This window comes from Nuphar pumila, chromosome 8 (assembly GCF_984573655.1).
Source record: "Nuphar pumila chromosome 8, dmNupPumi1.hap1.1, whole genome shotgun sequence".
In the NCBI taxonomy this organism is placed as follows: domain Eukaryota; kingdom Viridiplantae; phylum Streptophyta; class Magnoliopsida; order Nymphaeales; family Nymphaeaceae; genus Nuphar; species Nuphar pumila.
Window position 1 is genome coordinate 25,375,238 of NC_143256.1, and position 72,089 is coordinate 25,447,326.

Consider the following 72,089-nt stretch of genomic DNA (forward strand, 5'->3'; position numbering starts at 1 on the left):
ACATCCAGTTTACTGAAACCTGTCTGTTAAAATCCAATTTTCTGTTTCTAAAATTAATGATCTGATGTTTTGATTATCACTCTAGTTTCAGAAATGATTTTGATATTTTGTAAAAACGGAGTGCTTCCTTGTTGAGCTGTGAGACCATAAATTCATTTTAAGCTAAACTTTGGTTGTTTAAGACTCTCATCTATCTAAAAATGATCTTTCAAATGCTTTCACAAAATCATGCATCATATATGTTTATTTTGTTTAATTTTCTTTATCTCTGAGGCATGAAAGGCTAATTTTGGATGTATTCTTCAATTTTTCAATAATTGAAAAAAAATCCATAAAGGCCTACACTTATTTCTAACAAGTTTGCTCATTTTGCAGGATTTTCTATTTTTGTTATTTCTTTTTCAATTGTTGTATCAATTCAAAGGTTGTAATAAATCAATTAATGAGAAGTTTACTTTATGCTTAGATTAGAATGAATGAGCATGTAGTTTAATTTTTCATTTTTCATAATCAATATGTTGCATTTTTATTTTTATTTTCATTTTCAATAACACTATGATGAAACACGAATGGCACAAGCACCATTCTAATAAAAGGTGATTAAATCCTAAGTTGACGATACCAAATTTTGGGTCAAAAACCACAACCCTGTCACCACAATAGGGTGACAAGTTGGTCTTCCGCAAATCGCTATAGCAATTTATAGTGTTTTTAAATCTCACTATAGTGATTTGTAGTGTCTTCCACAAATCGCTATAGCGATTTATAGAGTTATTCAGTAAGCAAATCGCTGTAAATCGCTACCCGAATTAGGATCAACTTGTTAAAATTTATAACTGTTTATACATATTTGATATTTTAAATTTGTTAAAATTCAGGACTGGTTACAGATTAATCTTATTTAACTATGATTAAACAAAATAGTTCCGGTTTTTTATATATTTGAAATATCAAATAAATATATAAAGTTATAAAAATTTTCAGATATAAACTAGACAAATAAAGCAAAAAAACACTTTTTACATATTTAAAAAATGATCTTCCATTTGAGAGATATGACTCTTGCAAAATGAACTAAAAACAAGAGTAACTCAAACGATATAGAGTGTGATAGGGTCTTGGTTTTCGACCAAAAATAGGTACAAAATGACCATAAAAATTACTGAAAATTGACAAAAATAAATTAGACACAATAAGAAAGACACTGCTTTTTACGGATTTGAAATCCGATCTTCGATTAGGGAGATACGCCCCCGACAAGTTGGTCTTGATTCAAATAGCGATTTACGCGTGACGGCTATAGCGATTTATAGTGTTAATCGTTATAGCCATCACGCGTAAATCGTTATTTAAATCAAGACCAACTTGTCGGGGGCGTATCTCCCTAACCGAAGATTGGATTTCAAATCTGTAAAAAGCGGTGTCTTTCTTATTGAGTCTAGTTTATTCCTGTCAATTTTCAACAATTTTTATGGTCATTTGTTTTTCTATTTTGATTAAAAATCAGACCCCTATTATTCTGCATTATTTAAGTTGCACATAATTTTAGTTCATTTTGCGAGAGTCATATTTCCCCAAAGAAATATCATTTTCCAAATCTGTAAAAAGGGTTTTCTTTTTTTAGGTGTCTAGTTTATATCTGAAAATTTTTATAACTGTTTATACATATTTGATATTTTTAATTTCTTAAAATTCAGGACTGGTTACAAATTAATCTTATTTAACCATGATTAAACAAAATAGTTTATGTTTTTTATATATTTGAAATATTAAATAAATATATAAAGTTATAAAAATTTCCAGATATAAAATAGACAAATGAAGCAAAAAAACCCTTTTTACAGATTTGAAAAATGATCTCCCGTTGGGGAGATATGACTCTTGCAAAATGAACTAAAAACATGAGTAACTCAAACGATATAGAGTGTAATAGGGTCTTGGTTTTTGACCAAAAATAGGTATGAAATGACCATAAAAATTGCTGAAAATTGACAAAAATAAACTAGACTCAATAAGAAAGACACTGCTTTTTACGAATTTGAAATTCGATCTCTAGTTAGAGAGATACGCTCCCGACAAGTTGGTATTGATTCAAATAGCGATTTACGCGTGACGGCTATAGCGATTAACACTACAAATCGCTATAGCTGTCACACGTAAATCGCTATTTGAAACAAGATCAACTTGTCGGGGGCGTATCTCCCTAATCGTAGATTGGATTTCAAATCTGGAAAAAGCGGTGTTTTTCTTATTGAGTCTAGTTTATTCCTGTCAATTTTTAGCAATTTTTATGGTCACTTGTTTTTTCATTTTAATTAAAAACCAGGCCCTATTGTTCTGCATTATTTAATTTGCATATATTTTTAGTTCATTTTGCGAGAGTCATATCTCCCCAATGAAATATCATTTTTCAAAGTAGTAAAAAAGGTTTTCTTTTTTTATGTGTCTAGTTTATATCTCAAAATTTTTATAACTGTTTATACATATTTGATATTTTAAATTTGTTAAAATTCAGGACTAGTTACAAATTAATCTTATTTAACCATGAATAAACAAAATAGTTTATGTTTTTTATATATTTGAAATATCAAATAAATATATAAAGTTATAAAAAATTTCAGATATAAACTAGACAAATAAAGCAAAAAAACCCTTTTTACAGATTTGAAAAATAATCTTTCGTTGGTGAGATATGACTCTTGCAAAATGAACTAAAAACATGAGTAACTCAAACGATATAGAATGTGATATAGTCTTGGTTTTTGACTAAAAATAGGTATGAAATGACCATAAAAATTGCTTAAAATTGACATGAACAAACTAGACTCAATAAGAAAGACACCGCTTTTTACGGATTTGAAATCCGATCTTTAGTTAGGGAAATACGCCCCCGACAAGTTGGTATTGATTCAAATAGCGATTTACGCGTGATGGCTATAGCGATTAACACTACAAATCGCTATAGCCGTCATGCGTAAATCGCTATTTGAATCGAGACCAACTTGTCGGGGGCGTATCTCCCTAACCGAAGATTGGATTTCCAATCCATAAAAAACGATGTTTTTCTTATTGAGTCTAGTTTATTTCTTTCAATTTTCAACAATTTTTATGGTCATTTCATACCTGTTTTTGGTCGAAAACCAAGACCCTATCACACTCTATATCGTTTGAGTTACTCATGTTTTTAGTTCATTTTGCAAGAGTCATATCTCCCCAACGGAAGATCATTTTTCAAATCTGTAAAAAGGGTTTTTTTGCTTTATTTGTCTAGTTTATATCTAAAAAATTTTATAACTTTATATATTTATTTGATATTTCAAATATATAAAAAACTGGAACTATTTTGTTTAATCATGGTTAAATAAGATTAATTTGTAACCAGTCCTGAATTTTAACAAATTTAAAATATCAAATATGTATAAACAGTTAAAAATTTCCAGATATAAACTAGACACATAAAAAAAGAAAACCCTTTTTACCGATTTGAAAAATGATATTTCATTTGGGAGATATGACTCTCGCAAAATGAACTAAAAATATGTGCAAATTAAATAATACAGAATAATATGGGTCTGGTTTTTAATCAAAATGGGAAAACAAATGACCATAAAAATTGCTGAAAATTGACAAGAATAAACTAGACTCAATAAGAAAGACACCGCTTTTTACGAATTTGAAATCCAATCTCCGGTTAGGAAGATACGCCCCCGACAAGTTGGTCTTAATTCAAATAGCGATTTACTTGTGATGGCTATAGCGATTAACACTACAAATCGCTATAGCCGTCACGCGTAAATCGTTATTTGAATCAAGACCAATTTGTCGGAGGCGTATCTCTCTAACCGGAGATTGGATTTCAAATTCGTAAAAAATGGTGTCTTTCTTATTGAGTCTAGTTTATTCCTATCAATTTTCAGCAATTTTTATGGTCATTTCATACCTATTTTTGGTCAAAAACCAAGACCCTATCACACTCTATATCGTTTGAGTTACTCATGTTTTTAGTTCATTTTGTAAGAGTCATATCTTTCCAACGGAAGATCATTTTTTAAATCTGTAAAAAAGGTTTTTTTGCTTTATTTATCTAGTTTATATCTAGAAATTTTTATAACTTTATATATTTATTTGATATTTCAAATATATAAAAAAACCGAAACTATTTTGTTTAATCATGGTTAAATAAGATTAATTTGTAACCAGTCCTGAATTTTAACAAATTTAAAATATCAAATATGTATAAACAGTTATAAAAATTTCCAGATATAAACTAGACACATAAAAAAAGAAAACCCTTTTTACAGATTTGGAAAATGATATTTCATTAAGGAGATATGACTCTCGCGAAATGAACTAAAAATATGTGCAACTTAAATAATGCAGAATAATAGGGGTCTGGCTTTTAATCAAAATGGGAAAACAAATGACCATAAAAATTGCTAAAAATTGACAGGAATAAACTAGACTCAGTAAGAAAGACACCGCTTTTTACAGATTTGAAATTCGAATTTCGGTTAGGAAGATACGCCCCCGACAAGTTGGTCTTAATTTAAATAACGATTTACGCATGATGACTATAGCGATTAACACTACAAATCGCTATAGCCGTCACTCGTAAATCGTTATTTGAATCAAGACCAACTTGTCGAATGCGTATCTCCCTAATCGGAGATTGAATTTCAAATCCGTAAAAAGCAGTGTCTTTCTTATTGTGTCTAATTTATTTCTGTTAGTTTTCAGCAATTTTTATGGTCATTTCATATCTATTTTTGGTCAAAAACCAAGAACCTATCACACTCTATATCGTTTGAGTTACTCATATTTTTAGTTCATTTTGCAAGAGTCATATCTCCTCAACGGGAGATCAATTTTCAAATCTGTAAATAGGGTTTTTTTGCTTTATTTATTTAATTTATATCTGGAAATTTTTATAACTTTATATATTTATTTGATATTTCAAATATATAAAAATTTGGAACTATTTTGTTTAATCATGGTTAAATAAGATTAATCTGTATCCAGACCTGAATTTTAACAAATTTAAAATATTAAATATGTATAAACAGTTATAAAAAAATTTAGATATAAAATAGACACATAAAAAAAGAAAACCCTTTTTACAGATTTGGAAAATGATGTTTCATTGGGGAGATATGACTCTCGCAAAATGAACTAAAAATATGTGCAACTTAAATAATGCAGAATAATAGGGGTCTACTTTTTAATCAAAATGGGAAAATAAATTGCCATAAAAATTGCTAAAAATTGACAGAAATAAACTAGACTCAATAAGAAAGACACCGCTTTTTACGGATTTGAAATCAGATCTTTGGTTAGGGAGATATGCCCCGACAAGTTGGTCCTAATTCAGGTAGCGATTTACGTCGTAAATCGCACAGCCATTTATTGAAAATACTATAAGTCACAATAGCGATTTACACATAATGATTTACTAAACAATACCACAAATTACTTTAGTGACTCATGAAATACACTACAAATCGCTATATGTAGTGTTATTCAGTAAGTCGTCACGCGTAAATCGCTATTTGAATCAAGACCAACTTGTCGGGGGCGTATCTCCCTAACAAGAGATCGAATTTTCGATCTGTAAGTAGCGGCATCTTCGTTATTGAGTCTAGTTTATTTTTGTCAATTTTCACAAATTTTTATGGTCATTTCGTACCTGTTTTTGGTCAATAACCAAGACCCTGTCACACTCTATATCGTTTGAGTTACTCAGGTTTTTTGTTCATTTTGCAAGAGTCATATCTCCTCAACAGAAGATCATTTTTCAAATCTATAAAAAGGGTTTTCTTTCTTTACTTGGCTAGTTTATATTTGGAAATTTTTATAACTTTATAAACTCATTTGATATTTCAAATCTATTAAAAACTGGAACTGGTTACAGAATTTCAGGTTCTGTAACAGATTCATTTCCTGAAATTGAACTATAACTTTGAGAAGTCACCATCTTCAAACCAGAAAAAAAAATAGAAAATCGTGAGAAAGGGTGTTACAAAAACCTTTAGCAAGAAAAATTTGAAGGAAACATGAGCACCATGATTAAACAAAACACTTTATTGCATCGAGGGAAGCCCCCAAACCCCCCTCATGTAAGGGCAAAATCTCTAAATCTGGCTCCACAACTCATCAAGTTGAACCATGCTACAGTCAGTGTGCAGGTCAGTCGATGCTTGATGGTGCAATGTAGGATTGTATGCTAGATGTGCACAGAAGTAGAAAGAGAAGGGAGAGAGAGAGGGTTGATGTCCATGGCCTTTTCTAGGGGGGATTCCTTTCTCAGATAATCCTACACTGCATTAAGTTGAATGATGCTACCCATGCTGGGAAGATTCTCCATACCCCCCTCCTGTAAGGACAAAAACTATGCTACTCACGCTGGGAGGAGCTAGCCCCCAAACCTCCCTTTTGTAAGGGAAAAAACTCTGAATCAGGCTCCACACTTCATCAAATTGAATGATGCTACCCATGCTGGGAAGAGACCCCAATCCCCCCTCCTGTAAGGGCAAAAACTATGCTACCCACGCTGGGAGGAACTCCCAAACCCCCCTCCTGTAAGGGAAAATACTCTGAATCAGGTTCCACAACTCATCAAGTTGAATGATGCTATCCACGCTGGGAGGAGCTCTCAGACCCCCCTTCTGTAATGGTAAAAACTCTGAATCAGGCTCCACAACTCTTCAAGTTGAATGATGCTACCCACGCTGAGAGGATCCCTCAGACCTCTCTCCTGTAAGGATAAAAACTCTGAATCAGGATCCACAACTCATTTAGTTGAATGATGCTACCCACGCTGGGAGGAGCCCCCAAACCCTCCTCCTGTAAGGGTAAAAACTCTGAATCAAGCTCCACAATAGTCAATGTGCAGGTCAGTCGGTGCTTGATGGAGCAATGTAAAATCTTCTGTTGGATGTGCACAAAAGCAGAAAGAGAAGGGAGAGAGAGAGTGAGAGGGTTGATGTTCATGGCCTCCTTTAGGGGAGATTTCTTTCTCGGATAATCTTACAGTGTAGAGACTGGGTCTTAAATAATCATCTTCGGGGCACTTAAGTCTTTACAACCACTCCTTTTCTAGAATCGCCATTTTTTTGGCATCAATGGAGGAGAGAGTACTTAAGTTTTTGCAATCACATCAAACTCCAACGCTAATTAATGCTGACAAACATGGGGATACGAGACGCACATGCTTACTTACGTGGTGCTCTTTGGGGCCCCCGAACATGAGATGTAGTTAACTGCCCTATTCGGGGGGGAACATATAACATGCTTTCCATTAAGTGACCTGGTTGTTGGTGAGGGTTCCTTCATCATGGAAAAAAAACATATTTATTACTAACTAACGAGCCCGAAAAACATTTGTTCTTCATTTTCAGCTTGCGTGAGCTTCTCAAAGTGATTACTTATTCGGAATTTATCTTTATCTCAAGCAGAAGATACCTCACGATTCCAACCAATCTGACTAAACAGTTCTTATAAGATCTTAGCCAAAGTGTTTGCAGAGATACTCAAAGGAATCATGTCGGCCATCATTTCTCCTTGCCAATCAACAGCTTTTCCCCTTGCCAATGAAATCATGCACTCTTTGGTGCAGTCAGGTAACGCTTTTTTCTTGCATAAATTGGATATCTTCGAAGCCTTCGACACTGTAGTTAGTTGGAAATTTCTGCAACAATGTCTTCTTGAGATGGATTCCCCAACTACTTTCATTTCTTGGATTATGGAACTTCTCTCTTCCGCTTAAATTGCGGTTTTGCAGAAGTATCGCCTGTTAAGCCCTCCTAAGTAGTTGGACCGTCAATCACAGTTGGAAAAAGGGCTCCCAAACTTGGAAGGCTATTTCAAAATCATATTCAATCTTCTCTGAATTTCTTGTATGTGTGGAAGGCAATGACTTGTGTCAATGGGCGTTAACATCATATGGAAAATTTTCGGTCATCCTGTTATTCAGCTTGTGATGAAAGAAGCTATGGATTGACCATAGTGGCAAACGTTTTTTTTTTTCAAAATCTGGTTTTTCAAAAACTGACAAGAAATTTAGATTTTTTCATAAATCTTGCATTTTTTTTGGCAAAATCTTGGCAATAAAAGAATAAATTAAAAATATATAATTTATTTTTTATAAGAAAATATTAATAAAATTTATTTAAAAATAAAAATGCATGGTTTTTTCATGATAAATAGATGTTTAAAACATAAATATCGTGTTTAAATCGTGGTATTTATGTTTTTTTCATAAATCTCGCAATATTTTGAAAATCCCATGAGAAATTGCCATTTTAAACTTTCAGGCAATTTCTTGCGATATTATCGTCAGATTTTCATAAATCTCGCGATATTTGTTGTTGTGGGATTGGCTACCTAAGGGATCGATCTGGGGTAAGGGCCCTTCTCCTGGTGCACAGTTTCTGATTTGGTTGCTATTGGCTGGTCATGTAAATACTCTTGAGCAGATTCAAAAATAGGGCTTCCAACTTGCTAATAGATTCTGTCTATGTGAGCAAGCTTGCACAATTCCTTGAGTTATATCAATATCTAGGTATAATATTTTTGTCATATGCTATGGGTTATTTTTTTACATAGTTATATAGTTTTTCATCATTCATTTTTCAAATATGAGGTTTTTACACGTACTATGGGTTGTTTTTTACATAGTCATATGGATCTTTCCATCATTCGTATTTAGGTATAAGTATGAGGTTTTCACATATGGTATGGGTTATTTCTTACATAGCTATGTCCATTTTTCTTTATTTTCAAATATGATATTTTTTATACATGTTATAGGTTATTTCTTACATAGTCATGTAGTATTTTCATCATCACATGAACCATGAGTCTTTCAACATATGGTATAGTTTTAGCCATGACATTGCCCTTGCATGTACTAATTTCACATAACCATATAGGTTTCTCATCATGTCATAGTTTAAATCAAAACTCTTAATGTACAATACTATATTTAAATAAATATATCATATTGTAGGTCTCACTTATGTAGTTAGTTATGGGGTTATTATGGCTCTTTCATGACTATACCATCAAACATCATCATGTTCACATATACACTAGTAGAGTACTATGGATTTTATTAACTTATAGATATATGATAAAATATGATTTGTCAAAAATAGCAAATACTCTCAATTTTCAAAATTTTACTATAAATAATACTTCTACTACCCATGTGCATCATCATCACATGCGACGTGTTTAAATTTTTATCAGGTTAATCACCATTTTATCATTTTGGATCGATATATATATTTAGATCCAAATAATTATAAATATTACTAGAAACATGAATAATATCATGTTGCATACTATGCACAAGCTTCTAACACATGAAAATATCTCTTCATGCATTTATAAAACAACTATAAGGAGCATGATTTATGATGAATATTTATCATCATATACAAATAAAATATATTCACATGCACGTGTAAAATTATAATTCATCTCTCACTTTTCCAATGCATTGCATTTAATTAATATATGCATTAAGTCATCCTATAAGCAATATGAATTAAGAAGTAAAGCATATATCCATATCTAATTTTGATATGCATCAGATCCATATTCAATAGAAGTTGTCATATTATCATTGGAATATGCCAAACATAATAAGCTCATACCAAGGCTTTAAACATATCAAATATTATAATAATCACTCAAACCACAAACTTGTCAACATATAAATTCATATCCATTACCAGATCTACACAAAGATCTATATCCAAATATATTGGATTTGTATGAGTCCATATTCAAAACTGATCTATGTGGTTGGGCTGTTAGGAGGGTGACCCTTTTAAAAAGTCAATCTATGTGTTGTCTTATTACATACCAGCTCGCAGGCTTTGGTGACCCTTCACTATATCCAATGAGCTCTTTTGATGTTATTCACTATCTTCGACGAGCTCCTTTGATGTCTATTATCTCTAGCGACCTTGACCTTCCTTCGGCAAGCCGCAGGTAGAAGCTTTGTTTCTCTCTCTTCTTCATGCAATGAGAGAAAAAGAGGAAAGGAGATGAATGTTGGGTCTCAAGCTTCAGTGTTCACCTTTGAGGCTTTGGGGTATAGCCTCGTGATTTTGAATCATGTGATTCAAAATCACAACCCACTGGTGAAATTAGAAATCTCGTGAATTGGAGTGATTTCAACTCGTATGTGATTCGAAATCACATGAGCCCCAAATCTCATGTTTGGTTGAGAATGAGATTTGAAGCCAAATGAGAATCACTCTATTGTTCTGATGAAGGAGTGATTCTCATGAAGGCACAACCAAACATGACATGATTGGTTATTGTGATAACCAAGTTGTCATCTCTATTATGAAGAGTGGAACGGACAATTCTAAAAGTAAACATATAATGGTTAAATATCATTGTATTCATGATATGATTGAAAGGAATAAAATCAAAGTTAGTTACTTATCTACATCTGATATGATTGTTGATCTTTTAACAAAGGGCATATCGGAGAAAATGTTCTTCAAACATGTATTCTGTATGGGATTAAGATATATCTTATAAGACATATGACTGGATGAGTAACCAAAATATATAACTCATTCTAGGAACATTGATGCAAGTGAAATACTCCAATAGTGAGAGGCAAAATCCTGCATCGTGATTATTTTCACATGGCCAAGTGGGAGATGTTGGTTATACATGACCAACGATGACCATGTTTCATGCATGGGTTCATGCCTTGAGGAGAGATGTGGGCTCACTCTCTCTACAATGCATGAAACAGCAGGGTAGTAGGGTTTATCTAAATGAAGCACATTTGAACATGCTTCATTTGGATATGCATGACATGAATGAAAGAAAATCGGTAGATTCCTTGATGCTAGGTAACGGCTACCCAGGGGGTACGAAACCAGCAGCACAATCTCTCATTTATTAAGAGAGAGGATCTCACATAAGAATCTATCAAAAATAGAAGTGAGAACCCCTCCCCCCCCCCCCCCCTAAAGAAGGCATGTTACAATCTTTCTCATAGCTTCATCTGTGCACATCGTGTACCCCTCATCCTCACACGACCTACAATTTTTATTAATTTTTGAGGCTCCAAATACCATTTTTTTCATCTAAAATGCATGATCCAAGTGTCCATTTCTAGTGGATCAATTGTGTTAACACATACATGGGGTCAAATTTTCAAAAAAGATACCGAAAATTCAATAGCATCATGGTGCCCATTGTAGGTTTTCATTTTCCTATATATATATATATATATATATATATATATATATATATATATATAGAGAGAGAGAGAGAGAGAGAGAGAGTAAATGAAGGCTTAAAACTATCATATTTAAGAGTTAACTACAGTTTTTTCCATTTATTACATAGAGAAACGACACATGAGATCAGAGAACTAACTATGTTGGTCTTAGCCTGTCATACAAAAGGGAGCGCCCACATAGCAACTCAAATTCCGAGTAGGGTGAGACCTAATCCGAGTGACTAGGCTATCTGAAGGACCATTCATAACTTAGACATTTTACTTTAAACATTTAAAAGTTGACCACCTTATCTAAATTATTTTAAACACCCCATGTCTTTTTCTTTTTTTCAATTGGTATTTTTTTTGTAATTAACTGATGATAAATCAAAGTTTAGATATACAATTTCTCCCTTGTAATTATTTTTCAGTCTTCGCTTAGTCTGTGTTTGGAAGTAGAAAAAGAAATTGAACATTTTCGTAATAAAATGTGAAAAATAAAATTTTCTCATGCTATTTCAAACAAGTGAAACAAAAAAGATCCCATTTTTTGAGTTGTACATGTGAACTTTTCTGCACCTAAAAGTGAAGAGAAATTGTGGTGAACTTTTTATTATACATACATTTCTTGCATTTCACATGAAAATTCTTTTTTTTTTAATCCAAGGGAACCTCCTCCCCCCCTCTCCCCCAAAAACAAAAAAATCACCCAACGCACATTTGTTGGCCTCTAGTTGGTAAAACCTTGAGGTCCTCCCGCCCACCGGGGAGTACCCCCAACTTTCACCTTGCAGCAAGGGATGCAACTCATGGGTTTCGAACTTATGACATCCCATCAACTTGGTGACATTCACAAGTTGCCCCTATTAGGTGAGCAGAGCCCTTGTGGGCTTCACATGAAATTTTTATCTTATTATGCAGATCTATCAAAAAAATTACCATTTTCAAACACACACCCACGCTTATTTTTAGCAAAAAAAAAAATCCTAACCAGTGGAAACCCTTGCAACAAACACCTCCGTCTGGAAGTCCTTGGGCACTCTATCTCAAAGGTCATCCCAAGTACCCAGATTAAGATCAAGAATCTTAAGTTCACCTAGCTTTTTCAAGAAGAATCACTTTGGTTACTCTCACTCTCTCCCAGCCAAGATCCAACCCCACGTGAACAGTTGCACGGCCACACGCCATGATATCAGTCACGCTTGGACAAGTAGACTTGTAAGTGCAACTATGACATCGAACAAGCATCATGATTCAATATTCTTTTTTACTTGAATTCATTGACCCCCTCAAGAAATGACCACATGAAACAATGATCAGGTTTCCTAAGTAATAGAAAAAATGGTCGTACGACTAATTTGACATGATTCCTTAAAAACTATGTAATTTTTTATATTCTTCTAATGTCCAAAATTACAAATATCCACATCTTTAGGACACTTTTACCCTTCGCAACTACGAATTTATGCATTTTTGTGATAAATTTGTATTGTCCGTCGAATATTTTCAACACCTATTTAAATCCAGAATCGCAGGTTTTTTATGAGAATTTAGACCTCACAAACTCATATAAATTTATTTGCAAAATCTTGGTGAAACTAAAAACACCAAAATCACAAATATCATATTTTTTGCATATAATAAATATTTACTTAAAAATATTTATGAAACATAACTCATAAATAACATACTTTCACATATATCCCAAAATCGCATAAATTGATGTGCAAAACTCCACTTAAAGGGAACCAACAAAACCGCAAATATGCTACTTATATATTTGCAAAAAATTTATTATATGCAATTTTTTTTAATAGTTGTGATTTTGTCGAATCATACATATACATGTATTTGTTCTAGGGTTTCTTCTTCTCGTTTCTGTCTGCAAAGAATTTCTCTGTAGAACCTTTGCAGTGATTCCTGTATTTTGAGGAGGTCGCGGTATCATCCTTGTGATTGATTTTTCCATCTACAGTTTTGAAATGTGAGTTTCATGCAAATATATACTTATATATCCCCATGTGTATTTTCTAGGAGGTTGTGGTGTCATCTTTGGAATCGACTTTCGTTTAAGGTTTACTATGTTTATGATTTTTTTATAGAAATATATATATTATTGTAGATAATTTATGATTATTTGTTTGTTCTTTAGTTAATATTTGTTGTTCTTGTGTTGGTGTAATGGGGATAGGGTTCACTCTGCATAAGCATTAAAAAGACTAAAGTACACAATCGTAGTTGTTGTAGAGAGTCAATGATGACGTCTGAAAGGGCTAAAGTACACTACCATAGGCCTGATTACATTAATTAAAATTTTATAATGGTCTTCAAAAATATTACCTCTAAAGAATTTATGGTTTTTATGTCTCGTAAAACAGGATATGCGGCTTTGACCCTCTGATATAGTTATTCTCTAGACAACCAAGAAATGTTGATAGATATTGAGGATGGTGATGTAGAATTAGTGTTATTTAGTGGTGATGTTTACTTGGAAGTATGCAAAGTTAATGAAGGAGTAGTTGATTAATGGAATGATGTGAATCTCGTGGAGAATGTGCATCTATCTCAGGCATCTTCTATCGATCTGAGTTCTTTGTCGATTATCCCATTATCTCAAACAGTGGTTGATAGTGATATTGTACATGATCAATGGATCATTGCAAAGGATGTGGAACCACATGGGCAAACTAGTGTCAATGATATTCATCGCAGTAATTTGAATGACATGTAGCCTTTTCGGGCATATGACAATGCTAGGTACATGTTATAATTTTGATATAATTTATGTTTGAGATGTACGTGTGATGATGAATGTGATATTTTGATGCCTAATCTTGAATATTGGAAATGCAGGAATAATGCATGCATAAAAGCAAATGAAGTGATAGATACAATAAATTTTGATATAGTTCATGAAACTAAATAATCAATTAATGATAGTAGCGATCATGTTGACAATACAGAATCGGATGATATCGATGATGATGAGTATACCATGTCGATAGGAGAGGGTGAAAGCGATACATCAATGGCATTAGAGAATGTGAACCCTTGGTTCTCGTTCAATAGATTCTCATACAATGAAGAGCAATTAAAAATCATTGAAGTGGAGACATCTGATTTGTATAAGCAATTGCGTAATGAAATACTTAATGATTGTGAATCATTTCAATAGTTATCAACACACTCAAATGATCGCGAAATTGCTTTGGGCAAAAGGTTTAGTGATCTTGAGCATTATCTTGAGTTTTTGAAAGATCATGTGATCATGAATAACTATAAAGCAAAATTCTTAAAAAGTTGTAATAATAAAGTCATTATCGTATACATGAGAAAAAATGATTATATGATGCTTGATTGCCCTTGAAAGAAACATTGAACAAAGGTACGTGAAACAGGTTTCTTTCAAGTGAAGAGGTATGATAGTGAGCATACATATAATGGATTATTGGGAAACCTTGTAGTGGAGAAAGTGTCTTTAAAGTGGATTTCAATTGTTATTTACAAACGCATGCACGATAACCTAAAGATAACTCCAAAAGAAATCATTAATGACATCAGTCACGAGGAAGGTATGGAGGTTACTTACAAACAAGCATGGTGTGAATGAAAACACACTAAGACTGCATTATATGGTTCATTCGAGCAATCCTTCAAGATGCTTCTCGACTATTTGGATCATCTGATGAATGATAACCGAGGAACGCTAGGGTATAATAAGACCGATCGAAAATATCAATTTAAGTACATGTTCTTATCCTTCTGGCCAAGCATCGATGGGTTTTTTAAAGGATGTCCTCTAGTTCTTATGGTAGATGGAACATTCCTAAAAGAAAGATACATAAGTGTATTATTGTCGGCCTATAATATTGATCATTGTAGTGAGATGTGTTTGATAGCATTTGCAGTTGTTGATAAGGAGTCCAAAGATTCATAGTCATGGTTTTTAGAGGCATTAAAGTATAAATTCATACACTTCGATGAGTTAAGATAGAAGAGTATTGACAGTTATCTCATATAGGCATCCAGGTTTAAAGTATGTTGTTTCGCACACATCCCCTACACGTCATATTGGATTTTGCATGAAGCATTTGATGAAAAAAATTCAAAAAAAAATGGTGGTTTACCACTCAGTACACTTTTATGGAGTATAGCTCGAGCAACCGCAAAACAACAATGCAATTATTTTCTTAATAGAGTTAAGGAACAAAGCACAAACGCATATAATTATATTGCCACTGACGTGGATCTGAAACATTGGCTAACTGTCACTTTCAAACGAAAAGATATGGTTGCTTAATATATAATATAGTGAAGAGCTTAAATTCATGGATTTTCATCATGCATGACAATCTCCTAATTTCACTTATTAAAAAGCTTTATCGCATACTGATAAAACTTTTTGAGAAAAGAAAAATTGCAAGACAGCATATGATAGGCGTTATAGTGTCAAAGGTCAAAGAAAAGCTAGAGAAAGGCACAACAAATATGTGTGCAAGTAATACTTTATCTCTCACAATTGTATGAAGCCCACGATCGAACTTATAGTTACAGTATTGATCTTCAGAGGCATTTGTGCTCTTATGAAGAGTGGCAGGTTAGTGGGATTCCTTGCAAGCATGCGATCGCATGTATTTTATATGAGGAAAATCTACTAGAGAATTACTGTGACAAGTGGTTCAAAGTTGAATAGTATCGAGTTGCATATAATCAATATTCATTCTTTCCAATGACAGATAATGTCTCACACATCGCTCCACCTACTCTTATAGTTGTCTATCCATCAAAAGTGGTTCACAAAACAGAGCAACCTAAGGTTAATAGACAAATAACATAACACATAGATGTTGTGTCATACAAGTGCAGTGTATATAGTGAGGTTAGCTACAACAGGTGGTACCATGAATAACAGTATGTATGTATATCCAATGTTGTTTAATGAATTGCTTCTTTGTGTGAATATCAAATGTTTTTTAATTAATTAATTTTTTATGTGCATATCTAGCATTTTTTAATTAATTACTTCTTTGTGTGCATATCCAATGTTTTTTAAATAATTACTTCTTTATGTGTATAGTCGGTATTTTTTAATTAATTTCTTCTTTGTATGCATATCCAGTATTTTTTAATTAATTGCTTCTTTATGTATATATCTAGTGCTTTTTAATTAATTATTTTTTTATGTGTATATTCAGTGTTTTTTAATTAGTTTCTTCTTTATGTGTATATCTACGTAGTTCAAGATGTATGGTCATACATGTTCTTACAAAAGAAAGGGATTCAAAGATCCCTGAGTTTTGAAGAGCAAGAAACAATCGGTTATACATAAAGTATAAGCAATTATCTCAAATCATGTATGTATATTTGATATTAATCGTATATAATTTATTTTGTTGTTAAGAACATGTTAATGAGAAAGAACAAGCTATAGAAAAGAACACCCCATAGCCGAAAGAGTATGAGTTTGGCAAATAAACTCTCTTGTCTAGTAACTTAAGTGTTAGTTTTGCACGTTAATTTGTTTATTTTTTTGTTACATTCACATAGTTTTGTTTGTTCTTTTGTTACCACATTGAATTTACTATGTAGTATCTAGCAAGTTTCGTAGAAAGAATCCAGGTGGCTCACAACGGGGACAGGGAAAGAGACAATTAGCGGAAGAGCCTTTACCTTATCATGTATTTCTCTAAGTTATAAAAGCGATGTTTATATTATTTTACTACCGATTAATAAAAACTAACTGATAAACCTTATTTGTTCACAGCAAATGGTCGCAACTAAAGGGTAGCGAGATGGAAAAATTGACTGCTTGGAAAGCAATGACATGTCATATCATTTCATTGATGCTAACAAGGTATGTTTTTACACAACTTTGCATATTTATAAATAAATTTCTACGTCCATAATTTGGTTACACTAAATTTATGTTGCAACTCTTAATTCCTATCAACTAAGGTAATGAGCACTAGGTTTTTTGGAAAATGGACATGAAGGAAAAAGACTTCAAGTTGTACAATTCCACGTCGAATACATATTTAGCAGATAAAAACCTCAAACAAATAGTACAATAACATAACTTAATAATGTATTTTTTTTTTATGTTTGTTATTTTCTTTTTTGTGTATGTTTGTTATCTCCTTTCATGCATATGTGTTGAAGCTTTATTTTTTTAGCGTAATTTGGATTCGAGTGTTACAAAGATTGGATGGTGCAGAGTATGGAGGGTATTCCTCAACAAGAGAAGGGATAATTACTTTGCATTTGTTTGTTAACTCATTTTGTACATGTATATATTTTTTACTTGGTATTTTCTCATTTTACAGGTATGATTGTAGTATATTTGTCATACAATATATGTAGTACTTGGGTAGAAACTAGAGATTGAACTTCACGAAGGTATGTGTTTATATGTCAGTTGTTCACTAGTTTAAGATGTTTGTTGTAGTTAGTTGTTTGTTAATAAAATGTTATTTTCAGCAAAATGTCACATATATAAAGAATCGTATGATCAAGTTCTACAAGCACATGAAGGAAAGGGCTTCTAAATATGCTAAAGACAACGGTTAGAAAGGTGTTGAAAGAGTTTGTCCAACTAGTTGAATTGTGGACAATTATGCATCTTTGTAATAAATCAAGTTAAACTTACATTTATAATTTGATGGATCAAGTTAAACTTACATTTGTAGTTGGTTGGATAAGTTAAATTTTGTAATTGAATTATTAAACTTCAAGTTATCTAATTTCGTGTAAACCAACTATATTTAGTTCTATGTTAATCATATTGACTATCCAATTTTTACAATTGTTAATAGAGAAACAGTTTGCGAAATTGTTCAATTTTTGTCGATTAATAGGATTTTTACAAATATACTTCACAAGATTTTAGAACATATATACGAACAAGTATGATACATGCAAATGAGTTGAAAATAGTTGTCGAAATTAATAGCTAGAAGGGAAGCAGGTTGTAAACCACTGGTTGGGGAGAAAAGACAAAAAAAAACTCTAAATTATACGAAAATAAGCAGGTTGAAAACCTCAACGGATTTCTATATGATTCGAGAAATTTGCAAAAAATAAGAAATATCACATATTCAATATTTAATTATGATATTTGCGATATCTAGAGATTCACAAATAACTTCATGTGAGAACGTGCAATATATGCAAAAACATAAGCTATTTACGAAATTATTGGTAAGTATTTTGCACATAAATTGATGTGGTTTTAAAATATATGTGAAAGTATGTTATTTGCGATAGATGTTTGGTAGATATCTTTATGCAAAAACATTTATTATATACAAAATAATATGATATTTGCGATTTTGGTGGATTCAATTTCACCAAGATTTCATAAATAAATTTATACAAGTTCGTGAGGTCTAAATTCGCATAAAAAACCTGTGATCCTGAATTTAAGTGGGTATTGAACATATTTGACGGGTGACAATTTTATCACAAAAATGCATAAATTCACAGTTGCAAAAAGTTTAAGTGTCCTAATGATGTTGGATATTTGCAATTTTAGACAACTGGAGAATATAAAAAAAAATGCATGGTTTTTAGGAAATCGCATCAAATTAACAGTACGGGTCATTTTCCGTAAGTAATATCAGGCATAGCCCTGCAGTAGTTACACCAAACAGTGTTTCACTACAAGCATAGCTCCAATGCTGTACACACAGCACGAGGTAGTTGCTTTTCAGCTATTACATATGCTTAGTGCAGGGTTCCTTATACTTGCCTACCATCCAAACCATCATATACCGAATAGACAACAGTAAAACAGTGAGCTATCACAGGTGCTTCCAATTTTCAGAAGCACTATCATGGTAACAGTTACTCCACTTTCTTGCAAACTGGCTACTCAAGGCTTGCGGCATATAAGAACATATAACATTCAAGAAAACTAGATCCCACAAGATTAAACCTTCATAGTCTTACAAGGAAACATCGTACAATTTCAGGCCCCATTGCTGCAAGATAACAAGTGTAAGCTCTCAAAACTCGAAAGGACTATCAGAGGCATCCAACATTTCTGAATTTTCCACCAGTAATAAGATGCGTAGAAATGGATGAAAATTCTGCATTTCTTAATTTGCATCAAAAGCACCATAAGGTTAACTAATTCCAAAGAACAAACTTATGCAAGTCACTCTTTTATGAACGCAAGTGCTGATTAATTGATGCATTAGGTTGAATGTCAGGACCAAGCACAGTTCTAACTGGGTAAAACTTAAAATGTCTCTCCCTCTCTTCTCTTGGCATGCATGTTTTGATTTACACATTACAGACCGAGCATACATACGTGCCTACAATGTACAAATGTTGGCAAACGAGCTTGCTCATGCAGCTTGCTGCATTATGAAACAATTGACAAATTTTGCAAGAGGTGACCTCCCTGTAACATGCAATACATACAATACATGACAGAGGCAGCTTTGCGTTCATAGCCTTGTAAGCCCTGAACTGATGAAAAAATGACAAGATAATGGCAAAATGAATAGAAGCCAATTTCAACCGAAAGTGCCAAGTATGCTCCCATTTGCCACTTTCTTCTATGTATGGTAGAACTCCAATTTCCCTTCAATCTCCTTGCAAATTACCCTTGACTCTGCAGCCAAAGTCTTGCTTTGTGCTATTACGTATCCTGTAAGCTGGTGCTTTTCTGTGGGCATATACCTCTGTGCCCCCTCCTTATCACCAAGAAGAACTGCTTCCCTTGCAGGAACCACGCTTTCGCACCAAAACTCCCTGAGAATCTCATGTATCAACTTCCAATAGCTATCATCCTTGAACACTCTAAACACTGTACTAGCTTTAGGAGTCCAGCAATACAAGTCCACCCACTCTCTGCCCATTATCTCCAGCAAGCCCTGCACCTGGGGTATATAGTAGTATGGGGCCTTTGTCCATGGCATGCCAAGCTCTGGCTTCCCATTATTGTAAGGACACTTGACCTCTAGTATCCCCACATCGGTAACAAGCCCATCAGGTGATCCACCCATCCAGCCAAATTCTTCCTCATTGGTGTGAGTGGCAAAACCAAGGATATCTACTTCGTGTCCAGTGATGGTTTTGTACCTCTCAATTGCAGCTTCCTCATGAAGGATTCCCCATGTCATGGCAGAGGTGTTGGCCAAACTATTGACATCAGGTAAAAATACTTTTTCATACCACAGCTCCGAGCGACGATTTCTCCAAAAACCAAGGGCTGTACTGAAGGAGCTAGCCGTCAGTTTGCTTTTCCTCAGCTCAAACCACTCAGTCGAGCGTTGGGGGATGCTAATTGCAACCGCAGCAATGCCAAAATTCCTAATTTGCAGAACTCGATTTCTGTTTCTTGGCACTGTATGATAGAGGAGACGAAACGCCAGTTTGTGTGTCTTATTCATGTTCTTGACACTTGGATGAAAGGCCTTGCTGGTCAGGACTGATAGATACAAATAAACTGTGATAAGCTGACGCAAACAGAAATATTAGAAAAAATCCATAACCAGGTAACAAACAAATATTTGAAACATTCAACTTGTTCTAAGAAAACGTATGAAATTTACAAGATAAATGAATTTAAACATGTTCAATGAAGAAACAAATTTGAGACATGAAGGGAACTCTTTCTGAAATTATCAACAACCTCATGACAATGACTGATCAAGAAACATGAATGGGCTAATAAAAAATTAGATTAATTTTTTTGGAAAATAAAAACAAAGCAGAAGATATTTCTAGGTGGATGAGCAAGAAAGATTTGCGGAATGTGGAGATTGCTCTGACAAGGGGGGAGGGGGGCGAGATGTGGAGAGGTGAGCGATGGAAGCAGAGGGAGGGGAGGCTCGTGAAGCAATTGGAGTTGATGGCAGGTCTCCATGGAGACTCATTACAGATCCATCCTTTCTACCAGCCCATGTAAAATTTTGAAATAGCTTTTGCAATCTTTTTGCCGACTTCTTAGATATCACAAACATAATCATAAGATGTGCAATAGTGTCAAGTACATGTTTTACCAATATGATCCTACCCACAAGTGAGAAGAGTTTCACCGACTACATATCTAATCTTCTATTCACCCTATCCTCCACCCTGCCCAATATCGGTCCCTTCTCAAGTGAGAAGAGTTTTGCCGACTACATATCTAATCTTCCACTCACCATATCCTCCACCCCTGCCCAATATTGGTCCCTTGACCCGTTCACATTAAAAAATACATGAAGCCAAGTCCCTCAAGACCCCACTATTATCATTGAAAATTATTACCTACTCTTATCCCCATTTATTTGTAATCCTGCAAATTTCGAGAAACATCTCAAAAGTAGCTAAAGGGACCTGAAATTTTCTTCTGATGCCTCACCAAATATTGTGATGTCATCTGCAAAAAGTATGTGAGAAAAAATCGGGAAACCAGGTAATTTAATGCCCTTGAACAATCCCTGTTCACATGCCTCATTCATAAGACAAGTAAAGCCCTGCCTTGCCAAGATAAATAATATAAGGGACAAGGGATCTCCTTGCGTAAGTCCTCTGGATTGCTGGAAAAATTCCCCTCTTTGACCATTGATGTTCACGACAATTGAAGCTAAATTTAGTAAGACTCTTATCCATGGCCTCCACCTTTCCCCAAAACCCGATTGTTCCAAGCATTTGAATAAATATGACTACTTTATTGAATAAAAGGCCGTTCGCAGGTCAATCTTAAGTAAAAAAACCTTTCTTATTTTATGCATAGATAAAATGAATAGCCTCATGTGCCATCACCGCACAATCATGCAATTGCCTACCCGGTAAGAAAGCACATTGAATCAATGAGATAATCGGGGGTAGTACGCTTTTGATGTTAAAATGTAAAAAGATATGTACTTTTATTTTCTTATTTGTTTATTTTTTTTTATGTTGTATCATAACTATCTAGTTCATATCGAACTAGATAGTTAGGGTTTTGGTCAAGTTCCAGTTGGAACTTGACCAAACTCTAGCTATTGGAGCTAGTCCAACGGCTAGAGGGAGAGCTCTTTATGAGCTCTCCTCCCCTCTCTCTTATAAATAGGGGGTGCATCCCCCATTGTATCTCACTTGTAGAAAATGCTTTTTAAACATTTCATATTTTGAATAAAATCTTTTTTTTTATTTTGTGTTTTTCATATTTACCCTTTTACGGGTCTTGTGTGAAGTGTCTTTCTAGACACTTGTTTGGTTGATTCAAGTGCTTCGGTGGAATACCACCATTTTCTTACATGGTATCAGAGCCGCAGAATTATTACATCTTGGAGAAAGTCTGCCTCGGTTTTTGTGCCTCTTGTGCAAAAGGTGTGTTATCACCTTGTTCTTGCAAAAGTGTTTTGTCACTTAGAGAGAAGTGTTTTATCACTTCACTATCGGCTACAAAACGAATCATTTGAAGGGCTTCAACATCATTGTATTGTATTTCTTTCCCTTCTCCCATATTTTCTTTTTTTTCTATCTCTCCTTCACCCCTTATAAACGATGGATGACAATGATAAAGTCACCATAATCTCCATGAAATTAAGTGACACAAACTATGTAATGTGGGCTTCAATTATGAAGCACCACATATGGGGTAAAGGTTTATGGGGAATCGTGGATGGTTCTGATTCGGAACCTAAGCTATCCCTTAGCAAGAAAGAAGGAGATAAGGAAGTCTCATTGTCGGAGGAGGAGAAAATCAAGGTTTTAGCCTCCCATGAAAAAGAGTGGAAAGAGTGGAGGATGGGACATGCTAAAATAATGTCATGGATTATCAATAGAGTTGACATTATAACGTGTTCTAGTCTTGCCAAGTTTGAACATGCCGATAAGGCATGAGAATACCTTAAAAATATGTATTCCCTTAAAGATATTGCACATGTGTGCAATCTTCAAGAGAATGTTCAGACAATGACCCAAGGTGACAAATCCATTCGAGAATATTTCAATGGGCTATCCGAAATCTGGGAAGAATTAGCTCTTTTAGAACCGAAATGGCACTATGCCAAGGATATCGAGCTTCGCCAAAAACAACTCGATATTGAAGATTTTTACTAGTTTATAACTGGGTTAAGGCCGAAGTTTGAGTCCACCAAATCGACCCTCCTTCACCGTAGAACAGTTCCCACTATTGTGAACCTATTGAAGAATTAACAATGGAGGAAAATCATCTCTAGAAGAGCACCCAAAAACCTGATGATGATTTCGTCCTAGCAGTATCTAGGCCAGGGAATCATACTCACGCTTACAGGCCGCCTCATTTTGAAAGGCAGAACAGTGAGTTCGACAAAAGAAAAGTTATCTGCCACCACTGTCATGAGCCAGGACATTACAGGCCCCAATGTCCAAAACTAAAAAGGAGGGATGAAAAAAAGGTTGTCTCTATTGAAGTCGAGCCAAAAGATTAAGATGCACATGTTTCAATGGCTCAACTGATGGAGATCCTCCAACCTCTTCTCAAAGGGGTATCATCTTCAACTGGAGCCGCAGTCACATCTGTTTCCGATCCAGGTAACTTTCCTTGGCTTTTAGATTCTGGTCCTTCATTTCATATGACTCCAAATGACAAGTGCATATCCGAATGTCTTAAAAACAACTAGAGTATATCAAAAGTTTTCAAAGCAGATGGAACATCTCTTGAAATAAAAGGAATAGGATGTTTTGAAAGTTATAAAAAATCTAAAAGTTTTTGTATTCCTAATGTTAGATATATCCCAAAATTAAATTTGAATCTTTTATTTGTTTCATAAATTTCTGATTATGGATGTAATATATTCTTCTCTTCTGATGGTTGTTGGGTACAGGATCGTCCGTTAGGGAGCTGATTGGGGAAGGCCATAGAGAAGAAGGACTATATTATATGGACTTTTTGGAATTACCAAAGAATGTTTTTTGTCTAAATGTTCAGAAATTGGAAATAGAATTATGGCACAAAAGACTTGGCCATCCTCATATGTCTAAAATCCAATTCTTCCAAAGTTTGGAAAAAATTTGTAAATCTGAAAAGTTTGCTTGTACATATTGCATTCTTGGTAAAAAGAAAATTTACTTTTTTCTAGTAGAACCTGTCTCTACAAAATCTTTTGAGTTAGTACACTCGGATGTTTGGGGACCTACACCAATTATTTATAAATGCGGTTATGCGTATTATGTCATCTTTGTTGATTATTTTGCTAGACACACTTGGATTTATTTTCTTAAACATAAATTCGAAGTTTTTGCTACTTTTAAATGTTTCATAAAATGGTTATTAACAAGTTTCAAAGTAATATCTCCTCTTTTCGCACCGATTCAGGGGAAGAATTTATGTCCGGAGAATTTAAAAATTATCTTAATCTATATGGCATTACTCATCAACGATCATGCCCACACACACCTCAACAAAAATGGTCTTGTTGAACGCAAGCACCACCACATTATGGAAACCACTCGGACTTTGCTTATTGCAAGTCAAGTTCCAAAAGGGTTTTGGGCTGAAGCAGTCCTAACTGTCACCTATCTCATCAATAGAATGCCATCCTCTTCTTTAAAAAATGTATCTCCAATTGAGAAACTTTATGATTTAACACCAGATTACTCTAGGTTGGGAGTTTTTTGTTGCAAATGTTTTGTATTTACAGACAAAAATGATAAATTTTCTCCTCGGGCAATCCCATGTGCCTTTTTTGGATATGCTGAGAATCAAAAAGGTTATAGGTGCTATGATATTCAAAATGGCAAATTATATGTATCAAAAAATGTGTCTTTTCTAGAAAAAAAATGCTTTTGAGAGTGAAAAACCTAAGGATATTACTGAATATTCCTTTCTAATAGATTTAACCTCAAAATTTGATGAAGAAGATTTTGAATGTAAGTTTGACAATGATCAAAGCCCCAAGTTTCTGACACTGATAGCAGAGACCAAACCAATAGGGATGTTGGATTGCAGTATGTAAGACGAAGAGTTAGATAACAGTATCCTCCATGTGCGTTAGAAAGGTTCTTCGAAGTTCCTCCTAGACGGACTTCTAGAATTTCTAGACCTCCTGACAAATTTGTTTCTTATGACTCCTTTTCACCATCATATAGGGCAGCCTTTGCATTAATCCAATCTTATGTTGAACCTTCCTCCTACTCTGAAGCCAAAAATCATAAATAAAGGGTTGAAGCTATGAAAGCAAAATTGGATGTTTTAGAAAAGGTTAGGACTTGGTCTATTCAAAACCTTCATTCGGGAAAGAAACTTATAGGTTGTAAATGGGTTTATAAAGTCAAAACCAAAAGTGATGGGAACCTAAAAAGATATAAAGCATGACTCATAGCCAAAGGTTATGCTCAAGAGTATGGCATTGACTACGAAGAAACCTTCGCTCCTGTAGCCCGTATGACCACTGTCAGAACTGTAATCGCCTTGGCCTCTATTAAAAAGTGGTATATTTTTCAAATGGATGTCAGAAACACTTTCTTAAATGGGAGTCTTGCTGAAGAAGTCTACATGGATCTTCCACCTGGTATTTATATTTCCAAGGGCAAAACTCTTTGTCTTGAGAAGGCTCTCTATGGTCTCAAACAAGCACCGAAAGCCTGGTATGAAGGTGACATATTTGCCCGTAAAACGAGCATCGTGATCGCTCACAATGCTTCTTGGTACACCCCAATGCTTCACAAAATGCTTCACGAACAGTTTTGCAGTATTCTCTATAGGGTACTCCTTCGAAGCTGGGATGAAGGTGGCATATTTAGATAAACGATCCACCACCACCAGGATGGAGCTGAAGCCATCTACCTTCGACAGACTAACAATGAAGTCCATGAAAATGCTTTCCCAAGGACGTTCTAGAATAGGCAGAGACTCAAGGAGGCCGACAGTCTTTTGGTTGATCTGATTGTCTTGCTGGCAGACGAGGCACGTTCGCATATACCCCTCAATATCGTCTCTCATCTACGGCCAATAATAGTCGTGCTCAAAAAGTGTTAAGGTTTGCTCCTGTCCTGAATGACCGGCCCATAGTGTATCATGACACTCCCTAAGCAGTTTGCGGCGAAGGATTCCCTACCGCGGCACGAAGACGTGTCCCACTTTTGTTACGAGGAAGTCGTCCCATAGCCAAAATCATTGAGTCTTTCCTGCTTGCATCAGAGAGACAATATGTTGCATCGGTGTGTCATGCTGCATACCTTTGTGGATGCGGTCCAACAATGTGCCTTCCAGATGAACTTCGAAAGGCTCTACCCGCACAGCCGCCAGTTCCGTCTTGCAACTTAGGGCGTCAGCAACAACATTGGTCTTCCCCACCTTATACTCCAACACGAAATCGAACTCAACCAAAAACATTTGTCATCGAGCTTGCTTGGGCGTCAGCTTCTTCTGCGTCTGAAAATAGCTCGTGCCGACATTGTTCGTCTTGACGAAGAACTGGGCACCCAGAAGGTAGTGTCGTCATGTCGTGAGGCAGTGCACGATGACCGTCATCTTATGTTCGTGCACAGTATAGCGCCTCTCCGCATCCTTCAGTTTTTGACTCTCGTAAGCAATCGAATGTCCTTCCTGCATTATAACTCCGTCGATGGCGAAGTCTGAAGCATCTGTGTGGACTTCGAAGGGTCTTGTGTGGTCTGGCAACCGCAACACAAGTTCTCTCACCAAGGCTTTCTTCAAGCCATCGAAGGCATCTTGGTAGGCTCCTGTCCAGAGCCATACCCGATTCTTCTTCAACAAATATGTGAGGGGCGCAGCAATGAGGGATTAACCTTCGATAAGCCGTCAATAGTAATTTGTCAAACCAAGAAATGACTGCAACTCTAGCACTTTGGTTGGCGGACTCCATTCCTAAATGGCTCGTATCTTATGCTCGTCCATGCGCAGCAAACCATGCCCCACGACGTGGCCAAAGAAGTTGATTTGCTCATGCCCGAAGAGACACTTCTCTTGCTTGACATAGAGGTCATTCTCCTTCAACACCTGAAACATTGTTTGCAAGTGCCGGACATGTTCCTCTATGTTGTTGTTGTTGTAGATCACGATGTCATCCAGATAGACTACCACGAACTTGTCTAAGGGTAGAAAATCTTATTCATCAATGTCGTGAACGTGGCCGGAGCATCTGTCAACCCGAATGGCATCAGCAAAAATTCATATACACCATAGCAAGTGACACAAGTTGTCTTTGGCTCGTCACCATTTGTAATCCTCACCTGCTAGTAACCAGATCGCAAATCTAACTTTGAAAAGACTCGAGCACTGCCTAACTTATGTGTGACTTTGTTCAACGCACGATAATTCACACATAACCTTTTGGAACTATCATGTTTCACCTGAAAGAGCACAGGAGCGCCAAAGGGTGCTTTTGAAGGACGAACGATGCCTGCTTCTAACATCTCATCCAGTTGCTTGCGCAACTCCTTCGATTCTGTCGGTCCCATGCGATAAGAGACCATGGCAGGGGGCTTTGCTCTCGGGGTCAACTCAATCCTGTGGTCGACCTCGTGTCTTGGCAGCAGACGCTTCAGCAGTTCCGAAGTCATCACTTCTTGAAACTCCACCAACAGTGGGGCAAGGGTCGGCGGCACTGTTGCTTTAACCTTCCCTTCTTCAATGCACGCAGCAACTAAGAATGGTTGCTTTCCCTGCTTAACACCCTTATTCAGTTGCATCGCAAATAGCATTGAAGTCTTGCCTCTAAAAGTGAGGCATTGCACCATGTGCGAAGAGTTCGACCTCATAATTGTCAATGAGTTCGCCTTCGACAGCATCATTACATCATGTCTGCGAAGAAACTCCATGCCCAAAATCATCTGAAAATCATCCAAGGACACCACTGAGAAGTTGGCTTTGTCGGCCCAACTCCTAATTTAAATAGCCACATCCCTTGCTTCACCAAGGATGAGCTTGGCCTCAGAGTTCATCGTCTTGATGATCCTCTGCTTTGGCCCAGGCTTCAAACCCAACCGCTCTGCCTCTTCCCGCGAGACGAAGTTATGTGTGGCCCCGGGTCTACCATTGCCATAGTAGACTTCTCATTCGCAATGACTTCTAAGTACAGAAGTTCTTTGTTGACTGGTATGCTTTCTACTGCACAGCTTCTTACCGCATTTATGGTTTGCACGGCCCCCATCCTGGGCTGCACAACCTTGATATCACTACTCTCTGTTTGTACCATATTAGCTTGTTCGTCGTCCTTCACAAGACGCTTTGGACATTGCCTTGTGATATGCCTATCACCATAGAATCAACAATTCACAACCCACCCTTTGTCGTTGTTGTACTTCTTGAAATTCTGCCTCTTGTCGAAGTGGTGTTGGTTCGATGCCTCACCCTTGTCGCGTCGATCCTCTTTCTTGCCTCTATGGTCTGGCTTCTTCCTGACCTTGGTCGATGGAGTTAAGGTCTTGCACTGATTATCCACTAAGCGCTCGGTCGTCACATATGCATCTTTTAAAGTCTCAGGATTGCTCATTTTTACTTCGGACTGTGCCCACGACTGTAATCCCACAATAAACCAGTTGAGTTTGTCTTCATCTGGCATATTGGGTAGGTCCAACATGAGCTTCTGAAATGTCCTGATGTAATCTATCAAGGCTCCAGTGTGCTTCAATTCCGATACCATTCGATAAGCTTGTAGTTGTACATTCTGCGGCATAAAGTAGTTTTGTAGCTCAGTTTTGAAGGCCTCAAAAGTATTTATTACACAATGCCCTCTTTCCATGTCGCTATGTTTCCGTCTTCACCAAGCTATAGCACCTCCGTCGAGCAGAGCTGTTGCAGTCTTCACCCTGAGGTTCTCGGCCATTACATTCTGAATATCTAGATAGTCTTCTATATGAAACAGGAAATTCTCAATGGCCTTGTTGTCTCTGAAACCATTAAACTTTGTTGCCCTCGGCACATCTATCTTTGATGGCCTATCGCCATTTCCACCATTTAGGGTCATTGCATGCTGCATCGTGTGGTTCTTCAACTGAAACTCACTTACTTCAGTCTGCAGGGCGGTTATTGTCGTAGTCAGTGACGTAACCTGCCCCATCAGCAAGTTCACCTACTCTCGCAGGCTTGTTACCTCGTTGTCCGGTCCTCTGAATAACTCCAATGCACGTGAAATCGCTTCATCATGCGAAGTCACATCAGCTACCAATCTATTGACAGTCTCGACCATTTCCTCTTGGCCCCGAGGTGAACCCATATCTTCGGTCTCAGTGACTGCCTTACCTTTGGTGCTACGCAAGTTGTATTGGGGCACCACGATGTCTTGCTCACAAATCGCGGCATGTCAGCACATCTCTTGACACAGACTCTGGAGTCCCTTCCCCAGCTCGAGAATGGGCTATGGTATCACTTGTCACAAGCCTATTTCTTCAACAGAACAGTGTGGCGCGATGGTCCTTCATTACCGCCGCAAGCCTATCTAGTCACTCGCTTGCCGCTGCGAAAGTTTTGAGTATAGAGAGTGCAAGAGAGCGAAAGAAAAGAGAGGGAGAGAAATTGCAATCACTTGAAGGTAATCACAACGAAGTCGAATAAAGTTAGCTCAGTGCATTTGCATTCATTCACTATTTTGTCGGAAAGCTCATTACAGTTCAGATCTACAGGCTAACTCTTCAGGGTATTGATCAACCAGAACCAAAGTACAAGGGTGGCCCGGAGAAAGTTACAAGTGATTCAACACTTACATCATGACTCAACCAAAGTAAAACAAACTCTAGACACAACTGTACAAAGTAGGTCATAAGGGAACACAAGGAGTCCTTATTTATACTCAAAGAGACTAAAGGCAAGAAGACTTGGGAGCTCCCAACGACTCTATGGTTAATGACCATAGAGCCCCTAAAACAAAAAGAGAAATACAAAAATATAAAAAAAAATAAGTACAAAATTGTCGCTATAGGACAAACCTAATTATAAAAGGTAAAAAGGCTAAAATGCCCATGTTGGGCATTACCTATTACATCATAATTATATATATTTATTATATTATGAATATATATACATACTTTAACATCCCTCCTCAAACTTACGGTGTAAACACCGAAAGTTTGTTAAGGAGAAAGATAAAACGAGGTGCATGAAGAGTTTTAGTGAAGAAATTTACAAGTTGGTACTCTAAGAAGATTCCTTAGCCATACGAGTTTCATAATTGTCGCAACACATCTTCGAAGGTTTGGAGATGACTATCTCCATATCTTTAAGAAGATCAGCTTCATTAAAAGGTTTGGAGATGACTATCTCCATATCTATAAGAAGATTCCTTAGCCATACGAGTTTCATAATTGTCGTAGTCATTGCTCCATATCCAGCTTCATTAGATGATAATGAAACATTTTGTTGCTTCTTACACCTCCAAGAAATCAACGAGTCTCCTAAAAGAACATAAAAACCAGTGGTTGAGACAATTATTAGGATTTACTTCCCAATCTGCATTAGTATAAGCAAGTAAATCTAAAGATGAAGACAAGGACAAGAAAAAACCTTTATTTATGTTCTTTAGATATCTCACAATCCTTAATGCAGCACTCATATGCACGATAGTTGAGGCATGCTGGAACTGACTAACAAAGTAAACAACATGAGCTATGTTGTTTATAAGGCGTAGGATCTTCAAGAAGTGTCTCATCTTCAAGTCTTAATTTTGCATTGACTACTTCAAGAGTCTCCACTTTCTTGTCTTCTGAAATCCTAGACTTAGTACAAATATCAGCAACAAGCTTCAATTGATAAAGAATGTATCCTATGGGAGAATAAGCAACTTTAATACCTAAAAAATATCTTACAAAACTCAAATCGGACATATCAAAATTTTCTTTAAAAACATTTTTATTTTCATTAACTCCTTGTTTGTCATTTCTCGTTATTATCATGGCATCCACATATAGTAGAAGAATAACAACATTGATACATGTACTTTTTACAAAAAGAGCGGTCTTATCCATATAAGGCCTTTTTAAGTCTAAGGATTTTTCCTTTATCAATACCAAATCCTGACCGAGGGTCCATATAAACTTTCTCATTCAATTCTTCATTGAGAAATGCATTCTTGACATTTAGTTGATAGATTGGCCATTTTTGGATAGATGAAACCGCTATGAGAGTCCTCACACTTATCATCCTAGCTACGGGTACAAATGTTTCTTAATAATAAATTTTGTATTCTTGAGAATATCTTTTAGCCACTAATATTGGCCTTATATCTCTATAGAGTTTCATCACTCATAGTTTTTACCTTAAATACTCATCCACAACCTATAGTTTTTTTTTCTAAAAGTAAGGTAATCACTTTTCAGGTGTTGGTTTTCTTAAGGGCATCTAATTATACATTCATTACTTTCATTTAATGACAAAAAATTAGCTTCATTGTAATGTGATGGTTTATGATAGGGATACAATGCTATCAAGCGAGCTCTATAGTTTGGTGACAAAGAGTCATAAGACACAAATCTATTGAGTGAAGTAGAAGTACAGCTTGATCTTCTAAGAGAGGTTTCTTCTATAGGGGAATCATGATCAGTCTCTTGATCACCAACTAAGGTCTCTTCTTTAGGAGAAGAGTACTTTTCTAATGCATTGTTCACACCGAGTATAAACACATATATCTTTAATAGATCTTTAAACTACTTCATCATTATCTTTAGTAGAACTATCACTAAGTTCTACACTTTCATCATTAGTATGATCATTACTAATTATAACTTCATCATTCAAAGACTTATCACAATTAGAATAATCTTTTATTGGAGAAAGATCAGATAAAAAAGTATACTTACTTCCTCTTTTCTATTGTCTTTATCAAAGCCACTTTCATTTTCTAAGAAAGTCACATCTTTAGAAACATAAAATTTGTTACTTTTGAAATCAAAACATTTATAGCCCTTTTGAGTTTCCCTTTATCCAATGAAAATGCATTGAATGGCTTTTGAAGATAGTTTATCTCTTTTGTGTAAAAGTACAAAACATTTACAATCAAAACTTCATAATTGATTGAAGTTGGGTGTCATTTTAAAAAAATCACAAGGAAAAATATTTTGTAAAGATGATGAAGGCATTCTATTTATGAAATAAATTAAAGTTAGAATGGCCTTAGCCCAAAAAACTTTTGGAATGTCTCTAGAAATAAGAAGGGTCCTAACAATTTCTATAATATGTCTATTTTCTTTTTGCTAGCCTATTTTGTTGAAGAGTTCTAGAACAAGATCTTTGATGACAAATTTCATTTTACTTTAAATAATTGTGAAATTCATTAGACAAGTATTCTCCACCCAAATCAGATCTAAGTATGAAAATATTGCTTTGAATTTGATTTTTGACTATGTGAAATTGTTTAAAAAAAGAAAAAACATCTGATTTAAAACTGAGAAAGTAGACTCGTTCATATCTAGTAAAATCATCAGTAAATGTAACATAATATGAATAAACTCTTTTCGATATGATCGAAGAAGGGCCCCGAACATCTGAATGCACTAACTCAAAAGGTCTTTTAAAGATAAAAGTTACATTTGAAAATGGAATAGATTTCATTTTTTCAAGGATACACATAATATCTTTTTCATTACAAAATTTTTCTTCAAAAGGGAAAAGATACATCTTAGAATACCTTGGATGTCCAAGTCTTTTATGTCAAGTTTCAATATCATTTTCTTGAACATGATTACAAAAAGATTTTGAAGGAATAGACAAAGAGTCCATGAAATAAAGATCTTCCCTCCTATAGCCTTGCCCAATCCATTTCCCGGAGAGAATATCCTGCACAAAGCAACCTTTAGATGAGAAAGATATTTCACACCAGAGTTACCGGAAGCACGCTTCCCCGAAGCGCGCTTCGAAAGCGCGAAACATCGTGCTTCCAAAACGCGCGGGGAAGCACCATTTTTTATAGGAAGCGTGTTTTCCTTTTATGGGAAGCGCGTGAAAGTACTGTAGGATTTATGCAACCAGCACTAGAGGGGGTGAATAGTGCTTTCAAACTTCGTCTTTGAAATTTGAAAGATTTTGAATTCTGCAAAGCAATCACACACAAAAAACACAAAGATTTTATCCTGGTTCGGTCCTCCAGACCTACATCCAGTACTCAAGCAAAACCCGCTTGAGATTTTCACTATCAAACTTATGTCACCACAAGATCAAACAGACCAAAACCGGTCCCACTTTCAGCAACAACCCTGGTGAAAGCAAACTTGTCCTTTAAACCAAGGAGACTTTGTCCTTTTACAGAAAAAATGAAATAAACAACTTGCAATCAGCATATGAGTCTTTCTTATGAATGCAAAGGAAGTGGAATAGTTTTGCAAAGGTTTCTAAGGCTTCAGAAATACTCAACTCACGATTTCACTGACTCAAAAGAAATTGGACTGAAGAACTTGAGTGAAAAGACTATGTAAGTGAGAAAATGAATGATTGAAAGAATAGGAGTGAAAAACACAGAATTCGATGTTTCAATTCATTGATTTTGAGTGTAAATCTCACTCTTATTTATAGTTAAAGAATTTCAGACATTGGTGGTACAAAGGGTGCCAAACTGACAGTTTTGAACAGTCAAAACATTTGAAAAATAAAAGAATGCAACTTCTGAAAAATTCAAAAAAACAACTATATTAGTCAACTAAAAAAGTTATCAATCAACTAAAATCAAATATTAGCAGACTGATTGTTAAATCAGTCGACTATTGTGTCTAGCCGAAAAGATTTGAATTCGAGATTTTGAAAATTAGTCGACTAAAGAAAAATTATTCGACTGATGAAAATCATCAGTAGACTGAAAAAAGATTTCAGTCGACTTCTGTTAAATTTTTCAGAAATCGGGCATTTGGGTCGTTCGACTAAGAGTAGATTAGTCAACTGATCAGAAAATAGACATTTGGCTTTAAAAATGGTGCGAGAAAATCGGTGGACTGATAAGACTACTGGTCGACTGATAAAACTAAAAATATAGGTAAAGGGCTTTCTAAAATGATTTTTGCAAAGGGTTCTTTTTAAGAAAGTTTTCCTAAGTATTTTTAGGTGTAATGCAAGTGAGATATGCAATCAAAGTAAGGATCTTACAAGAATCTAAGAATTTAAAGAGATTTACACTTGCACGAAATCTTCAATCAATTCTTCAATGTAGAACGTGTAAACTAGTTCAATTTTTTTCTTCTTTCTTTATTGTCATAGCTGAAATCCAGTTGTTCATCATCAAAATATCGTACTTGAATTATCGTGTACAGCTTCCTTGTCTTAACATCGCGCTTCCCCCATTTTTTTATTTTTTTTGTATTTTTTTATTTTTATTTTTTTCTCTTTTTTCGCTTCCTAGGTCACTTCCGGTTCGCTTCCTAAGTCGCTTCCGAGACGATTCCTGATTCACTCCTAGGTCGTCTCACGCTTCCTGCTTCCTAAAATTTTGAAAGTGCCTTGCTTCCTGCTCCTGCTTCCTCAACTGGCAACCATGGTAGAAACACAAAATAAATTTGAGTTGGTATATATATCGGATAAGGCATTCTTATGAGGAGTCATATGACAGGAAGCTCCTGAGTCAAGAATCCAAGAGTATATACCTGGATAAAAAGAGGAAGCAATGACAGCATCCGATATAGAAGATAAAGATTTGAGGATTTGTTGAAGTGCCACTGTTAGTTGACAAAGAGTGTTTTTAAGTTCACCTCCACTTTTGCTTTCATCCTCCTTTGGTCTGGATTCTTCTATAGAAGCCACCTTGTTTTAAGCTTTGAATAAGCCGGTTTAATATGACCTGTCTCGTTACAAAAGTGGCAAATAATCTTTCTTGATCCTCCATAGTTGTTGTTCCATGATCTCGTATGGAGGCTTATACGTTTGCAATGTTGTCGGGCCTAGATACTGCCAATACTTTGTCTTCTCTTTTAGTCGTACCAAGATGAGTTTCTTCTTGGCATACTTCTACAACCACATCTTCTAAAGAAAGTCAAGATGTTCTATGAAGGAGAGATGATCTCACTTGTTCGAATTTCATACATAATCTATACAAAAAATGAAAAAAATGCTCTTTTTCATTTGTTCATGCCTAAGTTTCACATCTTTGGTGGCAACTCACTTAGGCTCCAAAAATGTCAATTGATCTCATAGAAGGGATAAGGCATTAAAAAAGTCACGGACACTCATGTCCCCTTGCTTGGTTGTACTAATTTTTTTCTTGCAAGTAATATTGTCTTGCAAGATCTTTTTTTAGTATGCATGTCTTTTATGAACAACCAAGCCTCATTTGCCTTTCTAAATTTGGCAATATTGGCACAAATTTTAATTTTAACATTATTCATAAACTATGCAAGAATCTTATCATGGTTACTCTTCCAATTTTCTACTTTTGATTGATGATCTTCAATAGCTTTGGTTTGAGCATCTCATTCTAGAGCCTTTTCTAAACCTCCTAGTTTTGTGAGCTTGAGTTGAGGTTCGGGAATAGTGCCCATCACATATCCTCAAAGCTTCTTTCCCTTGAGATTATTCTCCATAGCGGATGCCCACATTATATAGTTAGTATCATTGAGCTTGAAAGAGAGATCTATCTTGGAATCATGCTCCATGTTGAATGTGAGAAGAGAGAGAAACAGGTAAATATGGAAGAACACGTCCAATTGAGTCCCTGCAAGCACCACAAACATACAAACACTTTTGGACACTTTCTCACGAACACAAACACGTGATGGTCACACTCCACAAGTCCAAGAGCATTATGGCTATGATACCATATAATGAAACAAGCGGAAGATACAAACAAGAGCCACTAAAGGCATACAAAAGCATAAACACAATCACAAGTCCACTAGAGACAATACAAAGAGCCAACAAGGGCTTAATACAAAGCAACAAATATATAAAAAAAAAAGTCTTTATTGATAATATGCTTAGCAAAAAGCATAAAATGAATGGGGACAAGGAGTCCTTATTTATACACAAAGAAACTAAAGGCAAGAAATCTTGGGAGCTCCCATAGAGTCGTTGAAAGCAATCCCAACAACTATGGTTAATGACTATAGAGCCCCTAAAACAAAAAGAGAAATATAAAAATATAAAAAACAAAAAATAAGTACAAAATTATCCCTATATGACAGACCTAATTACAAAAGGTAAAAAGACTAAAATGCCCATCTTGGGCATTACCTATTATAACATAATTATATATTTATATATTCATTATATTATGAATATATATATACATACTTTTAACAGGATCCTCCCGCAGTTTGGTGAGTTGGCAAGCAGTCTCATTGCCCACTGAAATTGGTGGACTTGGCATTAGAGATCTTCATTGTGCCAACATGGCTTTTATTATTAAGTGGTGGTGGATATGCACGGAAGAAAGCATGGTGGCCAAGTGTCTCAAGGAGAAGTATGGTTTATACAGGTGGTCATGGCAATAGGTACAAGACACAAGATGCAAAAATGGTTTGGGGTTTTGGAAGGACCTTATCTCTGTTTTATTGGCTTTTCTGGGAATGCATCAAGGTGGATTTGGGTGATGGATGCTATACGAGCTTTTGGTGGGACATTTGGATGGAAGACCAGACCTTAAGGGATCGATTCCCGAACCTCTTTCGTGTGGTGACTGGAACAAACAGTTTGTTTGCCACAATGTGGTCAGATCAAGAGGGTTGGTGCTTTGAATTCTGAAGAACACCCTCATCAGCAGCACTTTGTGAGCAGCAATCTTTTCTTTCACTCACCTCTCATTTAGTTATTCGAGATCGTGATGATAGGATCATATGGAAACTATCTTCAGATGGGAGGTTCTCGGTGAAATTTTGTTACCAAGCACTATGTTCAGATGTCATGGGCTACCTCCCTAAAAGGGCTCTTTGGGGCGAGGGCCTCCCACCAAGAGGTTCAATATTCGCATGGTTAATCTTGGTGGACAAAGTTAAAGTTAAAACTGATTTGTTTTTAAAATCAAGAGGCTTCCATCTTGCAAGTAAATGTAGAATGTATGACTTGAGTGAGGGGACAACAATTCACCTATTCAACGATTGCAAATTCAGGAGGGGGGAGTCGGATCGGCCAATAGCAATAAACCATTCTTTTAGGGATATAATTTTGGCACGTGACTTCCATAGGAAAGGCTCCAAATGGGTCTTTGTGAGGCGCTGCTGATTCATGATAGCTTGGAGGACGATTTGGCTTGAAAGGAATAATTGAACATTCAATGGATGCTTCAAGTCAATGGGGGCGTCTTTAACATGATACAATGGAATGTAAGGCAAAGATGTAAATTTAAATGCCCTGATCAGATTTGAACTTGATCAACCTCCCCCAAGTTTGGTCGTTCGTGAAGATGAGAGGATTTTTTGGTCTGTTTTAGTTTCTTTTATTTGTATTGCTTCATGATTGGCCTTAGGGTAACACCTCATCCCCTACGTGATGTAACTACTGATTTTATGCCAATGAAATGAATGTTTTCTTTCAAAAAAAGCAAGAAAGATTTGCAAGTAGAAAACATTTTATAATAATCAATGTGGTACAAAATATCCGAATAATGATCTAATCTAATAAGAGATATAAAATTATAAGAGCAGAAGCAAATAAAACAAGACAACTAATGCTGGAAGAATTGGGGATTTGAGAAAAGGACTCCTAAATGGAAAATTCCTCTTCAGAAGAGACTTGCAGTCTGTTGTTGATCAAGTGATCAAAAGCAAATCCCTCCAAGTTCTTCCTCAAAGTCCCAAGGGACCTGAACGAAATCCACCTTAATCTCCATATTCTAACAACTGAGTTCTAACAGAGCCTAAGAAGCTCTAACAAGTAGCTCATCAGTTCAAGTAAAGCAATAATCAGTCTTTACAATTGAACTGCTAATTTATACTTCAGAGAATAGCACAACTTGCAACTGGAACAACGAAATCTCTCAAATGACTAGTAACATTAAGTTGTTCTTCACTTAGAATCTTGATGGCTTATGATGTTCAAAAACTATAGGTGCTACTTTTAACAAGAAAACAGTGACTCTCAGATAAAGGAACAAAGAAATAACTTAAATGAGAATGGCTGGTAAACCATTTTCATGGACTTGTTTGTAATAGTCATTGCATAAAAGAGAAACAAAAAAAAAAGATGCACAGTTGCACACTATAAAGAAAGATTAATGCATCAGCAGTTGTTTGTAGCATGACATTACAGTTTTGATGCAAACTGGAGAGTAATTCCAGAGACAGAGAAAGTAACATATTAACATATTCTTAAGACTGACTCATGAGGAGCTGAAGGGGGCGTTGAGGGCATCTGTGTAGGGCTGGATTTTAAAGAGTCTATAATGACTTTCAGACTGCTATATTCTTCACCATGGCAATCATTTGAAAAATGAGGCAATGGCCCACAGTATAAAATTTGCAACAGCAGCCATGCTAGTTGTTTGCCATAAATGCATGCGTCAGGAATCAGATGAGCAGAAATTCCACTTCTAGACTTGGATCTAACTAGAACATGGCCAAATTTAATCATTGTTAGCCATTTAATTCATGCAAACTAAGTCAGATCATGATCAAATAACACACACCAGTCAACATGATGGCCTGCCTAGAGTCTAGTCCCAACCTAACACATCTGGCAATGCTATTCTCATCACTTGCTAAGATAGGTTATGCTTTTCGCTAGAATCTAGCACAATGACAACCCTCTGACATTATTCATTGCTCCAGAGCAAAATACAGCCTCCAATGCATAAACCTTCTTTAACCAGCCCTGATGCAATAGAAGCCATTGCATTTTTTTTAAATCCCAAAAGGAGTAAACAGATAGCTAGCATCAAAAGTAAATAAACAGTAAAATAGAGATGACAGTTTGGAAAGACAGAATTTTGGCATACTAAAACAAACAAGTAAATTAAACTTTATGTGACATCATCATAATAAGAAAATTATTAATAAAAATTAGAGAAACAAAAAAAAACTGTCAGACACACTTCTTACACTGGAGTGAGCAATATCTAACCCCACAACCCATGACATGACTTGTTTGTTTGCCCTGTAGTTCAGCGTATACCACTCGTTGAACTATGCACGCCTATTGTGGCGCTGCTCTAGTTGGTTGAACTGCTTACGCAGTTTCTTGCTAGTAATAACTAGATGTTTGTACTAGTTAAATGCTTATGATAATAGCATTACGCTAGTTGCAATATATTAGCATGTGACTTGCTTTACTATTTGGTGAAACTATTTGTGCTCGTTGAAATATAGCACTTGTTTGTTTGTGTCTCTTACGACGAATGTTTGTGCATAAATCATAATATGAGAATTGTCTACAACTAGGACCAATGTAGTTGCTTGTCTTACAAGCTGCCTACACCTTGTGGTTATATATAATTGTTGTCGTGTGATTGCTTATCACATGTAGCTTATAAACTGTTTGTTGTGCAATAGCTTGCACTTTATGATTAATGTAATTAGTTGTTGGTGAATTAAAGAATTCAACGGTTATTGCATGCATGGTAAGCTTTGTTATGATTGCTAATCTTATTCAGTTACCCTGCTTATTATGCTTGACTGCTTGGTGGAGTTAGTTACTCTCTACCTGTAGAGTTAATCGGACTGCTACAGTTGCTTACTTTGTTTGTTTAACACTTTTTCTGTTAGTACTTTGTTTTATTGGAGTTTTGCTTACCATACTCGACAGCATGTATGGATAGCTCTGCTAGTTTTGCTTCTCTTGTTTAGTTTAGCAATTATCTTACTTATTGCAGTCTTTGTTCCTCCTTATCTTTTGCACCCCTACTAGTTTTTCGCGAAACTGACCCCTTTCATAGGTAGGTGGTGAACAAGTTGATACAGCTTCGATGGCACGATGACGTGATGAGTTCAAGGCGAAACCCTTTCCCTGACGTTACGCTCCTAAAGATATTTTGGTAAATATGGTATAGAGCTTCTTTGAAAGTCTCTCTTTGTTTAAACCTTGAATTATTAAAATTGTGTTACCAAAACTCTGTTTCCTCTTTTCAATAAATATATTTAAGTTGCAAATCGGTTTGTAAAGGGAAGTTTGCGTTGTAATACGCCCAAGGTCTAGGAATTTGCTATTTCAAACATGATTTTCCGTTGAACCCATGTTTCAAACTCTGATAAATAATCGATTTCAAAGCTTTCAACCTTTTTCATAAAAGGTTTCAAGTCCAAAATTTTGGGGCATTACAACTCAACCCCCTTCCAACAAGCCATTGACTCTATCTATCATGCCAACAATCCAAGAAAGCACATTCTGATACATTACTGTTACGTGTGTAAAGTGGGTGCAAGACGAGTAGTCACGTGCTACTGTCCATGTAACTAATGCACAACTAAAGTAGGGGTTCTAGGAAATTTACTGAAATAAAGTTGTAATACATGAGCAAGTTTATATTATTCATGTGAAAAAATCATTATTATTCTATGGCAGTAAGTATACCTCTATTAAGGATATTGTAACTTTGCGAAAAAACAAAATTGGAGTGTACATTAATGTGTACTAATTTGGATTGAACATAATGTAGGATCCTTTCTCCTTGTTGCTTGATTATCTGCTCCACTCCTTGCAATTCCTCATTAGTACATAAAGGAGGACCGTGTAAATAACATTTGCATCTAATCTTCAGAAAATTAAGGCTGGCCAAAAGTTATTTGTCACTAACTCAGGTATTGTTACCTTTCCCTTTTTCTTCCAGAGTTGCTAAAGATCTAAATTTTTCATTGGTAGAGTTCATAACATTAAATGCATTTTGTAAAATATTTGTGTTTGTCACTAACTATTTTAAACAGAGTAAACTATTTGTTTTTGTTTTTAACTATTTTAAACATATTTAAAATTTTAAATCTGTTTGTCACTTTGTTGCATTGTTTATGTTCAACAAGTAAACATAGAGACAGAACCAAGTTTAAATTAGGCTGCACTAAAAATCTATAAACTGTTGATATCAAGCTAAATTGACTTTGACCTTCACAGTATTGACCCACTTGGATTCACCTTAATCTAACTTGCAAAGGCCTAGATGTGAGTCAAGCTATGGCACCTTGATCTAATCCAAGTCCACAAAGATGCTACTTAGAGGGGTCAAAACTAAGTCTTACACAAATAAGTCTTAGCAGAGCCCATGAGGCTGTGGTCATCTGGCTAGGTTGGTTGGTGACATCCCAAGTTTAAGGGGCATCACAAGTTTGAAACCCACGGTGTCCATCCCTCGCTGCAAGGCTGAAGCTGGGTGTATCCCCTGGTGGGCAAGGGGGACCTGGGGTTTTATATTGATGGATGGCACAAAGAGGGCACGGTTCAACTGATAGTGTCTTCCAGCAATTAGACAATAGATGGTTTTCTTCCTGGCTATCTGCAGAAAAAAACAACCTCAGCAGGATCATATTTAAAATAACCTCATATATGACCTCACTGTGTCCTAGCTGAGTCCATCTGCTCCCAACACGGGCCTATTTAAGCGAAAAAATTAAAAATTGGACAGACTATCCTAGTTCCGACCTTAAAACAGTCTAGGTTTGACCAAGATTGACTTTGATCTGAAATAGATTACCTATATCAGAGTCAAACTTATGCATTCAAGACAGATGAAATGGAAGTCGCTTGGATCTCACTCACTGTACATCGAAATTGACTTGGACCTGCACAGCTTGAGCTGAGTTTAATGGCAGCAAGGCAATGGACCAAATTTAAAGAGAAAATAGATGTATGAATGCGAGGGGCCATTCAAATTTTCTTCATTGTACTTTGTCTTTTGCAATAGATAAGCCAACGAAGAAGAGTCAACAAACAACAAAAATATTACGTAAGTAATGGCAGATATAACCAGTAAACAGAAACAACAAAGATTAAATCAATAAGAAAAGCTAGTTTCCCACCTTTATGACATGGGAAAAAATCCAAGCCTGACACTGCAATACCACTCGTCATGGAACTTGCTATCAAATGAATTGAACGGATTAACCCTGTTGAAAGCAATGTCAGTGGTAATAAAACAAAAATTTATTTGTATCATAACTTGGATTGATGACCAAAAGACACTCTTCCAAACATGGATACATGAAAACAACTTTCCATCAGCTTCCCACAATGCAAACATGGATGATATCAGTGTTATTCTATATATTCAATCCATGTAATTATCAGAAGAGTTTAAACAGAAAACTGAAAGGATATTCCTTGACGGCAGTAAAAGTCATGAACTCCAGACACAGCCCTTATATGGCTAAATCCACAGTGTATCATAATCATGTCTAGTAAGATGTTTAATATTGCTAGTTGTGTTATTATTGGATTGGTAGCTCCACCTACTAGAACCTTTATATAGAGAGAGAGAACCAGAATATGTAAACTAGTATGAACCGCGATTTTCATAAGATTTTTTGCAAATCTAACCCTGCAGATGCATTCGGCATGGTCCATTTGTTTGGAATTGACTATTGGATCATCGTAATCTGATCAAGAAATGTGATTTTGTATGCTTGAATATTTACGAAAATTTTGAGTCGTTGATTTTCAAGCCTTAAAAGATCCTTCTTATACATCGTAATCAGATGTTCTAAGAGTCTGTTTTTATAAAACCAAATATCTAGATCGCATCCGTACAGTGCAATTTTAGAAGAAGAAAAAAACCTATGAAAATCTAGGTGCATACCAGTTTACATATTTCAGTTACCCATAAGGCCATATATATATATATATATATAGAGAGAGAGAGAGAGAGAGAGATTATCGACTTAGCAAACACCACTTATTCTTGTTTTTTATTTTTTTGGCCATATAAGGGTTGTGTCTAGAGTTCATGACTTTTACTGCCATCAAGAATAGCCTTTCAGAAAAATTATTCATTAGTATAAAAAGTTTCCAGACAACGAACAACAGCAATCAGCAACAACAAGAAAAAATGGCAAAAAACAAGCCTCCATGGTCAAGGGGGAAAAAATCCCAAAGACATTTTTGGTTCGTCAACTTCTTCCAAGAGATGACTAATGTGAAACAATGAAACAAGTAAATAAATGATATTGTTGTAATATACAGAATGAACACTAGTATGAAGTTAAAACAAAAACGTGCTTAATAATCTAAGGAAAAAATGGTATAATGACTACACTGTCATATACAAAATGTCCTTTTCCTGGACTCTCGCATGCATGCACACTTGATGACAAGGTAAACTTTTCCAAATGAACATCCTAAAATTTTTCTTTTCACCAGATAACATTTCCTTGTAAATAACAATATCAAAAGAACCACAGCCTACACATGCTTTAGTCAAAATTATCATGCTAGTACCATATTTTCATGCCACACATTTTCTTCAAACACTGTTCTCGTGTCTACTGAAAAAACAGCACACTATATATCAAGTCTATCAGTATGTCACTAGCCCACCTCAAAGAACAAGACACTTTAAAAAATTGCAAAAACAAGGAAAGAAAAAGGGAAAACATACTAATTTTATTGTAGAATATTTGGCACCTTGCACCAAAACAACCATTCTTTCATGAAATCATCATACATTCAAGGTCACAAATCATCATGTACGGCATGCGCAAGTATTCATTATGATGATACTCTTGAAGTAATAAATGCGAAAATGCGAGCTGAAGATGGAGTATTATTAGATGATCCAACCCCTTATCGACAACTTATTGGATCGTTGATGTACCTGTCCATTACAAGGCCAGATATTGCGCATGCCGTACATTCTGCAAGTCAATTTCAACATGCGCCCACAACCGTCCACATGAGTGCAGTATTAAGAATAGTTCGATATATCAAGAAAACTATATCTAAAGGACTATTCTTATCATCTTCCTCGTCTTTAAGCCTTATTTCTTACACTGATTCTGACTGGGGAGGAGATCTCAATAACCGTCACTAAACTACTGGCTTTTGTGTATTTTTAGGTGATTCTTTCATTTCTTGGCGATGCAAAAAACAACAGAAAGTGTCTTTATCCTCTACGAAAGCTGAGTACAGGGCAATGGCTACCACAACCACTGAAGTTGTGTGGATGAGAACACTACTTTCCGATATGGGTGTTGATGTCTCAGAACCTTCAAAGCTATGCTGTGATAATAAAAGTGTCATCTATATAGCCAGCAATCACACATTTCACGAGCGAACAAAACACATTGAGATGGATTGTCACTATGTTCGCGAAGAATATTTGAAGGGGACCATTACATTGCCATATGTCCAGTCCGAATTTCAGATTGCAGACTTCTTCACCAAAGCTCTTCCACTACCTCAATTTTTGTATCTTCTTAGCAAACTTTCGGTGATTTCCCCATAAGTTTGAGGAGGAGTGTTAAAAATAAAATTGTATCCAAATACCCAATAAGGGTATTTTTGTCTTTTATTATATAGTACAGTCCACTAGGGACTGAAATGTAATTTAACATTATAATAAATAAATAAACTGTCATACAGCTTGGGTACAACAGTCAAAATATGACTGTTGGGCAGCAGTCCAACTAGACGTTGGACTGCCACTCAACAGTCATAATAATGACTGTTGGAAGGCAGTCCAAAGAGCTGGACTGCCTCCCATGTGTTGGAGTGAGGCTCTATTTATAGAGCCTCACTCCCTTGTTATTCCTCAATGCTTTTAAAAGCATTTGAGGGTTTTTTCCCATCTTATAGGCTTGTATGCCTCTTGTGCTATTTGGTATTTTTATCTCTTTTGAGATTGTATTTGGTCCATTAGTGACCAACTTTAAGTGAGTTTATTAAAGCCCTTTGTTGGCATTGTGTTTGTTTCCCTATTGTTCTATTGTACCTTGTTTCATTATACATGAATCATGATTTCTACTTCATTATCCACTATGCACACTACTCAACATCATGTGAACCAAGGAAAGAACAAATGGAATACGAACACATGAAATCTAACACTAATCACACTTTATCATGACAGAGACTCTAGAAAAAAGGATGAACCAAATACAATATTCAATTTTTTGAGATATGAAAAAGTAGATGCAAAAGAAACATGAATTGAGATAAGAAAACATGACATAATTTCTCAGTAGAACCCCAATGGCCCCAAATACTTTATTAATTCATTTGCTGCTCTGTTTCGTGTAAAGGCAACAGCAAGATTGGCCTGTTTAAAAAATGTAAAAGATATAGTTGATAGACTATTATTGGATATCTAGATCCATAAACAGGAGTAAAGCACGGAAATAATGGATCATAACCTCAACAAATGGTAGCATGACACTAACGCTCATGCTCAAGCTTTAGCAACCAACATTTTCTATAACAAAAAATAACATTTTGTAGCCAATATTACAAAGAGAGCATAAGGAAACAACATGAATCTGGAATGAATCCTTTATTCCATTGGTGCCCCCCCCCCCTTTTCCAGCCAGACACAGAGAGAGAGTACCTTCGGGGCTCACGGAAGCTCACCGACCGGTGCCGGAGGAAGCCGGACTTAGGGCAAGCGGCGGGTGAGCCTCCCCTTTTGACGAACCGTTCTCTATCCGCTGCTCCTCCGCACAATAGAGAGAGAGAGAGAGAGGAAAACGGGTCGGATCCGGTTCAGATCTCTGAGATCCACGAGCATGGTTTTCTCACTTCTAGTTGCATTTGTCTGAAACTTCTGTCACAAAGACACAAACATATGGGCACGATCGGACATCGAGACACGCAACGCAACTTTGACGCATGGCTCACTATTTTTTTGAAAAATGGGGTACAAGGAATCGGATTTTGTTATTTATTAATTATTAAAACTATTTTTTAATGGTTAAATATACACAAATAGTTTTCATGCAAATATTATTTATGTTTTATTAAAATAATAATTGTACAAGGCTACAAGCACCATGACTAAAGAGCTATGTCATAAGGATACAAGAATGGCCTGATACTTGACTTGAATTCGATGTAGGTGTAATATTACGTATTTTTATACTTAGTCATTTTTAGGTTTTTGTATGGGCTTGGCTCAGGTCTCATTAGTTAGATCTAAATGAGTCATTTAAAATATAAGAAAGAAATTTATTTTCGACTTTTAAATTTAAGCAAAATTCAAACGAAATTCAGGTTATTTTCAGACGAAATTCAGAATTTGATATTCATGTAATATACCGTTGGATGTGTCTCGAAATGTCGAGCGCAACAATATATTACTTTTCATAATTCGAGTTCTGGTTGGCCCAAAAATTGCATGTTTTCAAAAAAAGAGCAGTTTGTCGGTGTGGGTCTAGAGTTGGATCGGACTAGATTCGATGCATTTGATCTAAATTAATATGGATCTAAACTCTATCCAAGACCCATATCAGTTCAAAATTTATTTGAATTTTTAGAAATGGATTTGGATCTTTGATCTGAATCCGGATTTAAAGCCATGACAAACGATTTTAGAGCTTTAAATTCATTTATGAGGTTTAATTTTGAGTTGATTAAGGTTTAAAAGTCTTCCAAGTTAATTTGGCTATTTTTAGAAACTCTTAAATAATTATTAATTATTTAATACTAAATAAATAATTAAGTCCATTCAATTCTAAATTTTTATTTTAGGATGGATTTGGATTTCTTAAAGGAGTCATTGTAGATGCCTTAAAAGACTAAAGAAAGTTTTGGAAAGGCTTTAAAAGAAAATTGAAAACTTTGAAAAAAAGTCAAATTTGAGAGTTTAAAACAAATTGGAAAGGAAGGGTGAGATAATCCTTAAAAGAGAAAACTCTCCATCTCCAACCCATTTAGAAAGGGCTGAAGAAGGGGGAGGGCATCACCACCTCTTTGCCTATTTAAACATCAAAAAGAGAGAGAGAGAGAGAGAGAAAGATAAAATGATGAGAAGATCAATTTTTCTCTATTCATCCACGTTTTTTATCTTTCACCACTGTTTTTGGGTGATCTACATCTAAGGTACATGTCTCCTCTCTTGAAAGCAAGTGTCAAATTAAATATAGATAGGTTTTCATGCATGATTTTGATGGAAATTCGTGGGGAGAAGTGTAGATCTTTATGTCTACTCTAAAACACATGGAGGAGGATTCATGAATCCTCTTCCATGGGTTTGTTTTTTATTTTTATTCACCTTTTCAAAAAAAAAAACTGTGTATGTTTTTTTTTTATAAAAAAATAAATTTTATTTAGTGTTAAAATAGCCTAATGAGTGTTTGTTCTATGCTAGACTTGATTTTCCATTGAATGAACCGTTGGTTGCATTCTTGATTATTTTTATTCTTTCATAAAATAAAATTGTGTATATGCTAAAACCGAATTTGTATTTATGGTAGAGGTGTTTGTTTAGACTTTCTTCTTGATGAATATTGATTTACATGGATATCCCAACGCTTGAGCCATTGAATGCATCTTTTAAAAGAAGAAGAAAAATATGTGTAACATGTATATTTCAATAACAGTTTACATAAGCATGTGAAAAGTATTGTATACTGGGTTTCGATCATTCCTATGAATGTATACCTTATTTGTTTGTATATAAGCATGCATATAAAAACATATACGATGTATGAAATGGTCATGCCTAAAAGTAAGTTTGATCATGCATGTATATTTGTTTAAATATGTATATACAAGCATATCTAGCTGTAGATTCACATATGCTAATATATTTGAGTGGAAATATGCATATGAATGCATACTTGAATTATTAATATGCATGCTTTCAAAAGCCCTACAAAAAAATCAACTATTGTTGGCCATATTTTATATACATATAGTCATTACTAAGCTCAATGACAGCCCAACCGTGCATGGCTCGGTTGGTCTGTCATAGCTTGGCAGACCTACATAGATGCAACTTGTATTGGGCTACCGCCATCGTGTTCTAAAAAAAATATTATAAGTCTGGTGGGTCGGCTGTCAGGACAGCCGAATCTGGCCTGACATGCCAGGTCCCAATTGATTTCGGCTGGTGTCTGGTCGTACCAGACTCAGGCTGGCTCTAGCAGACATGTAGGCATGCAGTCAAGTGACTAGGTTGTCAGCACAAGTAGGTTGAGATAGGGTACATATTTGCATATAGGTTTTTGTGAGGCAAGTTTACCTGATTCTGAAATTCTCATATCATTGCATACTAAGTTTGTGTGGATGTAAATGTTTATAGGTTAGCATATGTAGATTGTGAAATTTTACATCCCTGCATAACTGATGAAGGTATGTGTATTCATATATCACTGAACTAAGGTATGTTTACATGGGTTCATGATAAAATAGTTGGTTTAGTGGCATGCTCTATGACGATTAATTATATTAAGAATTCATGACAAACTGAGCATGTGCACATGTAGACTACAAGCAAACATTTCTATATATGCATATCTAGAGGTGATTTTGTATAAGTATCCTCACTGGTTAGTTAATCTGGATATATAGGTTTATTTAATGAAAATTTCATGTATATGCTTGACGAATTTCAAGTATACATATACATGCATACCTGTGAGGTAGACTGACCACGACCTGTCAAGGCAACCCACCTAGCTGGATCAAATCAGCTGGCCCGGTCTGCTAGGGTTTTCTGCAGCCCAGCCGAGTGGGCTCGACTGGGTAGGATTTGTTTTTTTTTTTAAAGAAAAAAATATTATGAGTCTCACCAGGAGGGCCACGAGTTGGTCTGGTCGACAGACCAGTCAAGCTCGGCTCGACTGACCAACCTTGACCAAACCTGATCCACATGCCGGTCGGTCTGTCAGGCTGGCTAAACTGGGTTCAACTGGCCTGGCGCGCTAGGCCAGTCGAGCTTGCTGAACCCAATTGAGTAGGGGCTTGGCATGGCATTTTTTGACAAACAAAAAATATACTATATATACATAATTATTTTCTGTTAAGGGTGCATGATCATTCAATTGTTTTTCATGCTTATCATGCTTACGTTTTGAATGTGCAAATGCATGTGTGTGTTACTCATCAATGGCTTAAGTGCTTAATGTATCATATATCATGTCATTGTGGTTGATATATGGTCTGAGTGTAGGAAATTATAAGTTAGTCATGCATATTATCTCTACCTATTATATACATGAAATTATATGTTTTACAGGTAATAAATGCATGAGTACTCACAATGTTGATTCATAAATAAACATGTGTATTGAATGGAAGCACACATTTATTATGATTATGTGAACTTATGTGCATGCGTATCAACGTTATTGCGGCATGAACACATGCATATGAATGTTATAGTTCTTGCATATTTTTAGATTGACATATATGAATATGCATTGAAAAGCATGTTGACATCAGTGCATATATGACATGTTTTTATTTTTGCATATGATGCATCGATGATCAAAATGGATCATCGTAAGCATTGTAAGCCTTAAGCTTGGATTGCTTCTTCCCTACTTGTTTTTCACGCATCGTAAAAATCACATTGATATTGTTTTCTATATTGCATTGTTCTATGTTTTTCATGGGAGGTGGTCTCATGATGAGCTTTGCATTTGAAAATATGAATTTGTGGTATTAATTTAGCATGCTGAATTGCAAATTAATAAAATGACTATTAATAATAAGATAAAAAAATAAATAGTGTAATATACGTTTTGAGATGTCTCGTCGGGAGTATGGAACTCTTGGAGTTACGGTTTTGAGGAACCGTAAAGATACAAAAACTTTGTCCGTATTATTGTTTCCCATGAACTCGATATTGGGGTTCTTTTTCTTGGCCACGATTTTAGAAAGTTTTTGTCGCTTTGTCGCTTTGTCTGGGGGTGGTGTGTAGACACAACTATTATTTTAGTATGCCAAAAAAAGTGACACTTGTGGATAGATGGTCACTGGTGTCTCGATATTAAATGTGTAGTCTAATGTTCTGAAGGTCGTTTTGGTCGATGGCTAAGTTTAAAACTTAGTAAAAAAATACAACTTGTGTCCTAAGTTACCCTGAGAACCCTACTTGACGTCATGAATTCTTATCCGCTTTGAGTATTCACAAACAATGGTAATAATAACAAGTAAAACTTAAATGTGTGTGTGCATCCTAATAGGGACATGCATATGAAAGACAACTTGATTAAAAATAATAAATTATTCATGCATGTGTATTAAGATTATGCATTTTTTTGTTATATATTAGATTATGCATATTTACTTGTCCTGTGTATGAATTTTATGATATTATATCATGTTGCATAATGAATGTCTTTAGTACTTATAAAATTATGAAAAGTGTTCTAGTAGCATCTCTCTTAATTATTGTATGAATCATATCTATATTTTTTATGCTAACTTGTTTCATTAGAGGGATTCATACATAAAATTTCATGGATTCTAACACCATACTTTTATTTTTTGCAGCCTCAGATGCCAGTGAGGCAACTTTTTCATGAGTGGAGCTACAAGGGGATCACATGATTGTTTGGCAGACTTTTATGGACAACAAAGCTCTTTCTTGTTATTTTCCTTTTTTCACTTTGATGTTCTTATTTATTTGTCTCATGACTATAATTTCTTAATTAATAAAGTTGATTTCGTTTGGGTTTGGATTAAAAGATGGAGTGTAAGATCCATTGTGGTGTGTTGAGTTTTCTAGTCGTGGTGGAACTGCAAAAGCCCCAGATTTTTCGGGTGATTTTGGTAATTGATTTTAAAAAAAATATGCACTTTTTCTTGGGTATGAGTTAGGGTCATTACATGTTTGGTATGAGAGCCACTATAAAATCTTGCATTTTTAGCATCTTCTTAGCATTAAATTTTTTATTTTGGTAAGTAAGCTCTGTCCTAAAGTGTGAGCAAGTTGTGCCTCGTGCTCCAGAGCAGTCTCCTTCACTAGTAAGACTATTAAATACTTTTATGAAAGTATATGAATTCCTTATGTTTTCATGATTTAATTTTTAATTTTTGTGATATAAATTAAGAAATTTTAATGTGTTTGTATAATTTTATTTTTTGTAAGCGTACTAGATCATCCTAAGAGGGTAAGATCGATCGAGGTATAACTTTTATAATTTTCTATGTTTTAGATATATACCTACACTTATTAGGTACATTCTAGTTTTGAGGATGAAATTCATTTAAGGAGGTAGGGATGTAATATCACGTATTTTCATACTTAGTCATTTCCAGTTTTTTTAAAAAATTGGCCAAGTATAAGAGAAATATTGTTTGAACCTTGATCTTAAATTGATGCTTTTGAGTCTGGGCTTGGCCCAAGCCTCATCAGCTAGGTCTAAAACAGTCATTTAAAATGTAAGAAAGAAATTTTTTTTGACCTTTAAATTCAAGCGAATTTTGTGTTATTTTGGGATGAAATTCAGAAATTGATATTCATGTAATATACTATTGGATGTGTCTCTGAATGTTGAACGCAATGATATGTTACTTTTTAGAATTCGAGTTTGGGTTGGCCTGAAAATTACACTTTTTTGAAAAAATAGTTGTTTGTCAGTGTAGATCCAGAGTTAGATAAGACTGTATTCAATGAATTTGATCCAAATTAATATGGATCTTGACTCTATCCAAGAGCCATATTAATCTGGATTTGGTTCAGTCCAAAATTTATTTGGATTTTTGGAAATTGATTTAGATCTTGGATCCTGATCCAAATCCATACCCAACTACTTTATGGCTTTAAATTCATTTAGGCGCTATAATTTTGATTTAATTAAGGTTTAAAAGCCTTCCAAGTTAATTTGGCTATTTTTAGAAACTTTTAAATAATTATTAATTATTTAATACTTATTAAATAATTAATTCCATTCAATTATGTTTTTTATTTTAGGGTGGATTTCGACTTCTTAAAGGAGTCCTTGTACATGCCTTAGATGGATAAAGAAAGTTTTGGAAAGGATTTAAAAGAAAATTAAAAACTTTAGGAAAAGGTCAAATTTGAGAGTTTAGAAAATTTTGGAAAGAGAGGGTGAGAGAATCCTCAAAAGAGAAACTTCCCATCTCCAGACCATTTAGAAAGGTTTGGAAAAAGGGGACGACATCACCCCCTCTTGGCCTATTTAAACATCAAAAAAAAAAGAAGGAAAGAAAAAGATAAAGGGAAAGAGAAAGAGGAGAGAGAAAGAGAGGAAAAAAGAGAAAGAAGAGGATGAAAAGATCAATTTTTTTCCATCCATCCATGTTTTTTATCTTTCACCATTGTTTTTTGGTGATCTACATCTAAGGTACGGGTCTCCTTTCTTGAAAGGAAGTGTGAAACTGAATATAAATGGGTTTCATGCATGATTTTGATGGAAATTTATGGGGAGAAGGGTAGATCTTTATGTCTACTCTAAAACACATGGAGGAGGATTCATGAATCCTCTTCCATGGGTTTGTTTTTTATTTTTATTCACCTTTTCAAAAAGAATTTTCTTTGTATGTTTCTTTTTATGAAAAACAGAATTTTATTTCGTGTTAAAATAGCCTAATGAGTGCTTGTTCTGTGTTAGACTTGATTTTTCATTGAATGAACCATTGGCTATATTCTTGATTATTCTCATTCTTTCATAAAATAAAAAATTATATATGCTAAAAAAAAATTATTTATGGTAGAGGTGTTTGTTTAGAGCCGTTGAATGCGTCTATTAAAAGGAGAAGAAAAAAATTATGTAACATGTATATTTCAATAAGAGCTTGCATAAGTATGTGAAAAGTATTATATACTGAATTTCGATCATGCCTGTGAATGTATACCTTATTTGTTTGTATATAAGCATGCATATGAAAACATATTCGATGTATGAAACTGTCATGCCTGAAAGTAAGTCTGATCATACATGCATATTTGTGTAAATACGTATATATAAGCATACCTAGGTGTAGATTCCCATATGCTAATATATTTGAGTGGAAATATGCATATGAATGCATTACTTGAATTATTAATATGCATGCTTTCAAAGGCCTTAAAATCTTGTTTTTTTGCTATTGTTGGCCATGTTTTTTTTTTATATGCAGCTGTTACTGGGCTCAATGACAGCCCAACCGAGTCATAGCTTGGCAGACCTACACAAGTGCAACCTGTGCAGAGTTGTCGCCATCATGTTCTAGAAGAAAAAAATTATAAGTCTAGTGGGCTGACTGTCAGGCCAACTGAATTTGGCCTGATCTGCCAGGTCCAATCTGATTTCGGCTGAGGTGTGGTCATACCAGACCCAGCCTGGCTCGAGCTGACTTGTAGGCAGCCAATAAAGTGACTAGGCTGTCAGTACAAGTAGGTTGAGATAGGGTGCATATTTGCATATAGGTTTTTGTGAGGCAAGTTTACCTGATTCTGAAATTTTCATATCATTGCATACCAAGTCTGTATAAATGTAAACGTGCATAGGTGAGCATATGTAGATTCTTAAATTTAATATCCCTGCATAACTGATGAAGGTATGTGTATTCATGCATAAGTGAACTAAGGTATTTTTACATGGGTTCATGATAAAATAGTTGGTTTAATGGCATGATCTATGATGATTAATTTATTCAGAATTTATGTGAAACTGAGTGTGAAACCCAACATGTTCACATATAGACTACAAGCAAACCTGTCTATATATGCATATCTGGAGGTGATTTTGCATAAGTATCCTCGCTGGTTAGTTAATCTGGATATACATATTTATTTAATGAAAATTTCATGTACATGCTTGATAGATTTCAAGTATATATATACATGCATACCTGTGAGGTAGACTAGCCACGACCTGTCAAGGCAGCCCACCGAGCTGAATCAGATCAGCTGACCTGATTGGCTAGGGTTTTCTGCAGTCAAGCTAAGTGGGCTCGACTAGGCAGGATTTTTTTTTTAAGAAAAAAAAAATTATGAGTCTCACCAGGAGGGCCACGAGTTGGTCTTGTCGACAGATCTGTCAAGCTCGTATCGGTTGCCCAACCTTGACCAAACATGTTCCACATGCTGGCCGACATGTCAAGCTGACTGAACTGGGTTCAACTGGTCTGGTTCGCTAGGCCAGCCGAGCCTGCTGAACCCAATTGAGTAGGGGCTCGACAGGGCAGTTTTTGACAAACAAAAAATATACTATATATACATAATTATTTTCTGTTAAGGGTGCATGATCATTCAATTCTTTTTCATCCTTATCATGCTTACGTTTGGATTATGCAAATGCATGTATGCGTTACTCGTCAATGGCTTAAGTGCTTAATGTATCATATGCCATGTTATGGTGGTTGATATATGGTCTGAGTGCAGGAAATTATAAGTTAGTCATGCATATTATCTCTACCTATCGTATATTTGAAATGATATATTTTACAGATAGTAAATGCATGAGTACTCACAATGTTGATTAATAAATAAACATGTGTATTGAATGGAAGCATACATTTATCACGATTATGTGAACTCATGCACATACGTATCAACGTTATTACGTCATGAACACATGCATATGAATGTTATAGTTCTTGCACATTTTTATATTGGCATATATGAATGTGCATTGAAAAGCATGTTGACATCAGTGCATATATGACATTGTTTTGATTTTTGCATATGATGCATCGATGATCAAAATAGATCATTGTAGGCCTGGTAAGCCTAAAGCTTGAACCATTTCTTCCTTATTTATTTTTCATGCATCACAAAAATCACATTGATATTGTTTTCTATATTGCACTGCTATATATTTTCCACAAGATGTTGTTCCGTCACGAGCCTTGTATTTAAAAATACGAATTTATGGTATTAATTTGTCATGTTGAATTATAAATTAATAAAATGACTATTAATAATAAGATATAGAAAAAAAAACAGTGTAATATACGTTCTGAGATGTCTCATCGGGAGTATGTGACTCTTAGAGTTGCGGTTTTGGAGTACAGTGAGGATACAAAAAACTTTGTGTGAATTATTGTTGCTCTTGAACTCAATATTGTGGTTCTTTCTTCTATCCACGATTTTAGAGAGTTTTCGGCACTTTGCCTGATGGTGGTGTGTAGACACAACTGTTGTTTTGGTATGCCAAGAAAAGTGACACTTATGGATATGTGGTCCCTGGTGTCTCGATATTAGATGTGTGGTCTAATGTTTCCAAGGTTGTTTCGATCGAGGGTTAAGTTTGAAACCCAATAAAAAAATACAACTTGTATCCTAAGTTACCCTAGGAACAATACTTCACATCAAAAATTCTTACCCGTTTTGAGTATCTGCGGGCAATGGTAGTAATAATAAGTGAAACTTAAATGTGTGTGTGCATCTTAATAGAGACAAGCATATAAAAAAGAACTTGATTAAAAATAATAAATTATTCATGCATGTGCACTGAGATTATGCATTTTCGTGTTATGCATTACATCATGCATATTTACTTATTTTTTTGCTTGTCCTGTATATGAATTTTATGATATTGCATCCTATTATATGAAATTAGATTATGACTTTACTGCTTATAAAATTATGAAAAGCATTCTAGTAACATCAATCTTATTTATTGTATGAATCCTATTTGTATTTTTTATACTCATTTGTTTCATTAGACTGATTCATACGTAGAATTTCTTGGATTTTGACACCCTACTTTTAGTATTTTTCGCAACCTCAGACGCTCAGTGAGGCGACTTGCTCATGAGAGGAGCTACGAGGGGATCACATGACTGTTTGGTAGACTTCTATGGACAACGAGACTCTTTCTTTTTATTTTTATTTTCCCACTTTGATGTTCTTATTTATTTATCTCATGGCTTTATCATTTCTTAATTAATAAAGTTGATTAAGTTTGGGTTTGAATTGAAAGATGAGATATAAGATCCCTTGTGGTGTATCGAGTTTCCTAGTTGTGGTGGAACAGTAAAGGCATCGGGTCTCTAGAAAGATTTTTGCAATTGATTAAAATACATTTCTGCATTTTTTTTTTGTATGAGTTGGGGTTGTTACAGTAGGCGATCTTTTTTAATCGATAAAAACTATTCTTTTGATATTTTAATATATAAAAGATATTTTTGTTAGAATATAATTAAAAAGCATTAACGACATATTTTGAAAATATTAAAATAATATTTACACGAACACAACCTCAATGCAGTGTCATGATGACATTGTCAACGTGTCATAATGATGCAGGGGCAAATATGGATCTGGGTTGATCCACAACGAAGAGCAAAGGTAAGAAATAGTGAATCGAATATCGCATTGCATCACATAGTGTGTCTGGTCATGTCATCAAAGACAATCAAAATGGCGTGCCCTTGTGAAATAGTATGAAGCACCCGATACCAATTTGAGAATCTATCCAGATTGGATAGGGAGAACTGCCACCAAGCCAACTTGCTTTTCCCCTTAACCGGATTATATGAACTTTACTCGACCCAAGATCCATTTGTGTGTGAGTTCAAGATGTGTTTAACTTGGTCTCGCAGTTCACTTTGTGACAAATCAAACTAATGAACCAAGTGTAGAACCGTATACGGGTCAAACTCGATTTAATCTAATTAGATCTTGCTTAATGGATTCACATGAAAAAATATACCAAATCTAGATCCAAATCAGCTAATTGGATATGTTTATGTGTAATGGAATGAATTACCCATTGGGTTTGGATCTCATTTAAACTCAAACTCGGGTTTGGGTGCAAAGTTGCGTGCCAGATCTGATTGTTAATTGGATGCCTTTTTCTTGGATGAATCTGATTAATAGGATATGGATTCAATTACATATCCAACCCAAACTATATCCATTCACATCTTCAACCAAGAGCTTGCTTTTTGAACAAGATGCAAATGGTTCGGATTGCTACTGGACTTTTAAGTTGAATCCAACACATTGTTTTAAATGTTAAAATGAAATTGAACATATATTCAAATTGGAGTTGGACTTGCCTGATATTTTTTTTAGTAAATTAAAAATTTAATTGGATCTAATGACTGACCTAGATCTAATTTAATTCATTCACAATTTTTTACATGTATATCCATTGTCCCATCCCTTGTTTATCAGATCAAGTAATATCATTTAAAGTTAAACAACCGATTGCAACTCTATTACAATGGGTCTAATGCAAATTTAGACGTTGACTCAATTATAATGCCACTTGACATTCATGGACCAATGGTCATTTTTTTTATTGGCAAGCTGGATTTAGGCAAACCCGGACTAGTCACCATGATTCATTAGCGACACAATTGTAATCGAGAATGAGAGCAATCCGGTGATTCGTCCTTCCAACATCGTTTGCTACCAATAACTCCTAGATTTCTGGACCGAAGCATAATTATAACCTCTATGAGTCCAAATACATCTACAATGATCAAAATGCAAAAAAAATATGTTACGTGCACTTTTCCTTAGCCACCATGCTCGCAGGAGCTGGGATGGCATGAATGTAATAAATGCATGTAATGAGGGTAGTTAGGAGGGGTATGACCTAATATAAGGTTGAGCCCAAGTTTCTTGGCTCATAATCTCATGTATCTTACTTATTGTTTAATGCAAATTGTAAAACTTTTTTTGAGAGTGTCCTACTCTAAAAGGATTATGCTTGAGTAGTTAAATCCCTAACCACTTAAGATTCTACTTATATTTTATTTAACTATCACTAACATCTCACTCCAACCAACCCAATTAAACTCATCTCCTTCTCTCAAACTAACCCACCCCCCTATTCCTTCTTCCTTGTTTTTCAAGTACTCAACCCACATCATCTTCTTCATTTCTCTTGTGCTATATACACCTCCATTACATTCTTGAGTGAATGTATCATTTGATATATGATGAGCAAGATTAAAGGTGTTGTCATTGAAGATTTGGCTCAAGAACCACCAATGAATTCTACTTGGTTGGAGGGGGGTCACTCAGTTGAAGGGTTGGAGAAGATTTACATCCAAGTGCCCACAAACTTGTACCAACTCATAATTCATGCGAAGATCAACTTGTGAAGGACTGCAAAGTTTGTGAGTTAAGGTCCTAATTCATCACTGGTGGGAATTTTTGAAGCAATAGCTTGATTCCTGTTGAGTTCTAGTGTGATTTTCTATCGCCCTATCGAACTCCAAAACTTCGCTCCTTGGACAATTCTTGTGAAAAAAACTTCAGCTCTGATTTCAATCTCATTTATGGGTGATTGATGCTGGAGTGAGATTTGGGTCGAATAGTGGGCTTTGAGGATAAAGGGCTCCCTCGATATCCCAAACACTTAGCACACTGGTATTCTTTAACTTCTTCAAGAAGAACAACATGAACATTGAAGAGCTTAATGCATCTGCAACATCTCAATCTACTCAGTAGGTTGAGTAATTGATGCCTATAGTTGCAACTACCAAGTTTATTGATTTATCAAATGTGTATGTATGACTGAAGGGCCATCTCATTTTCTAATTTGTGGAAAAAAAGCTTCAGAAATGCATAATATGAGTTATTGATTGAAGATTTTAGTTAGGACTTACCTTGACCTGATCTCAACTGTCAAAGATCTATATTTTAAGCAAGGCCTACATTTTATTTGGATGCACATGCAATTGTGGATGCTACTTTATATATGAAATTCTGATTTTTTTGTTTGCAAGTTTCGTAGATCATAAAAAACTAAATTGTTTTCTCCCTAATCCAGTGGTTTCTTTGATTGTTTTATTGTATGGTAGAGTTCAAATATTATTTCACTCAAGTGGCTTTTAGGGATGGCAGTAGAACGGGAAAATGGGGGCCCGCGCACTGCCTCGCCCCGTTTGGACCTGGGATAAAGGGCATGAGGTGGGGATGGACTTACGCCCCCCCCCCCCCCCCCCCCCCCACCACCAATCCTTCTAAGGGATGACAATAGACCGAGGGAAAACGTGGCCTCGCCCCCGTTTGGACTGAGGATGAAGGACATGAAACGGAAATGAAGGCAGGGGTGGAGGTTAAAATCCATCCCCGTACGGGGATGGAGGCAGGGATCGGTTGTTGAGCCATCCCTAGTGGCTTTTGATGAATGTTCAAATTCCTTTCCAACTACAACTTATTGTAAACTCTAAATTAATCACATGAACAAAACTGAAATTCAACTTAATTGAACTAAATTTGTCATCATAACCTAAATTCTATCATGAGAAGTATTGGCTGCACTTGCTAGTATATTGTTCTCTTTTAGAAACAACCTGCTTTAAATAATTCTCGTTTTTTTAAGACCAAGCCCTATAAATATGGTCAACATGTTTTATTTAGTAAATAACATGTTTTGAACTGTTTGATTGCATTGTGTAAACAGGTTTTTAAGATACCAAATCAAAGGCCAGCAAAATACACCAAAATTCACAAAAGGTATTCAAACTAAAATTAAACACAACATGAGCCACCAAGCCTGCAAACTACAAGCTCACTGTAATCTAAAAAATGATTTCAATCAATATTGGACGCAATCAAAGAAGTCAATAGCTAGCATCATTAGTGAACAAGTAGTTGGCCAACGTCTCTCTTCTTTCCAAATCGATAACAAAAAGCACCAAAATCCAACATGAAGCAACGAAAGAAAGGGCTAACACGAATAGATGACAAACTTTTTTTTTTTTTTGAGTAGAAGAAAATCACCAGAAGGCCAAGATTGGTGTTTTTTTTTTTGGGAAACCAAAAAGCTATAAGAAAAGAGGAAAAGAGAGGGTTTCACGAGAGGGCAAGATACAAAAGAAAAGAGAGTTTTTTTTAATAGGGCGGGATGCAGAGGAAAAGAGAGAAAAAGAAGGATGCAAAGGAAAAGAGGAAATGAGGGAAAAAGAGGGTCTACAGAGAGGCAGGGAAGGAGAGGGAAACGAGAGGTACTGGTTCTAGGCAATCTAGAGTGAGAGGCGGAGGGGATCTGGGTGGTACTCGAGAGAGAGAGAGAGAGAGAGCTCATGGAGATCGAGCCAGGGCTTAGTAGGGTAAAAAATCCATGCTAAATCAAACACGCTAAATGGTTTTTTTTGGAGTTTTAGGTATTTTTTTCATGGTTTCAACCTCATGTGTTTTTGATGAAAAATGATATTTAGTATCTAAAAAATGTACAAATATTTTATACTGTTGATTTTTTGAACATTGTAAAAACTGACTCATGTGTCGCAATTGAATGCTTCAAGAACCGATTCCAGTAAAATCAAGTACATGGATCATATCAGCATGGTCAGAACTTAAAAATAAAACTAAAAAGGCTCAAAAAACCCATTTAACATGTTTCATTTAACATAACATATATATATATATATATATATATATATATATATATATATATATATATATATATATATATATATATATATATATATACAAAAATGTGTAAGGTGCATGATCGCTTTGGAACATGACTAGAATAAACTCATGATGCTCCGTGCAAAGTTCTGCCAAATAACACCTTTAGGGGTGGCAAAAGTCATTGCTAAAGGTCCCAAACCTTTAGCGGCGACCTTTGTTGCGCTAAAAGTCTCAACGCAAAAACACTTTCATTGAGCATCCATCACGCGCAACGAAAGTTCGTTTTGATCATGTTCGAAACACCTAGGCATTACTCTCTCTCTCTCTCTCTATATATATATATATGTATAAAGCATGCTTTTTTGAAATGTTTGTTTTTAATTTTTTAAGTTGCTTTTAAAAAAATGATTAAAGCATATTGGATTTAATTTGATTTGACCAATTTGCTTTTTCATGAAAAACAAATTTGGTTCAAAAACCGATTATGATAACATTGATATGAATGTTAGAGGCTAGTCATATAGTTTCATATCTAAACCCAGATCTAAATGTCATTAAAATGAATCATACAAACAAATGTCATCTAAATAAATTGCAAAATTCTCTTCTAGAGCTAGTAAATCGAGTTGAATGAGTAACATGAACGGTTCTAGCTTGGCTCATTCTTGTTGTGAGCCAAGCAGAGTTTGAGTTCATACTAAGCACTCAGATAAACAAGTATAGTTCGAGCGTGATTGTTTATAAAAAAAAATACATTGCTCTACGGTTGGAAGAAATAGGATTTTTAAAAAAATACATGTAAAATACCTTTAAAATAAATCTTTTCATGTCCAAGTAGGATTTTGGTTGAATCCTTATTAGTTCAGTGAATAGGGTTGTCAATTGGTTGGGTTTTATCCAGACCCAACTTGTACCAAACCTTATAGGGTCAGGGTTTGGTGATAAAAAAGGTGGCCTGATTTAAAACTCGGTCAGACCCAAAGAGTCCGATTAGTATGTGGAGCGTATGTATGGTTTGTGAAATTTTGACCCAAGTGACCCATGTTCTGATTAAGACCCGTGTTTTTTCAATAAAAAAAATATTATTTTACCGAGTATACACCGGATTTGGTTCATATAATCTTTATTGGACCAGGTATGGTTTATCTTACAGTGGACGGCATAGGACCCCGGTCCAGACCTGGTAGCAGCACCTCAAAGACAGATCCGAATCTGGGTCCGAACCAGATTCGACCCGTTGACATCCGTGACTCACGTGACCAGATTTTTGTGCGACATATGTGATTGGCGTTCTAATCGGGAATGTGATGGCTGCAGGAGATAGGGAAACATGTGCCCTGTCCTTGCGCAAGCAATTAAACCCTCCCTCTCTCTCTCCCCTTCAGGATCGTCCCTTCTCTGTGATCTTCCCGCTCCTCCGATCGCGGGCGACGTCCTCTCGCATCGACGCATGTACGGTCTCTCTCTCTCTCTCTCTCTCTCTTCTGGCCGGAAAAGGGCCGGTTCTCTTAGCATGTCTGGCCGGCCAGAAAAGGATCGATCTGACCCTTTTTCTTCCCGTTATCTCTGTCTCCGGCGAGATCAGTTTGATTTGGTTGATGAAGTTGGTGGCATCTCGCCGTAGTTATGGTTGGAATCATCTGGATTAGTTTCCCCCTTTTCCTCATATAAGTCATGTAAAGTGTGGAATAATATGAAGCTCCGAATCAAGTTCGTTGTTCAACTTGATTTTTTATTTTCCTATGTGGATGCAGATTGTTGTCTAAGGAATCAGTTACCAACATGATATGTAACACTGTATGCGTAGAATGACACATCTATATGTTTTAGAAGTGCCCATTCACATGTTTTCTTAGATAAGCTGGAGCTGCACCATTTCCATTGCTACGAATATGCTTTAGAACTGTCAATTAAACATGTTTTTTGGATAAGTTTGGCTTAAACATTTGCACGACTGCTAGTTGGTTTGTGTTAGATTTGGTAATCCCACCATTCACATCGAGTTTGCACAAACTTAACCAAGATTGAAAGTTATATGGTGCAGAAACCTACTGAATTTTGCTGCTTGACAGGAGCTAGACGATATCTTATCTGCTCAGGTTACAACAATAGGGTACCAGCTGCACGGAACAATCCCTGCACCATTTTAAACCATCTATTGTTTGTATGTTCTTTTGTAAGTAGCATATTTTAATTTCAAGCTGTGCACACGTTACCATATCTACTGTTTGCCATAATACTTTGCTTGCCATATGTAAGACTTACCATTTGTTGTGTTAAATATTAAGGCCAGATATGTGAATTCTGGTTGTCGTTTTGGTGTTGTTGTTTATTCTTCTTCTTTCTAGTTTGCTTTTGTTTGAATGGAGAAGCATGTCCTATTAATTCTTATTTTATATATGATGATAGTGTTGAGCGCTGGAAGCATTCATAATTGTGCTTGTAGTGATGCTTAAAATGAAAAATTGAAATGCTTATCTGAATGACATAACTAACTGACTTTTTTTTTGTATGTTGAAGGACCCTTCTTTTATCTATGATTAATTGTTATGAGTTATTTTGGTAAAAGAATTTCAAAATCAGGTTACTATCATCCAAATGGAAACTTTCGGATAATTGGGTTACTTACATGTTAACAGCTGTCATCCAAACAACAAAACCAGGTTTTCACGTTCTTTCAGAAACTAGAGTTTACACCAGGCAATGTTGTGCGTACTGCAGCTCTCCACCAAACTATGAAGCGAGGCGTAAAGCGTAAGCCTCAAAAATATATTTTTAAATTTTTTAAAAAACTTTAAAAAATATCTAAAAATACAAATAAATAAAAGAAGTGCTTTATTGATGAAGCAACTATCAGATTTCGTATGAAGGGTTCAGCTTATGCACAGGAAAGTAGAGAGAGAGAGAGAGAGAGAGAGAGAGAGAGAGAGAGAGAGAGAGAGAGAGAGAGAGAGAGATGCACAATCGGCTGGGGCGGCACACACATTAGGGCTCGACCTCCAAACCCTAGGATATATAAAATAAACACGTATACAATGATCCTTGTAATATCAGAGATATTACAAGGATGCCATTAATGAAGCCAATTTGACATGTGTTTCATTTAACATGCCATGCGTATGGATCTGGATCCAGATCCATACGCAGTGTATATTTTAACACCCTCCCTCAAGTTGTACGTGATTTTGGAGCATGTACAACTTGCTCTTCAATAGCCAAAATTGACGTCCTGTTAACCCCTTGGTAAACAGGTTTGCCACTTGATCTTCTGTTCGAACATGACGTAGTTCTATCTCCTTCATCTCGACTTTTTGCCGTATAAAATGTTGATCAATCTCAATGTGCTTCGTTCTGCTATGCTGAATAGGATTACATGCAATGTTGATTGCGCTTTGATTGTCACATAGAAGAAATGATCGAATAATTGTCTCCCCAAGATCACTCAATAAGTGTCTAAGCCATGTGACTTCTGCCGTCCCTGCAGCCATCGATCTGTATTCAGCCTCTGTACTCGATCGTGCCACTGCCTTTTGTTTTCTGCTGCTCCAGGACACTAAATTGTGTCCAATATATACACAATATCCAGAGACAGATCGTCGCTCATCTGGATCCCCTGCCCAATCTGCGTCTGTATAAGTGATGAGTTCATGTTCTCTATGCTGATTATCGTTCTTGCGATAAACAAGTCCGTCGCCTATAGTTCCTTTTAAATAGCGTAGAATGCGCTTCACAACTTCCATATGACCCTCCGTTGGAGCATGCATAAACTGGGATACCTGATTCACATCATAAACTATATCAGGTCTGGTAAAGGTCAAGTACTGTAACATCCCCACGAGACTTCTATACGTTGTAGGGTTGACACAAGGATGACCATCTTCAGAGCTCAGCCTTTGATGTAATACACTAGGAGTATTGACTGGTTTGCAATTCGTCATTCCGGCTCTTTCCAGAAGGTCAAGAGTGTATTTTTGTTGCATGAGTGTCAATGTGTCTTGTTGTCTGTCAACTTCCACACCAAGAAAGTACCTCAACTCCCCTAAATCTTTCATCTTGAAAATTTTCATTAGAAACTGCTTCACGTCTTGCACATGATTATCTGAACTCCCAGTGATCACAATGTCATCAACAAGGTTTTAAAACTCGCCGAGTCAACTCGGTGACTCGCCTGACTCGGCTCGGCCCTCCAGCGAGTCAACCCAGCAAGCTAAACTCGGTCTGCGAAGACTCGGCTGTGACTCGGCCTGACTCGGCCTGACTCGGCTTGACTCGGCCTGACTCGGGCGAGTTCTGGAATGTTTAAAATTTGATTTTTTGAGTATTTCAGAATAAAAAAAATTTGTAATATTATTGAGAATATTGTTGTTACTTTCTTAATGTCTTCAATATGTAAAGAAGACAATATGTGACTATGATCTAAGGTAAATGTTATTGGATATGAATCTATTTCTAGAAGCATCAGGCAGGACAATCTTCAAATTCAACAACAGCTAATTAATATTTTATGATCAAGTAGATTGCTGCTTTTATTATGTTCTACACAATTATATTTTTTGCAGTTTCTTTGCATAAATGCATTTAATATTTTGCTTTAAACTTTACTAACATGACTATATAACAAGGAAGAATTTGGTTTTCTCCTCACACCTTTCCTCTTTGCCCCATCTTTATGAAGGCATAATAGACAAGAAACTGGAACAAAGTCATACATAACTTTGGCCTTAATATCCATAGAGTTCCAACATCTACTTGGTGCTTCTTTCTTGTCCTTTCAGACTTCATAATCTCATATAGGCTATACCCCTTTAATCAGAACCAATTGTCCTCACCTTGCCTTATCACATCCAACAAAAATTTCTCTTTTCTTTATAGGCATGTGCATTTTTAATGCATAAAGGCATCTATGTAACTGGAATAAATTGTACTCTTTCATTCCACATTTCCAACTTATTGCTCATTAATGAACAATTTATCCACATGCTACGATCTCCTTATTTCAGTTCAACCCAAGATTCTGCATGGAGCCAAAAAACATCTCTTGTTTATTGAAAAACATGGTTTGAGACAAATTATATATTGTTTTTCTTTTAAAATCAAAAGTTAACAAAACCCGGTCCGAGTCACCGAGTTGACCCGCCGAGTCACGAGTCAATAAAGAACGAGTCGAGTCCCGAGTCACTGGGTTTTAAAACCTTGATCAACATATATAAGAAGAAGTATAACAATGTCTGCCTTTTGGTAAATAAAGAGTGAGTGATCCAGAGAGCATCTTCTAAAACCATAACTCTGAATTTGCATAAAGAAACTTTCAAACCAGGAACGGGACACCTGTTTCAACCCATACAGAGATTTCCTTAGTTTGCACACCCAAGCAGTAGGATCCTTCTCGGCATAACCAGGAGGTTGTTCCATATACACTTCTTCCTTTAAAGTTTCATGCAAAAATGCATTTTTAACATCCATCTGGCTAAGGCTCCAACCTCGATCGACTGCTAGGGATATGATGACACGAATAGTACCCATTTTGACTACGGGACTAAAAGTTTCATCATAGTCTTCACCATATTGTTGTGTGAATCCTCGAGCAACAAGTCGTGCCTTATATCTGTCAATACTTCCTTCAGGCTTATACTTTGTTTTATAAACCCATTTTGAGCCAACTACATTCTTTCCTTCTGGCCGAGGGACTATTTCCCAAGTCTGACAGTCATGAAGAGCTTTCATTTCTTCATTCATAGCTTCAGTCCAATGACGGGATTAAAGAGCTTGATTAAAACAAGTGGGTTCATCCTGTTTTGTGAGCTGAGACATAAACAACTGGAAATCAAGGGAGAAGGTCTCATAACTCACCCATCGTTGAATAGGATGCTTAATGCGTGACGACCTTTGAGCTGGATTAGTGGCGATGCTGCCCACATTCCTCAACTCTGTATTTTTGTCCCGTCTAGTGTATATCTGTCCAGAGAAGCGTTCTACTGGGGGTGACTCAACTGGAGACTCAACTGGAGATAATTCAACATGCATCTGTGGGTCATGTAACTTCCTACTCAAGCCGAAGGAAGGACAATTTGTCTGACATGTTTCTCCTGTATTAGCAAAAAGATCTGCACTCATCCATGGATCATATACTTCTAATTCTCGAGATGACAACGCTGCAGAGTCATTGACCTCAAAATTTCGTTCGTCAAAGACAACATTTCTGGAGGTCCTAATACGTTTTGTAGTAGGGTCATAGCATCGATAACCTTTGTATTCATCTGCATACCCAACAAATCTGCACTTCACAGCCTTGTCCTGAAACTTATTTCGCAGAGATAAATCAATATGTGCATAACATACACAACCAAAAACACGCAACTCATCGTAAGTGGGATGTTGCCCAAATAAAGTATAATAGGGAGATTTTCGATCCAAAAGTGCCATAGGAAGACGATTTATGATATGAACAGATGTGTGAAAAACTTCTGTCCAGAGACTAACGAGCACATTGCTATCATGTAACATGCTCATCGCGCTCTCGACAATATGTCTGTGTTTCCTCTCCGCAACCCCATTTTGTTGAGGAGTATGAGGGCAAGAAACCTGTCGACTTATTCCTTTATCCCGAAGAAAGGCAATAAACTCGTTCGATGAATACTCTCCTCCACCATCACATTGTAAATGCACAATATCACAAGCAAACTTTGTTTTGACCATCGAATGAAATTCTTGAAATATTTGGAAAACTTCATGCTTGTGTTTTAAGAAATATATCCAAGTATAACGGGAATAAGAATCAATAAAGATAACATAGTAACGACTGCCAGAAGGAGAAGGAATAAGTGCGGGTCCCCAAACATTGGAACAAATAATCTCAAATGGCTTTGAAGCTCTTTTATTTATAATATGAAAAGGGAGAACATGGCTTTTGCACAGTTCGCATGAAGAACGTTTATTATTATTATAAAAAAATGGACATAAACTAGACTCTGGAAGGAGACCATCAGATACAAGATTTTCAACGAAACCCCAAATACAATGTCCTAAACGACTATGCCAAATATCTGGCTTATTACAATGAGATGAATTAAAAACTTCCAATGAAGGGGAAAACAAAGACTCTGAAGACGAAGGCACTGAAGATTGCTTGGACGACTTCAACTGGAGGACTGAGACTGAAGGCGAAGGCGAAGACACTGAAGGAATCTCCTTGAAGACGTACATGTTTCCTTGTCGCTCCCCCTTAGCGAACGTCTCCTTCGTTCGTAGATCCTTAACATAAACAGAAGAGGGAGTAAATTCGACGAAAGAATTCATATCATCAACAAGTTTAGCTACAGAAACAATGTTCTTTTTAATATTAGGAGCAAGAAGGACATTAGACTAGTGAAGTGAGGACTTTGACATAGGGATATGTGCATTGCCAGTATGACTAATGGAGTGATAAGTTCCATCTCCCGTAACTATACTACCTTTTTCAAAATAAGACAATAAGTGAGATAACTTACCTGCATTACCCGTAACATGTGTGGCGGCACCTGAATCAACATACCATTCGCCTTGTTCATTTTGCTTGATCGTCATCTGTGACAATGCTGACAACAAAAGTTGTTGCACATCTGTGGAAGAGGATGGCACTTTTGTGTCCACAGTAGTAGCTGATTTATTCTCAATTTTGTTTATTTTACCTATATTCTGTAGATTGAACCAACAATCAGCTTTTACATGTCCTCTTTTGTTACATAAGAAACAAGTGGGCACTCTTCTCTGATTCCCTGTATTAAAACCCCCTGCAATATTAGGTGTAGGCAAGATACCACGTCCTCCCTGCCCAAAACGTCCGCGACCTCTGCCTCCTTGATGCCCTCTATTCCCTCGTCCAAAACCTACAGAAGTGTCCATGGCCAAAACTGAATGAGGACGAGCTGATTCATTTCCTTCTGCCTGTTGTTTCATAATCATCTCATGCTGGAGAAGTTTCACTTGAAGGTCGTCAAAAGTGGGCAAGTGAGGAAGGCATGATAAAGCTGTGGTAAACATGTCAAAATCAGGACCCAATCCATTGAGAAGTTGTTGAACTTTATCTTTATCTGCAATAGCACTTCCAATAACCGCCAATTGATCAGTAATACTCTTCAAGCGGCCTATGTATTCCATGACTGTCATGGAGCCTTTCTTCAAACTTTGAAATTCATTTTTTAAGTACATGACTCGGGCTTCTGATATCTGAGAGTATGTCTGAGACAACTTACTCCACAGATCCGCCGCAGTGCAATCATCTGAAAGAGTAACCAACACTTCTTGAGAGAGTGTTGACGTAATATAAGCAACCAAAGACTGATCCCACTTCCTCCAAGCTGTATACTCTGGATTCTTAATAGAAATGGTAATTGTGTCACCCTTCTCATCCTTGGTTTCCTGCAAAATAAGCCGTGGTGGTATAGGAACTAAACCATCCAGATGTTCATCGAGATCCTGACTCCGTATAAAAGGGAGGATTTGCCTCTTCCAAGTCAAAAAATTAGAATGAGTAAGTTTTTCTGTAACGAGCTGACTCAAGAAATTTGCAGAGGGACCGGATGACGATGAGTAATCCATATCAATGGGACAATGAATAAGCAAACAAAACAAATGGATAGAAACAAAGAGGTTTGAGATCACTTAATTAATCAGGAGAACTTCAACAAGACATGTACCTGTGCTACGAATATCTGGAAATAACCCTTTTTTTTTGCAGATTCAGAATCAAGATTGTAAACTGTTATAATCTGACTATAAGCGTTGCACAGGGGACACCAAAAAAATTTTTTTTTTAGAACCAAAGAATGAATAAACACTGACAGACATTAAGAGTGGAAATCAAAGACTGATGACTGACAGTCGTCGATGGCTGCAGTCGTTGATGACTGACCGTCGTTGAACAAGAATAATAAAAAAAATTGCAGACGAACCTATTTATGAGTAGCAAACGATGGGATATCACGTTAAGAATCGAGAATAAGAGACGAGTTGCAGAGAAAGATTGGATTACTCAAAGAGGAGAATAAGAGATGAGTTAAGAGACGAACCTGTTACCGGAGAGGAGAATAGAAAAGGAAGGAAGAGGAGCCAAATAAACCTGTTTCTTCAGATCTCGCTGAACACGGCTGTTTCTTCAGATCTTGCTGAACACGGCCTCTAATAGGATTCCGCAACCCTTGAGCTCTGATACCATATCAGATTTCGTATGAAGGGTTCAGCTTATGCACAGGAGAGAGAGAGAGAGAGAGAGAGAGAGAGAGAGAGAGAGAGAGAGAGAGAGAGAGAGAGAGAGAGAGAGATGCACAATCGACTGGGGCGACACACACATTAGGCTCGACCTCCAAACCCTAGGACATATAAAATAAACAAGTATACAATGATCCTTGTAATATCAGAGATATTACAAGGATGCCATTAATGAAGCCAATGTGACATGTGTTTCATTTAACATGCCATGCGTATGGATCTGGATCCAGATCCATACGCAGTGTATATTTTAACAACAACAACCAATAAGAAATACAAAATCTCAAATAAATGCCAAAAAATATGAGAATAACATGTAAAAGTAACATTAATGCAACAATTTGGTCTATCTAAGTATCTAACAAATAAAACATGAGTATTCAATGAAAAATTAAGTAACAAAATCACTAACAATCAAATTCCTCAACATCATATAATGCACACACATTCATCTAATGTTCTAAACACACATTAAGCTATTTTTTCATGCATGCTCACTTGAAAAATTAGCTCTATCAAACTAATAAAATCACATAATAATCTATATCTACACCCGGTCTCACAAACAAAAAGCAAACATTTTCATTTAACAAAAAAATACTTTTAATTTCCATGATCTAGGAATCAATTACATGTATATACACAATCACATGCATATTTGCAAATAATCACACAAACTAAAAGTAAAAATTTCACATATATGATTTTTATATAAACAAACAAACAAATTGACATATACAATTTTTATATACAAACAATTAATTGCAAAAAAAATCCATTCATTAAGAAGAGGAGAAGAAGAAAAAAAGGAGGGAAGAAAAAGGACGGAAGAAGAACAAGGGAAGAAGAAGAAGAAGACTAGAAGGAGAGGAATAACAAAAGAAGAAGGAGATCCAAAGAAGAAGAAGACTGGAAGAAAATGAAGGAGGAGGAGAAGAATTAAAGAAGAAAAGGAAGAAGGGAAAAAGAAGGAGAACAAAAGAAGAAGACTGGAAGAATAATGGAAGAAAATTAAGGAGGAGAAGAAGAATTAAAGAAGAGAGAGAGAGAGAGAGAGAGAGAGAGAGAGAGAGAGAGAGAGAGAGAGAGAGAGAGAGAGAGAGAGAGAGGAGTTGATCTGATCCATCGCAGCTCCCTATTTTTTTTTCATATTAAATTTGGGTCAAATGGGGGCTTTGACCTCCATTTGCCCCAAGTAGTTTGAGGCGTGCACCTCAGCATGAGGTGCACCCTATGTCACATGGGTGCGGGTGCAACACGGGTGCGGCACAATTTCAAAAAATTTGGACACGGGGACACAGCTATATATATATTTATGTATATATATTTAAAATATATATATATATATATCCAATGTGTGCATATATGTGGATATTGTCCTCTAAAGTTTGTCACCAGCATGAGTGTTTTTACTAACTTTGCAAATTGTACTTTTTGCAAATCTAAGTCATTGTTGGTGCTTGGGCACTGCCATTGTATCCTTTGAATTGTTAAGAACTTAATTTTGCTGAACTTGTTGATATTCACTCATAACAAAGGCTGGTAATGGTTTCCATTTGCTGTGGTTATTCTAATGGTAAAGTGATGACATTGTCAATATACAACCACCATTGAGGAGGATTGTCTTGATGGGTGTTACCTTTTTTACTGGAACTAGTTGTGTTTTTCATGGTTTCCTGCTAGTTCAAAGAGTATTCAAGTTTTGTGGTCAAGGTCTGGGCTCATCGATAGGGAGGTCTGATGAGTTGTGGAGCCTGATTAAGAGTTTTTGCCCTTGTAGAAAGGGGGGTTCGGGGGCTCCTCCCGACGCGGATCCCGCTGCGCGTTCAGCGGGCGGGGGGTTGTAGGGGGGCAACTCCCCCCAGATTTTTTTTCTGGGGCTTATGTTTGAGACCCGATTTCTTATGGATCAGACCCGACTTGTTTAGGTTTAGGGCTGTCGTCCTTGCCTTGTATAAATTCTTTCTTTTCTCTCTTGTTTATTGTTTCCTTTGGTTGTTTCTTTCTCGCAGTTTGCGTAACAAGGTCCCCCATACCTTGAGTTTGAGTTCCCATGTGAGTGCCCCCTTTCTGCAAAAAAAGCAAAAGGCCCCTTAGGGTTGAGTAGGGGCCATGGAGTTTCAAGCCATATATGTGAATATATAACAATATAAAAACACTCATGCTATATATATATTTTAAAATATATAAAAAGATCATTTTCTTTTTGTTTTTTTCCCTAAAAAATGGACAAAAATAGACTCGATCAAAGTTGATCGAATTTATAAAATGGACGGACTCGACTCCGATGCGTTCATCGATTTCGACACTTGTTGACCGAGTCCCTCCCGTGTTCGAAGCCGCACCTGTGTCGGGGCGTGTCGACGCGGGTGCGTCGACCCCCTAGTCGAGTCTGTGTGACATAGGGTGCACAAGGCCTATGATGTGCATGCCTCAGACCTTTTGTGCTACACGTGCGCCTCAAGGCACGCATGCCCTTGCCTTGAGGCGAGATATGCTTTTTGTGCCTTGAGGAGTACTCTTCACCAAGGTTGTACCTATCATATCGTAACACGTATTGCTCGGGCCCAAAATAAGATACATATCATATTGTAAAAAATCATAAATTTAAAAAAATAAAAATTATA

The 72,089-nt window shown here is 35.9% G+C and overlaps 2 protein-coding genes across 5 annotated transcripts in view; one reads left to right on the forward strand and one right to left on the reverse strand.

The window, feature by feature from the left end:
• Positions 1 to 19,600: 19,600 nt before the first annotated feature.
• Positions 19,601 to 45,631, reverse strand: LOC149829827 (uncharacterized). 2 transcript variants are annotated; one of them, XM_090015643.1, is made up of 3 exons: positions 45,544 to 45,631; positions 42,026 to 42,112; positions 19,601 to 20,690 (listed from the first exon to the last, which is right to left on the reverse strand). In XM_090015643.1, exons 2-3 carry the CDS (start codon positions 42,075 to 42,077, stop codon positions 19,816 to 19,818), a joined length of 927 nt encoding a protein of 308 aa, XP_089871769.1. In that variant the 5' UTR covers positions 42,078 to 42,112; positions 45,544 to 45,631; the 3' UTR covers positions 19,601 to 19,815. The 2 variants fall into 2 exon arrangements, with proteins under 2 accessions (XP_089871769.1, XP_089871770.1); XM_090015644.1 differs by having other exon boundaries at positions 19,601 to 20,718; positions 45,544 to 45,557.
• A 15,883-nt stretch (positions 45,632 to 61,514) lies between these two features.
• LOC149829828 (protein FAR1-RELATED SEQUENCE 5-like) overlaps positions 61,515 to 72,089 on the forward strand; it is a 19,823-nt gene continuing 9,248 nt past the window's right edge. For 2 of the 3 annotated variants that reach the window (XM_090016105.1, XM_090016107.1), the window contains exons 1-2: positions 61,523 to 61,668; positions 62,289 to 62,392. In XM_090016105.1, the coding sequence (XP_089872231.1) occupies positions 62,383 to 62,392 (10 nt within the window). In that variant the 5' untranslated portion in view covers positions 61,523 to 61,668; positions 62,289 to 62,382. Of the gene's footprint in view, positions 61,669 to 62,288; positions 62,393 to 72,089 lie in introns of all 3 variants that reach the window. The other variant, XM_090016106.1, reaches the window with a different exon arrangement.

Excerpts from the sequence above, each read along its gene's own strand:
- LOC149829827 (XM_090015643.1), bottom strand. The coding sequence starts at position 42,077 with ATGACGAGTGGTATTGCAGTGTCAGGCTTGGATTTTTTCCCATGTCAT. Across the intron at positions 20,691-42,025 it reads TTTTTTCCCATGTCATAAAG|TCCTGACCAGCAAGGCCTTT; the intron begins GTGGGAAACTAG and ends TGTATCTATCAG.